This window comes from Dromiciops gliroides, chromosome 3 (assembly GCF_019393635.1).
Source record: "Dromiciops gliroides isolate mDroGli1 chromosome 3, mDroGli1.pri, whole genome shotgun sequence".
NCBI classification, from domain to species: domain Eukaryota; kingdom Metazoa; phylum Chordata; class Mammalia; order Microbiotheria; family Microbiotheriidae; genus Dromiciops; species Dromiciops gliroides.
In genome coordinates this window covers 627,881,081-627,951,729 of record NC_057863.1, presented here as the reverse complement: position 1 = coordinate 627,951,729, position 70,649 = coordinate 627,881,081, and the positions used below count along the sequence as shown (strand labels likewise).

The 70,649-nt window shown below is 41.4% G+C and overlaps 2 protein-coding genes across 9 annotated transcripts; one reads left to right on the top strand and one right to left on the bottom strand.

Moving 5' to 3' along the window:
• The first annotated feature begins 12,043 nt into the window (after nt 1-12,043).
• PER3 (period circadian regulator 3) lies at nt 12,044-48,942 on the top strand. 8 transcript variants are annotated; one of them, XM_043996952.1, is made up of 23 exons: nt 12,101-12,161; nt 14,840-14,959; nt 15,240-15,676; nt 15,995-16,140; nt 16,889-17,004; nt 18,285-18,486; nt 22,382-22,430; nt 25,771-25,910; nt 27,550-27,628; nt 28,446-28,552; nt 30,685-30,841; nt 32,232-32,337; nt 33,941-34,069; nt 34,876-35,002; nt 37,159-37,294; nt 38,082-38,209; nt 40,029-40,181; nt 42,389-42,640; nt 42,942-43,639; nt 44,690-44,864; nt 45,032-45,206; nt 45,918-46,068; nt 46,614-48,942. In XM_043996952.1, exons 3-23 carry the CDS (start codon nt 15,522-15,524, stop codon nt 46,746-46,748), a joined length of 3,516 nt encoding a protein of 1,171 aa, XP_043852887.1. In that variant the 5' UTR covers nt 12,101-12,161; nt 14,840-14,959; nt 15,240-15,521; the 3' UTR covers nt 46,749-48,942. The 8 variants fall into 8 exon arrangements, 7 of the variants coding, with proteins under 7 accessions (XP_043852889.1, XP_043852887.1, XP_043852890.1 ...); XM_043996953.1 differs by lacking the exon at nt 12,101-12,161 and adding an exon at nt 12,387-12,405; XM_043996954.1 differs by lacking the exon at nt 14,840-14,959 and having other exon boundaries at nt 12,044-12,161.
• Nucleotides 48,943-52,471: 3,529 nt separating this feature from the next.
• Nucleotides 52,472-61,271, bottom strand: UTS2 (urotensin 2). The gene is made up of 4 exons (XM_043991158.1): nt 61,125-61,271; nt 58,127-58,237; nt 55,689-55,732; nt 52,472-52,602 (listed from the first exon to the last, which is right to left on the bottom strand). Exons 1-4 carry the CDS (start codon nt 61,225-61,227, stop codon nt 52,486-52,488), a joined length of 375 nt encoding a protein of 124 aa, XP_043847093.1. The 5' UTR covers nt 61,228-61,271; the 3' UTR covers nt 52,472-52,485.
• Nucleotides 61,272-70,649: the final 9,378 nt, after the last annotated feature.

The window sequence follows — 70,649 nt, the reverse complement described above, 5'->3', positions numbered from 1 at the left end:
CGACTGTTAAAAAAACTTTCATATTTTGTTACCACACTTATAGACTCAAGTGATCCATCCCCATGCAAATAGTATAAAAGAACCACAGCATTAGAGAGTTGGAAGGAACCCCCACAGTCAGCTGGGCAACATGTCTGATACAGGGTCATCCGGGCTCTGCTCGAAGGCCTCCAATAGGGCCTTTGGCATCACGCTGGTTTTTAGGAAATGTTCCCTTCAATGGGACTTTCCTTGGCTCCTGATTCAGGCCCCTAAGGTCACACCAAGCAAGCCCAATCCCTTTTTTGCATGGTGGCACATAGGGAACACAGCTGACATATCCCACTTGAGTCACTGCTTCTCCAAGATTGCTAAGCATTATCAGTTCCTTCAGCTGATTCTATATGATTTGAATTCAAACCCCTTGACATCCTGGTTGCCCTTTTCTGGACATAGTCCAACCTGGTCAAGTGTCCTTCCTCAACCGTGGTATCCAAAACAGAACTTATCTTCCAAGTTAAGTGTCACTAGGGGCAGGGGATGGAATAAGCATTTATTAAGTGCCTACTACATGCATTTTGCAAAGTAGTAACAACATTGCCTGGATTACATCTTCTTAATGTTTCCTTTTCTTCTATGTATTTATTTTTGTTTTGTTGATGCTCCTTTTTTGCATCTCTATCACTCCCTACTGATTCACTTCTCTCCGAATGGAATCTTCTCCCTTCCTCCCACTTTCCCATAACAAATAGTCAAATAAAACAAATCAACAGATTGGCTATGACTAACTGAAAAGATGGCGGCTAGGTGGTACAGTGGATAGAGTGCTGGGCCTGGAGTAGGAAGACTCACCCTGAGGTCAGCTCTGTCCTCTGGCACTACTAACTGTGTGACCCTGGCCAAGTCACAACCCCATTTGCCTCAGTTTCCCCATCTGTAAAATGAGCTGGAGAAGGAAAAGACAAACTATTCCACTATCTCTGCCAGGAAAAAACAAACAAAACCACCAAATGGGGTCACGAAGAGTTAGACATGACTGAGCAACAATATATTCTGTACCTCTAGACCATCCCCTCTCTCAAGAAGCAGGAGGCATGCGTCTTTATCAGTCTTGTAAAGTCATGACTTTCATCTGCAATCATTACTGAGGTCACTGCATCCATCAAGAGTGAGGAAGCCTCTCAAATTTGTTTTCCCTGACGTTATTGTGATGATTTGTATAAATTGTTGTACTAGTTGCTCTACAAAGCCTTTTGTGATATGGCCCAACCCTGGCTATACTATTCTGTCTCAGTCAGGTTAGACTTATCTGACAAACATGCTATACACCTTCTACCCTCCATGATTTTGCTCACATACTCTTACCTATCACCCCCCCCCCCCCCGCCCCTTCTTCCAAACATCTTACTGAGAACCCAGTGGATGTATTAAGAGAAACAGGTTAAGCTGTTTTTGTTTAAGTGCTGTCTTGGGGATTAGATGATTTTTGACAATGAGTTAAATTAGATGACAATAGATCCAAGTGGAATTCTCCGATGGGCATCTGCAGATATGGGTAAGGAAATGTATATTTAGAAGCCATCTGCACAGAAGCAGCAGTTGAGACAGACAAAATGGATGTTTTCTAAGAGAGAGGAAGTATACAAAGAGAAAACAGTGGGACAGGCCTGAGATTTATGCACCACACTTCAGAGAAGAAAGAGGAACCTGCTAAAAAGGTAGAAAAAAGGCACTAGAAATAAACAGGATATTGCAGATGCTAAGTTTCAAGCAAGGAAGTGTCAAATGCAGGGGGCAATAAATGGTGAGGTAGATGGCATGGCTGAGCTTGGAGTCAGGAAGACATCTTTCTGAGTTCAAATGCGGCCTCAGACATTTACTAGCTGTGTGACCCTGGGCAAGCCATTTAACTGTAGAAGGAAATGGCAAACCACTTCAGTATCTTTCCCAAGAAAACCCCAAATGGGGTCACAAAGAGTGGGGCACGACTGAAACAACTGAACAACCAATCAAATGCAACTTCCCACCTGCAAGCATTTTTCTCTGGCTGTCCTCATGCCTAGAATCCTTTCCTTCCTTATCTCTGTTTCTTTGCTTCCCTGACTTAAGTTCACAGCTAAAATCCTACCTTCTACAAGAAGACTTTATCTTCCTGACATTCTACTGCCTTCTCTCTATGGATGATCTACAATTTATCCTACCTATAGCTTATTTGTACATAATTTTCACATATTATCTCCCCAGTTAGACTGTGAGCTCCTTAAGAACAGGGACTGTTTTGTTTTTTTCCCTATCTTTTTATTCTCATCGCTTAACACAGTTCCTGGCACAGCATAGGTAAGTAATAAATGTTTATTGATTGTCTGATCAAAGAGAATTAAGATGGAAAAAGAAATCTGGCAATGAGATCTTAAAGTCACAGAATCTCACAAAAGAGTAGCCTTTCCAATAAAGAACAGGGGTTAAAAACACAGATGTACATTTTCTTTTTGTTTGGTTGGTTTTTTTAGTGAGGCAATTGGGGTTAAGTGACTTGCCCAGGGTCACACAGCTAGTAAGTGTTAAGTGTCTGAGGCTGGATTTGAACCCAGATACTCCTGACTCCAGGGCCGGTGCTCTATCCACTGCGCCACCTAGCTGCCCCACAGATGTACATTTTCACCACAATTTGACGTAGCTCCAGACATGCTAGATGTAGCAATAAAACCAAAAAAGTAAATTGAGGGAATAAACATAGGCAAAGAAGAAACACAATTTTCATCATTACTATAGATGTTAGAGTGGCTTGCTTAGAGAATTCTAGCAATTCAACTAAAAACTTAATTGCAGCAATAATTTCAGTAAAGTAGCAGATTATAAAATAACCTATAAAATCATCAGGCTTTCTGACTATTACTTAACAAAACCCAGTAGGGAGAAATAGAAAAAGAAGTCCCATTCAAAATAACTGTAAAATATATTAAATATCTAGGAGTTTACCTACCATGATATTTAAATAGAGTATCCCTTACAACCTTAAGCTTAATACAGCCACCAAAAACTCATTAGAGAAACAAAGGAAGATAATTGAAAAAATATCAGTTGTTCATGGATGAATGTCAATAAAATTATACTACTATACTAGTAAACCATACTACTAAGAATTATACTAAATTAATTTACAGATTTAGTGCCATACCAATGAAAATACCAAAGGGTTACTTTTATAGGCTACAGAAAACATCATAATTCATCTGGAGGGATAAAAGGTCAAGACCCTCAAGGGAAATAATGAGGGTTGGAGAGTAGAAATCAAGGGGGCCTTGTACCAGATTTCAAACTATGCTACAAAGTAGCAGTAATTGAAACCATTTGGTATTGAATTTTAAAAATACAGAGGTTGATTAATGGAATACGTTAGGTAAACAAAACCTAAAAGCAACTGAATATAGCATCATGCTTTATTTTTATCTTGTTTAATATTTTTCCTAATTATATCTAAGAATAATTTTTAGCATTCAATTTAAGAAACTTTTAAATTCCAAATTCCCTCCTTCCCCTCATCCCAGATGGCAAGCAATTGTTATTGTTTATTTTATATGTTAATTTAAAACAATATTTTATTTTCCCAATTACAGATAAAGACAATTTTTGTCATTTTTGTTAAATTTTTTTAGCACTATGCTTGATAAAGCAAGTGACAGCACCTACTTTGGTAAGGACTTCCTATTTCACAAAGACTGCTAAGAAAATTGAAAAGCAGCCTGGCAGAAATTAGTTTTAGAACAACATCTTGCACCATATGCCATAATAAATTCAAAATGGATATATGACCTAAATATTAAAGGTCATATCAAGAAATAAAGAGAAAAGGGATGGAGAAGTATTATGCCTATGACTAAGGGGTCAATTCTTTTTTTTAATTAATTAATTTATTTATAAATTAATAAAGTATTTTATTTTTTTTCCGTTACATGTAAAGATAGTTCTCAACCTTTGTTTATACAAGCTTTACAATTTCAGATTTTTCTCCCTTCCTCCCCTCCCTCCCCCCTCCCCTAGACAGCAGGTAATCTGATATAGGTGTTTTATATATATATATTATATATATATATATATGTATGTATATATATATACACACACACACACATAATAACATTAATCCTATTTCTGCATTAGTCGTGTTATAAGAGAAAAAAAAATCAGAGCAATGATGGAAAACCTCAAAATAGAAAAAAAAATAACAGCATCAAAAACAAAAGAAATAGTATGGTTCATTTAGCATCTACTCCACAGTTCTTTTTTTTTTTTTTTTTCCTGGATTTGGAGATCCTCTTCCATCACGAGTTCCCTGGAACTCTTCTGTGCCATTGCATTGGTGAGAAGAATATAGTTAAGGGGTCAATTCTTAACTAAACAAGGGAGATCAAGCTCTAAGTGCTCCAAACACCTGCTTCAGTTGCCTTAATGGCCTTTAGAACAAATGGTTCTAGGGCAGCTAGGTGGTGCAGTGGATAAAGCACCAGCCCTGGAGTCAGGAGTACCTGAGTTCAAATCCAGCCTCAGACACTTAACACTTACTAGCTGTGTGACCTTGGGCAAGTCACTTAACCCCAATTGCCTCACCAAAAAAAAAGAAAAAATAGAACAAATGGTTCTCATCCACCCATTCCACCAGGGAAAGTCTTCGCATGCTTGGGGTAGACATTCTCCTCCCCCACTCCCCCATTATATATGCCAACTCCAGCCACCCTTTTCACTTTGTTCCCCTATGGTCTTTTCCAAAGCCACAAACTGTTATACATGTACACTCTGTTCCCTTTCTTCCCTCCCTCCAACTCCCCTTTTCCAATTCCAATTTTCAACCACAATCAAATCAATAATGCCAATGCTACTGGAAAGAGCACTGTAGGTTCCTTATTGGCAGGGATTGCCTTAACTTTTGTATCTTATCCCCAGAATTTAGCACAGTGTTCATGCACAAGTCAAGACATCACCCGTGATATGATTGGTCCTCTTCAAAAATGAAGGACGAACAACAACCAACAATGGAAAGAGGTGATCATAAAAAAATTAGTAATAGCTTGCATTTGTATATTGCTTTAAGGTGTACAAAGTGATTTACAAATATCTCATTTTATCTTCACAACCCTGGATAGGTGCTATTATCCCCCTTTTACAGATGAAAAAACTGAGGTAGAAAAGAGTTAAATTACCTATCCATGGTCACACAGCCAGGAAGTGTATGAAGCAGGATTTGAAAACAAGTCTTCATGACTCCAATTCTAGCACTCTATAAATTTCCCTGTCTTGCTGCCTCATATACAATTTTGATCATGTAAAAAAAATTTTTTTTTTTTTTGCAGGGCAATGGAGGTTAAGTGACTTGCCCAGGGTCACACAGCTAGTAAGTGTCAAGTGTCTGAGGCCAGATTTGAACTCAGGGAGTCCTGAATCCAGGGCTGGTGCTTTATCCACTGCGCCACCTAGCCGCCCCCCATGTAAAAATTTTTAAAAGCTTTTGCACAAGCAAAATAAATGTCATTAGAATTATAGGGGAAAGAATTTGGGAAACTAGCAAATTCTTCTAACATATAATAAGAATAATAATATTATATAACAAATATTATTATAAGTAACAAGGTCTGATATCCCAAGAGAAATAAAGAATTGATAAATTATATAAAAAGAAGCCATTCTCTAACAGACACATAGTCAAAGGATTTGAGCACCTAGTTCTCAAATGAAAGAAAAAAAACACAAGATATCAACAACCACATGAAAAAATGCTACACTTTCTCATGCAAAAGGAAAATTAGAACAACTCTGGGGTTCTACCTCATAAATTTTTTTTTTTTTAGTGAGGCAATTGGGGTTAAGTGACTTGCCCAGAGTCACACAGCTAGTAAGTGTTAAGTGTCTGAGGCTGGACCTGAACTCAGGTACTCCTGACTCCAGGGCTGGTTCTCTATCCACTGCACCACCTAGCTGCCCCACCTACCTCATTAAATTAATAAAGTTAACAAAAGAGGAAAATATTGATTGTTGGAGGGAAAACAGGAGAACTGTTACTCTAATGCATGATCAGGTAGAGCTGTGAATTGGTCAGACCATTCTGGAAAACAAATTGGAACTATACCCAATGAGTCCACTAATAGCCATATACGCCCTCAGAGGGTAAGGACCTTGTGTACAAGAACATGTATAGCAGTATTTTTTTGTTGTAGCAAGAAACTGGAAACCAAATGGGTTGCCCACCAATTGGGGAATGGCTGAACAAGTTGTTTTGTGAATATAATGGAATATTATTGCAGTGTTAAGAAATGACAAATTCAGGGAAACATGGAGATACTTATTTGAACTGACAAAGAGTTGAAGCAGGAAAACAGTTTACACAATGGCCACAATAATATAAAGGAAATGACTGGGAAAAAAATACTTCAGAACTCTGATCCAAGGAATACCCAGCCACAATTTCAGAGTACTGGTGATGAAGCACACCACCCACCTTCTGGTACAGAAATGATGCACAGAAGGAGACAGCAGTTTTGAGTGTGGCCAATTTGTAAATGTGGGGGGAGAAAGAGAGCAAGAGGGAGGGAGGGAGGGAAGGAAAGGGAGTAAGGGAAGGATGGAGGGGGAAGGGAGGAAAGAAAGAACAGAGAGAGTGAGGGAGACAGAGAGAGAAAAGAGAGAGAGACCATATAGACATAGATTGGTTACAAGGGAGGACTTTGATGGGAGTAGAGAATATGAATTAATGAATAGTGACAGGCATACAAAAAAAAAAAAAAGGAGCACCAACAGAATTTTGTTCAGCTCCCAAAAAGAATACAAAAAGAAGTACAGAAAGGTATACAAACAGAAATTTTGATACTACCTTGTTAAATTTAAAATGTATTTTAAAAGACTGTAATACGTTCATGATATCTTAAACATTTCTTGTTCTTTGTATTTGTATATTGAATTTTTGCATTTGCTGATAACTGCAACATTTATAACAAAAACCCACTATTTTTAAAGACCCTCACTTCTGTAAGAGACGTTCTACCCTGTACCTGAGCAGGAATCCCCTCTACAATATTCCATGACCTCTGTTAGAAGACCTCCAATGTTGGGCAACTCATTGTGAGGCGGCCCTGTTTAGTTGTTGATACTTTAATTATTAAGAAGTTTTTCCTCTAGTGAAGCCTAAAACGTATTGTTTTCAAACTACTACCCATCATTCCTTATTCTTCCTCCTGATCCAGAACAAGTCTAATATTCCTCCTTCAACATGACAACCCTTAACAAATTTGAAGCCCTCTATGTCCTCTCTTCCCTAGGTTAAACACCCTCAGTTCCTTTAACCAATATTTATATTGCAGTCAGTTAATCAATAAGCATTTATTAAATGCCAACTGTGTGCCAGCTACTATGCTATGTACTGAAATTACACAGAGAAAAAAGAAAGTTTTTGCCCTTGATAAGCTTACACTCTCCTCTGAGATAAAATGTAATACAAACTATATAAAAAGTTAACCTGAGTTCAAATTCTGGCTCAGACACTTGCTGTGTGACCCTGAGCAAGTCACTTAACCCTGATTACCTCCCCCCAAAAAAGTTAATGCAAGGTAACTGTGGTGGGGTGAGGGACAAGTAGAAGCACTAGTAGCTGCAGTCCTCAGGAAAGGGCTCATGTGGGAGGTGGTGTTTAAACAGAGCACTGAAAGAAGCTAAGGATTCTACAAGGCAGGAGTGAGGAGAAAGTGCATTCCAGACATGGGAGACAAGCTATGCAAAGGTGTGGGAGACAGAACGTCATATGTGAAGAACAGCAAGAAAAAGAGTTTGGATGAACTACCGAGTGCACGAAAGAAAATCATATGTAATAAGCTAGGAAAGATAGACAGGAACCTGGTTATTACGAAGGGCATTCCATAGTTCATAGACACCACAGGGAGCTATTTGATTGTCCACCCCAGCTCATCAGTGTCCTTTCTAAAGGACACTGGAACTAAAGGCAGAATTTGTCCTCTGACCAAGGCAGAATCCAGTGGTGTTATCACTCCCTGCATTCTGGAAACTGACCATCAAACCTCAGATGAAATGGAAAAGGAGATGGTTGGGAGAAGGGAGCAGGAAGTCAACAGTACTGGTTCCTACTGAATGTACAGCTGAATAAAACTAATTTTTTTTTATTTTTTAAATTTAAAGCATTTTTATTTTTCCATTTTTAAAAATTAACAAACATTTGTTTTCTCTACTGCTCCCAACCACTGCCCACTGGGGAAAAAAAAAAGAAAGCCATTCTGAAAAGCAGTGGGGAACTATGCCCCTCAGATCTTTTTCACAGAAAGCGTTAACTAGCCATACTTTCACCATCCCTAGTTCCCTTCCAGTTTCAGTTTATGTGCCAACTACACAAAGCCTTTCCCGAGTGCCCTGGACTTTAGTTCCCTCTCTCCCACAATATTATTTTGTGTTTATTTATATTTATTTATCTTGGTATATGTTGTTTTCCTTCAGTAGAATGTAAGTTCACTGAGAGTAGGAACTATTTAGTTATTGTCTTTGTATCCCCATCACCTAGCACCACATAACAAACATTTAATAAATGCTTGTTGACCTGAATTATTAAGTTGATTTTTTAAAGCCAAGCCTAGACGCATAATTACTTTTATTACATTTTATCTGAGTCTGCCCATCATTCCAAGATATCAAGCTCTTTTAGGGTCCTTGCTCTCAGATAAAACATCTGATTGTCTACCCCCTGACAAATTCCACATTCATGTCATCTGCAAATTTGAGGAGCATACAATCTATGCCTTCATCTAATTTTCTCATCAGTGACTTGAAAAGAACAAAACCACAGACAGATCCATGGGACATGTTACTGGAAACCTCGCTCCAAATTGGCATTAGCCAAACTAAAGGCTAATTGTGGGTCTTGTCATTCCTCCAGTTCCAGTGCATCTGACAGTACCCTTGTCTCTATCTTGTCCACAAAGATCAAATGATACTTTTTTTTTCAAATGCTTTGTACAATCTTGAGTATGCTGTGTCTACAACAATCCTTTGGTCTGAATCCAGTTCCTTTGATTTCTCTGTGATCTTAAAGATGTGAATACTCCTGACAATAATGCATATTGCAACCAACTCATACTATCTAGTTATGAGGCTTTTGTCCTTGCTGTCCCATAAATATTATTTGGGGTGTTCTCAAAAGGCTTGTATGGGAGGCTGCTAGACTTGAAGTTGTAGTTCAAATCCTGTTTCAGACACATTAGCTATGTTACCTTGGAAAAGACACTTCACCTGTGTCTGCCTCAGTTTCCTCATCTGTAAAATGAGGATAATAATAGCACTTCCCTTCCAGGGTGGTGGTGAGGATCAAATAAAATGATATTTATAAGTACTTAACACAGTGCCTGGCACATTTTGTTGTTATTGAGTCATTTCAGCTGCATCTGACTCTCTGTGACCTCATTTGGGGGTTTCTTGCAAAGATGCTGGAGTGGTTTGCTCTTTCTTTCTCCAGCTCATTTTGCAGAAGAGGAAACTGAGGCAAAGAGTTAAAGGACTCTCCCAGGGTCATACAGCTACTACGTGAGGCCAGATTTGAACTCAAGAAGACAAGTCTTCCTGAATCCAGGCCTGGTACATAGTAGGAGCTTAATAAATGCTTGTTCCTTTCCTATAGTTTACTAGTAGATATACAACATTCAGTTTAATTCCACTGAGGGAAATACTTATTAAGTACCCACTATGTGCCAGAAGCTAAGGCTACAAAGACAAAAATGGAACTATCCAAGGCCTCAGTAAGCTTCCATTTCACTGGGAGTCTACACTTATAAAAGGAGGTAAAAGCAAAGTATTGCAAATGCAAAGTACTTCAAAGACATTTCAAGAGAGAAAAGGTGCCAAGAACTTGGGACCAGGAGATACTATGTGTAGGAGGCAGAATCTGAACTATGCTTTAAAGATAGCTTAGGGATTCTCAATGTGTAAGTGAGTAGGGAGCACATTCCAGACAAGCCAAAGCAGACAAACATGAAGGTGAGCTTTGCAATGCCACATTCAGGGAACTGTCAATAAGCCAGTTTGACTGGAAGAGAGAGTTCTGATGAGTATACACCTGTATCTATATCCATATCCATATGTATGGGTGTATATGTGTGTATACTGGAAAGGTAGGTGGAGATTATATCATGGAGAGCTGTAATGCCAGGCTGTGTGTTTTTCTTTGTTTGTGGTTTTTATCTTAAAAGCACTGACGCTTGTTGAACTGGGAAATGACATAGTTAGACTCGTGCTTTAAGACTATCAATTCGGCTACTGTATGGAGGATCAATTAAGACTGAAGAGAAAGAAACCAATTAGGAGCCCCTTACAGGAAACCAAGGGAAGAGGTGATGAAAGCCTAAATTAGGGTAGGGGCTGTGTGTGAAGAGAAGGGGATGTATGCAATAAGTGTGATGGAGATGAATAGGACTTGAGTCTATATGGGGCTTGAGGAACAAAGGAAAAAGCAACAAAGCTGAAAATGTGGGTAATAAGAAGAACAGAGATGTCCTGAACAGAATGAGGAGGTTTGGTGGAGGAACGGCTTTGAGAGGGGAATGATTTCTGTTCCTGATGTGTTGACTTTAAGGAGCCTTGTGGATGGTTAGTTGGAGCTGTCCAGCAGGCAAGAGGGAACGAGTTCAGGAGAGAGATAAGAGATGGATTATAGATTTGGGAGTCCCCTGAATAATAATAATAATAATAACAATAATGGATAATAATAGAACCAAAGGGAGCTGATGGGATCATGGGAAGAAAGCGCAGAGACTGAAGAGAATGGGGCCAATGGCAGAGAATGGGAGGTTTCCCATGCTTGGAAGGCAGTGACCTGGAGGAAGGGATGGATCGAGTAGAGGAGAATGAGAAGGAGCGGCCAAAGGCAGTGGGGTACAGGTGAGAGCACTGCCTTTGGAGCAAGAGCGAACCGGACTTCAAATCCTGTCCATCTGCCTGTGAGATGTTGGGTGATGCCTTTACTCTCCCTGGGTGTTGGTTTCTTCACTTAACGAAGGAATTGGGCTAAGTCCGAGATCCCCTCCTGTTCGAGACACAGGACCCTATGATAAGTAATAGGTCGGGAAGGGGAATACAGATAAGTAAATAATACTTGATCGAGGAGGGAAGGAGCAGTAATAAAGGGAACAGGTGAGGATCGGAGCTTCCGGGACGATGTGACACCTGGGTTGAGGTGGCCTGAAGCTAACCGACGCTGGCATGAAGAATAATGATTCCAGAGAATTTGGGAAGAACTATGTTGCCCATCTCCCGACACAGGGCGGGGGAATGGATACGTTTTTGGATGAGGACAGTAACTCAAGTATGCAAATTTGTTGCAAGATTTTTTTTCCCTTTTCAATGAGGGGGAGAGAGAAAATAATTGCTAATTGAAAAATAAAACATTTTTAATAGAGGGATATATGTAGGAAAGGGGGCGCATGCACGCCTCTAACCCCATCCCCAATGCGTCCGCCTTCCTTCCAGGCAAGCAAGGACCATCAACAGTGGCGAAGCCCCAGCGCCTCTGGCCCCAGTCCTAGAGGGGACAACTTGAACGCCGCCCCGCCCGCAAATCAAATCCTCTCCACGTTTCTTCGGGCGTCCAGCATCCTAAGCAGGTCTCCTCCCATCACTCACCCCAGCCCTCACCTGTCCCTCACCCGCCTCCACCTATGAGTGACAACTGCCCCGCCCTATCACGTCCTGTCTCCGCCTATCACCGTCTAAGCCCCGTGCGGCAGCAGGATACCTGACTCGTGCCTATCAGGACCACGCCTCCCTCGCGGACTCCACCGCCTACGCCCCGCCCACCGGCTTAACAGGATTGGCCGAAAGGCGCCTCTCGCCCTGCCCCTCCCGGAGGTTATGTAATAGGATTTGGGGGGCCTCAAGCCCAGTTATGTAACCAGAGCCTCCCACCGCAGGCTCCTCCTCCTGGCCAATGGAAACGCCCGGGGCTGGGCTCAGCTTCCAATGATGCGCGGCGGGGGCGGGGACCGGTCACGTTGCAGGAGGGCGTTCGCGTGGGGGGGGGGGGGGCGGCCCCGCGGCACGCGGCTGGCCCCGAGACCTGCGCGCGGGGCCAGCGCGAGAGAGCCAGGGCCGAGGGAGGGCGGAGGCGCGCGGGGGGCCAAGCGGCGGCGGCGGCGGCGGCCGGGAGGGTGAGTGAGCGTCTCCGCGCGAGGGCTGGGGTCCGGACAAGCCGGGGTCGCTGTTCGGTCACGCCCACCTCGAAGCGCTTCGCTCCCCCCTTAAAGCGCTTCGGGCGGGGAGCTGGGTAGGGAACCCCCCTGGAGGCGGGGGGTTGGGGGTGGGGGCGGGTTACGTAACCGCCCCCAGAGCCCAGCGGGGAAACAAGTTGCCCTTGAACTTGAGGTGGCGGGGAAGCGGCTGCCCGAGGCTCAGGTGAGAAGCCCCCCACCGAGGGGAGAGGGCGGGTCTCGTCCTTTCCGACAGCCCGGGTAACTTTTGCCTGCAGCCTCCCCAGGTGGGGCCGCTCCGTCCCGGCCCCCCGTGTCCTCCTGCCGCCTCTGCTTAAACCACGGTCGCCTTCTAACTTGGGGACGCGTATCGGGGAGACTGGAATGATCGCCGGCGGCCGCAAGCATTTATTAAACGCTCTTTGTGTGCCAGAGGCTGGGGGTGCAAAGAAAGGCAACAAATAGCCAGGAGCCGGGCAGTAAGCATTTACTGAGTGCCTACTGTGTACCAGTCTCTGTCCTAAACATTAGGATATAAAGGAGGACAAAAGCATGACCTCTGCCCTCCAGGAGCTGGGCAGTGAGCATTTATTGAGTGCCTACTGTGTACCAGTCTCTGTCCTAAACATTAGGATATAAAGGAGGACAAAAGCATGACCTCTGCCCTCCAGGAGCTGGGCAGTGAGCATTTATTGAGTGCCTACTGTGTACCAGTCTCTGTCCTAAACATTGGGGATATTAAAGAAAGACAAAAGTGTGGATGGCCCCTGCCCTCCAGGAGCTGGGCAGTGATCATTTATTGAGTGCCTGCTGTGTACTAGCCTCTGTCCTAAACATTGGGATATAAAGGAGGACAAAAGCATGGCCTCTGCCCTCCAGGAGCTGGGCAGTGATCATTTATTGAGTACCTACTGTGTACTAGCCTCTGTCCTAAACATTGGGATATAAAGGAGGACAAAAGCATGGCCTCTGCCCTCCAGGAGCTGGGCAGTGAGCATCTATCAAGTACCTACTGTGTACCAGGCCAGTCTGTGTGAAGTGGCAGAGATACAAAAAAAAAGCAAAAGACAGTCCCAGCTCCCAGGGAGCTCCCAGTCCAAGATAGGGAGGCATCGTGCTCATCACTAGGTACATACATTGTAGACAGTGTCAACAGGAGATAATTTTAGAAGGAAGGAGGGGGGAGGACTAGTAAGGTGCAGTTAACTAGGAGCAGGGAGATGAGAGTGATCGATTGAGTGGGGATTTAGGAGATGATCAGTAGAAAGGATAGATAGAGCCCGGTGATTTGGAGACAGGAAGATCTGTTTTCAAATGGCAAAGTCACTTATCCGTTCTGTACTTTCCTTATCTTTAAACTGAGGGGATTGGATTGTATGATCTCTGTTGTTGTTGTTGTTTAGTCTTGTCCAGTTCTCTGTGACCCTGTGGACCATAGAATGCCAGTGTTGTCTGTGGGGTTTTCTTGGCAAAGATACTGGAATATTTTGCCATTTCCTTCCCCAGTGGATAAAGACAGAGGTTAAGTGTCTTGCTCAGGATCACACAGCTAGTAAGTGTCTAAAGTTGGATTTGAACTCAGATCTTCCTGACTGTAGGCAGCTGCTTCCAAGTAGCCTCCAAAGTCCCTCTAAATCTCATGATCAGGAGGATGGATGCGAGATATCTTACAGAGTTAGAGTTGACCAAGAGCTGGCAACTAACTGGATATGGGAATTGAGAAAGGAAAGACAAGTATTACTCCACATTGGAAATCTGGGTTACAAGAAGGACAGTGGGGCAGAAATAGGGGAGTTTGGAGGAGGATTGGATGGGCACAGTGTCCTGCGGGAAGGTTTTCCCAATGACTCCTATCTGCTGGCAATGCTGGAGCCAGGGGACTAGGTTTCAAGTCACACTTGGGATACCGACTCCCTATGTGACCTTGGGCAAGTCACTTTTAACCTCCGTGGGTTTCAGTTTCTGTGCCACTGCATCTCCATTTTTTAGTGTGATGCCTGGCACAGAGGAAGTACTTAGTACATGTTTTTTTAAATTCATTCATAAGATAAAGGAGTTGTACCAGATGACCGCAGAGGTCCCCTTCAGCTCTAGATTTTTGATCCTATGATTTTAAGATCTGGGTTCAAATCCTGTCTCTGACACATAGCAGTTGTGTGTCACCTAGTGTGTGGGGGGGCAGCTGAGTGGTACAGTGAATGGAGCACCAGGCCTGGAGTCAAGAAGTCCTGAGTTCAAATCCAGCCTCACATACTTACTAGCTGTGTGACCCTGGGCAAGTCACTTCACCCTCAATTTTCTCATCTTTAAAATGAACTGGAGAAGGAAATGGCAAACCATTCTAGTATCTCTGCCAAGAAAACCACCAATGGAGTCACAAAGAGTCGAGTTGGACAGGACTGAAATGACTCAAGCACAACAGGTGTGTGTAATCTGCTGACAAGGCAGTGCCCCCAGGCAACTCTCTTGACCACTGACCAAATACTAGATGTGTACCTTCTAGCATTGCCTCTGCCAATGAAATCACAGGTTCAGACCCCAAATACTTACCCTTTCAGCATGGAATTATTACCCTTACACACCTCGCCCTTGAAAACAAGGATGATTTTTCTGTGTTCTGTTTTGTCTTTGCACCCTAGCATCTAGCCTAGTACTACAGTAGATGCCTAGTGGACACTGCCTGCACGGGATTGGTACTTGAATTTGGAGCGAGGTGGTCTGGGTTTCAAACCCTGACTACATTGGAAGAAGATATTCAGGTACAATGGAAAAGATCCTTGATTTGGTCCTAGGACCTGGGTCCCAGGCCTGCTTTTTACTAGCCAAGTGACCTTAGGAAAGTTGCTGAATCTCTTGGGGCATTAGCTTTATCATCCCATTGAGGTTCTCCTAGCTCCAGGATTTCATGATCCTATAAAGTTGAATGCTTGCCTGTGTCTCTGAGAGGAGCTGCTAACATTTTCATCTTGGTTTCAGGTATTAAACTCCTGTTTTACTTCCCAATTTGTTTTTTTTTCCTTTGATTTTTTTTTTTTTTAGATTGGAGTCATTACACTTTAGTGGAATGATAAGACACTGGAGTTCTTTATTATGGATAATAGCAAGTCTAGAAAAAAATTTCCCCCAGTGAATGGCAACAATTAATTACTTACGTCACATTTTGCCAGTCAGCTGTGACAGAAAATGTTGTGTTAGGTGATGGCTTGGACCAAAATGAGAACTGGATCATCATCATTGCTGATTCCAAAATAGAGAACCCATTCACTCAGAGCCATCGGTAGTTAGAAGCCAGAGAAGAATATCCATCATAAAGGCCTAGAAATGCAGAGCAGTAAGTCCGATGGCATTGACTCCAGTGGAAATGAATTTAATGGACCAGAAGAGTCCAGTGGGCTGGATTCTTTTGATAAAGAATCCGATGAGATGTGGAAACAAGGCTTCAAACGGCAAGGCAAAGCTGGCACCAACAGCAACAGGTGAGTTGGCTTTTATTTTGATCAGTTTTCATTCTTTGTCATCCAAGAGGAAAGAACAAAAGGGACCAGATTTTCATTTTTAGAAAAGAAAAACCTGGGATTGAGACAGTCTCATGGGATGTGAAGATCTGGGGAAATTAAGCTAATAAGGAGTAGATATAAAAAGTGAATAGTAGAAAATGGAGGCCTGTGGTTAGTGGCAAAGGAGTAGAAGCCAGGAGGGAGGGGAGAGTCCACTCTGTGTCAGTGATGAAACGTCAGTTCATCAAGGAAGATAAATCCCTTAAAGATGGACCTTTACCTTTTATTGTCTTTCAGTGAGCAACAAGATCGAAATAAGACTTCTGAAGAACTTACGATGGTGGTCCGAGAAATGAAAAAGTATTTCCCCTCCGAGAAAAATCATAAACCCAGTATTCTTGATGCCCTCAATTATGCCCTTCACTGCGTACACAGCGTTCAAGGTAGAGCTGACTCAAGATAAAAGGGAATAGTTAGTCCAGCTCCATGTAAGCCTCAGCTCCACCAGAGTTGTTGCCATGGGTTCAGAGTGTACAGAATGAACCAAATGCATTGATATCATGAAGCACATTGGATGAGTAAGAGCATGATTAATATCAAATATTTTGTCTGACAAAAGATGAAGGGGGTTTTTCAGTGATATATATTTTTTTTAGAAATACTGATTTTTAATTTACATTTTGTTCAAGTATAAAAACTTTTCAAAAAATAGAACTTCAGTTAATTAGTAATTATATAAAAAATAAACTGCTAGTACCACTCTCCTATTTTCTTTCTAAATTTTTTTCTCAAAATGTGTTTTTAAGGTACACAACCTCTATAATATAACTTTTGCATCTTTACAGATCTAATTCCAGCAGTAAAAGTAATACAGAGCCTGCTTTCTTTTGTTGGAAATGAAATGTGTTTGTGGCATGTTCTTTGTATGATCTAGAAGATTTTCATAAGGAAATCTTTCCATTGAAGAAACCATCAAAGTTTCCGTTTGTGCATTTGCTTTAAACATATCACTGGGTTTATATGTTTCTAATAATAAATCACTATGTAAAGCAAATTTATTATGTAGTAGGATGGTCTCATAATCATAAGACATTAATTTTTTATAAGAGAAAACATAGCTCAAAGAATAGATTGTAAAAACGATCAATATCTTCATTGTCCCACTTACAGAAAAATTTCTCTTGTTCTCAGCCAACAATGAGTTTTTCCAGCTCCTTGGACCCAGTGGAGTACACCAAGCAGATGTGACTAAGTACAGCCTCGAGGAGCTGGCTACCATTGCTTCAGAACATACATCTAAAAACACAGTAAGTGGTCCGGAATCTACACCATCCCTCTCTTCAGCCTTTCCAGGACTTAGTCTACAAATGGATTTTTACACTAGAATAAACTGCAAGTTTTAAAAATTGTAACCTAATGGGAGAAAGCCCATATAAAGGTGCTTCTTCCATTGCCAGAGAGTCTAAACGCCCAGAGTATGTTACATGGGCAATTTGTCTTGTTTACAGTGGAGTCCATAGACTTTATGCCTAAGTTTACCATTAAGGAAAATGGAGAAAAATCATTTCAACAAGGTGGCCATTGTCTTCATTTCACAGCTGGATTTTATGCTGCTATAATAATCATTTTCATTTATGTCAGTTTTAGTTCCCTTATTCTTCAGGATTTAAAAACAATTTATAGAATAACTTTGTTTCTAGCTGTTATTGTAACCTTAAAAACAAAACAGATGAAACTGTATTTCATTATAGAGAATCTCTTCATACTAAAAAAAAACTTGAGCTTCCCCTTACCTTGTACGTTGTTTGATATTCTGGAAATCAATGCATGTCGCCATGGTATTTTGAAATTATAGCCCAATTTCAGTTTAAAATAAAGGGAATGGATTTAGTGCTACCCTCTTAGTATAACAGAGGTCCTTCAGCATGCATTTATTGGGTGCCCAGTATGTGCCTTTTAAACATGGTGTGGTAAGAATAGAAATAGTGGCTGGGGAGGCAAGCACAAGTGAGGTGACTGAAGAAGGTAACAGTGAAAGATAGAAATTTTGTCCAGATTCCGTGATGGAGGGCTTGTCAGGGATAGCTGTTTGACCCTCTGAACCCAGTGTTGGAGTGTTAATTTGAGAGAAGGCAGCCCTGCATGTGAAGGGAGCTGGACCTGGATGCAACATTTAAAGACAGATTACTTTAAAGCATCTGTGTGTTGTTTGGTAGATAAAGGGACATCCCTTGTGCAGTTCCAGGACAGAATGAGTTCTGTCTCACCTCTTACACATATGGTGTGACCATGGACAAGTCACTTAACCTGTCAGTTCCCAAAGGACCTCTCTAGGAGAGCAGCTTATAAGTGAGTTACTGATGAGCTTTTAGAGGAAGGAGCTTCTGAATCTTGAGTGTCTGCATCATTGAAGTCATGGGTAGGTGGGGATTGAGATGTCAGACAACTCAAGTGTTACAGTGCTGGTTTAGAATTTTCTACAATTAAGTTTGTAGCTGCTTGTCATAAATTGTCAAAGAAAATTACCTTAATGATGGCTATTGCTTGTAAAGGTTAAATGTGTGTACTTTTAAAATGTCTTTGATAGGATACCTTTGTGGCAGTTTTTTCGTTTCTGTCGGGAAAGTTGGTACATGTTTCGGAGCAGGCCACTCTTATCTTGAACTGTAAGAAGAATTCCCTGGCATCCCTCCCATTTGTTGAGCTGCTCGCCCCTCAAGATGTGAGGGTGTTCTACGCACATACAGTTCAAGCCCATCTTCCGTTCTGGAATGTCAGCACCCAAACAGGTGACAAGAGAGGGGCTCTTAATTCCAATGAAAAAGAATACATTTGTCTTTAATTAATTTAGAACTGAACATGTTTAGCAGACTATCCAGCATAGTAAGACCAATAATACTATGCATGAGAACCTGATGTACTGAAATGAGCAAGTATTTTAAATGATTTTTAAATGGGGTAAAAATCTGATGATAAATTTGTTATGATTGTTGTTAGATTGATTCCATTTTTGCATACATACATATGTGTGTGTATTTATACACATGCACACCCCTCTCAAATGTCAACTTACAATCGCATATACCTTATAAATATAACTAACAGAAATTTGGGCCCTCAAATCTCGGTCAGTACAATTGAAACATTTTTCCTCTGTTTCTCTTCAAATAGGTTTTAAATTCTACATAAATTCTGATTGAACACAGTATGAAATCTCTTTTTCCTTTCTTTCTTGTCCCTAAACTTCTAAGGGTTATCTGATTTTTTTTTTTAAACATGTACCCATTTTCTTGTTTTAGAAAGATCTAACTAGAAAGTGCCTTTTTGTCCTTTTTTTCATGTCTTTATATTACTAATTGGTTTTTTTTTAGTCACCTCAAAAGATGTTTTTTTCCATTGTCTTTGTGAAGGTTTCTCTTCCTAAGCATTTTTAGGAGTTCATTGTCTTCTGTTTCTCCCCAAGTTCCTGCTTCCTTCTTTTTCAGCAGTACTGTGGCCTTCCTTGAGCCAGGAAATAGGGTTGAACACTTACTCTTTCAATTATGGACATTTTCCACCAGTCCTTTTTCTAACGTTACATAATTGTTTGAAAGTTGTCCTTTTCTTTCTAGGCTAAAATTATTCTTTCTTTTAGCTACTCCCACCATTCTAAAGTGTTCCTATTAAATCTCATTACCCTTCCACTTATTTTCTGCATTTTAAAAAAATCATTCTTTTAAACATCATCAGTAACCTTCTGGCCTTCTTTCTCGTTTGACTATAAAGGCTTCTGGAAGACAGGCACTGTCATTGTTTGTTTATCTTGGAGTCTTTAGTGTCCAGCATGGTACCTTTCATAGGGGTGCTTTGAATGTGCTTGAATTAAGGCTCAGGGCTCTATAGCTTTCCTGTTCTTCCCCAGATCTGTGTCTCTTCTACATCTCTTCCTCAATGATCTGCCCCAGTTTTTCTGACTTTCCTTTACTTACCATTTATCATGTCTTTGCCTCTTAGAGCTTATCCTCAAAGCTCTGATGGTCTTCAGGTCTGTGCCTTACATCGTACTACTTGAATCTCTGCTTTGTGGTACTTCTGTATGTTTCCATTAGGGATATTCATGCAGCCGAGTCCCTTCCTCTGGATAATTTCTAGACTTTGACCCTCTTTCCTGGTTTCTTCTCACTTAAGCAGTGTATTGATGGAATGAGGTCCACCAGCCTCCATGTAAAATCATCCTTTCATTGGACTTCCACTCCCTCCTTGAAGCTTGAAGGAATAATTAAAATTTGAGTGTTTGGGAACAAGTCTGTGTCCTTGAACATTTTCATGATTTCATAAAAGTACAAATAACTATAGAGGAAATCAAGAGCCCCTAGGATATTACCAGTGTCACTATATTAAAGATTCAAATTTAAAAGTCCAGTCTGAGTCACGCTTAAGCTTGCAAAGCCAAACTCCGCTCCACCTACGCCTCCCTCTCCAGATGTACACAGTGAAGCTCCTGGCCTCTGGTCTCTAGGGGTCCCTTCTAGCTCTAGAACACTGACACTTTGAAGCAGCCCTCTACTTAAGGAAACTTGGCTCTGCAGTAGAGAACCTTTCTAATTCTGGTATTGGGAAATAGGACTCAGTTTCTATTCTGTGTCTTAGCAGAGTAGTGATTCTGGGACCAGTTTGGTGTATTTGTAAATCCATATCATAATAGAGTATTATTGTTCATTTTTAATGATACTTTTACAGTAGTGTGGTCCAAGGATCTCAAACCTGCAAATCTTGAATGTGGATAATAAATACATATTTATATAAATAAATATGGAAACTCTACAAATGCATAAAATTTAAAATTTGACATTAATGTACGTGTGTGTTGGGGAGGGGGCAATTGGGGTTAAGCGATTTGCCCAGGGTCACACAGCTAATAAGTGTCAAGTGTCTGAGGTTGGATTTGAACTCGGGTCCAGGAGGACTCCAGGGTTGGTGCTCTATCCACAGCGCCACCTAGCAGCCCTCCCCAACATTAACTTTTTTTTTTTGGTGGGGCAATGGGGGTTAAGTGACTTGCCCAGGGTCACACAGCTAGTAAGTGTCAAGTGTCTGAGTCCGGATTTGAACTCAGGTACTCCTGAATCCAGGGCCAGTGCTTTATCCACTGTGCTATCTAGCCGCCCCCAACATTAACTTTTAACATTTAACTTTGACATTTAGTGGCACCATATGGTATTTTGTGTAGCCATTCTCTGTAACTGCCTCAAAAAACTTTGAGGTTGTATCTGTCATAGATGTGTTTGGCTTTCCTTGATTAACTTTTTATGGATCAGTGATCAATGAAGTTCTTTAAAACCTTGAAACTTCTTTATCTTTTCTAGTCCAGGGTATTGAATTAGCAGGTTCTTTATACCTCCTAGCCACTGCTTTGTAAAAGAGCTCTTCCCTTTGTTATCATTCCACTGCCTCATTCCAATTTTAAGGAATGGCTACAAATTCTGGTGTTCTTGGATCTGTTGAGCAGGTCTAAATATGCTCATCAATAACATTCATGTTCCCTCCTTTGCCTTTGCAAACCAGAGTCCTAATGTTTCTTGCTTCTCCTTATTCAGAAATCTTTGTGTTTCTTTGATCATTTGATTTCCTTCTCTAGACCTCTGACAAATCTCCGTTTTGCTTGAAATGCAATGATTAGAACTTCAGACACTGTACTAAAATCTTAGAATTCTTAGGGTTCATTCTATATCCAGAGTCTCTTTAATGGGTCTAATTTATTGTCATTCATGTAACTAGCTGCTGTGTGAAGCCATCACTGCCTAATTAAGCAAAGTTGTTGCTGCTATGTGGAAATTCTTCTAAGAGATGATTAGGCCCCAAAGTATGAGAGAAGGGTGTGTGTGTGTGTGTGTGTGAGAGAGTGTGAGTGACAGAGACGGAGATCATATATAATAATATTACATAATGTCAACAGGCAATCACAACATGATATCCACAGTATTGTTTTACCTGGTATGCTCTCTGTTGGTCATTGTTATACCCAGGGGAAGCCTTTGACCAGCGGGGGTGGGAGAGTGGGGGCTGTTAAGAGGTCCCCTGAACTTGTCTTTTTGAGTTGCCATATTTCCCAGAAACACTCACTTCAGAGCATGCAGGAGTCCCTATGTCAAGAATGAAGCTCCCCCTGAGCTGACATAATTTGTTGTTATACCACAAGCTGCACTTCCTGTGTGTTCTTGGGAGGCAAGACAGGCACCGGCTTTTTGTGTCAGGCTGGGATACTGCTTCTGCAGATAAAGGGATCCTCCTATCATCTTATTTAGCAGTTCCCAAGGGAAAAGAATGTGGCTTTTGCCATTGGCCTCCCCCTTCCTGGGGGGATGGGGCTGGTTTCCTATACCTTTGCTGCACTGTTTCCCCTCCCATGTTATGCCCTTTCCGGGTATTCCCTCCTCCCTTTGTCCCACTATTATAGGTTGGGTTCCCATGGGTGTCCATTTCTCTTGTCATAAACCTGGTTTTCACATGAATCTCATGACAAGATTGTCTGTTGACAAAACATACATATCTGTCTAAAGGGTGGATATGCTTTTCTGAAAGTCATTTTGTTTTCTTGACTGACAGTATAAGAACATATATCATTGATGATGTAAGAAGAAGAAAGAACTTTTATGGTATTCCTATTTGAGGTGGTCATTTGCAATTTGTGTTTGTTTCTGGCAGCCTCCCAGTATGAATATTCTCAAGTGAAGCCCTTTTTCTGCAGGATCAGGTAAGTGTAGCAGCTTGTGGCAGTAAGGATGTACCTCAGGTGGACCCCTTCCACACATACTCTCCCTGGGAGGTGGGCTGAGGGGAGGAGGAGAATCATGTACAAAAGAAGTTTAAGACAGAGATCTTGGCCTTGGGGAAGAAGCAGTGTTAGGAAGTAGGAGAAGAAAAAAATGGCCAATTAAGGATCCAGTTTTCAGTGTGCTAAAATGCTTGTGAGTGAGCTGGTGGCTATAGTAGCTTCTCAGTAGCAGCAGCAGCCCCAGAAGTGAGAAGGGACCAAAGGCAGTAGTTTGGATGCTAAGGAAATGGCAAGGTAAAGTGAGGCAGCTCCATTATGGTGGTGGCATCTGAGATAGTTTTACACATTTCACCATCATAGAGCGATCGAGTTGCCAAGTGGCAGAATGAATACTGTAGAGGAGTGGACAATGCCTGGAGTCAGGAGGACTGGGGCTCAGCTCCAACCTCAGACACTTTACAAGTGCCTTCACCGCTATCTGCCTCAATTTCCTCATCTGTCCAGTGAGGGTGTTGGACTTAATGACCTCTTAACTCCTTTGTGATTCTGCAATAGCAAAGAGGAAATAGCATTTGTGCACTGCCAGCAAGAGTAGGCTCATTTTTCTACTTTTGAAAAGAAACATATTGGGGACAGAGCCAAGATGGCAGAGGAAAGGCTGCAACTTGCCTGAGTTTTCCCCAAAAACCCTCCAAATACCTTTAAATAATGCCATAAGACAATTCCTGGAGCAGCAGAACACACCAAAGGACAGAGTGAAATAATTTTCCAGCCAAAGGCAACTTAGAAGATCATCAGAAAAGGTCTGTCCCACCAGGGTAAGAGTGGGGTGTAGTTCAGCACAGGCCTCACCAACACAGACCTGGCCTCAACAAACCAGAAGCAGCATCTACTGCTTCCAGAGCTCAGCCCATAGATGAGGGGTGGGGAGGGAGTGTCCAAACAACTGGTCAGAAGATTATAGGGGTCTCTTTGCTAGCACTGAGGCAGGATTCTGTTGCTTTGCCCATGCTTGTATCCAGGTTGCAGCTCTGGGTGGCAGTCCCAGGGCAAGGAGAAGCCCTAGCACGGACCATCATCATAGTTCTGGGGCAGAAAAGAGTGGGTGTGATCTCTCACAGGCCAGGAGAGTAATAAACCCACCTCTCCTTAGATCATACCACCTTGGAAGAACTGAAAACTTACCCTTCCCTAGAACTATCTCTGAAAACAGCTACGCAAAATCCCTGAAGCTTGGGACAGTAAGCCCTCTATCCTGGAAGAAAAGCCCTACTTTAATAGAGTTAAAAGTCAAGAAACAGGCTAGGGAGACGAGCAAACAACAGGAAAAAAATTCTGAGTATAGAAACTTACTATGGTGACAAGATCAAAACATACCCTTAGAAAAAGATAACTTCAAATTTCCTATATCCAAAACCTCCAAGAAAAATGTGAATTGGTCTGAGCCCATAGGAGAGCTCAAAAAGGATTTTTTTTAAATCAAGTAAGAGCAAGTCACTTAAACCTCATTGCCCCACCCCCCAAAAAAAATCAAGTAAGAGAGGTAGAGGAAAAATTGGGAAGAGAAATGAGAGTAATACAAGAAAGTTATGAAAAAAGTCAACAGCTTGGTAAAGAAGATACAAAAATTCACTGAAGAAATAAACTCTTTAAAAAGCAGAATTGACCAAATGGAAAAGGAGGCATAAAAATTCACTGAAGAAAAAAACTCCTTAATAATTAGAATTGAGCAGGTGGAAGCTACTGACTTTGAGAAAGCAAGAAACAATCAATGAATGAAAGGAATGAAAAAATAGAAGATTGTGAAATCTCATTGGGGAAAAAAATGGACCTGAAAAATAGATGCAGGAGAGATCATTTAAAGATTATTGGACAATGTGAAATCCATTATCAAAAAAAAGAGCCTAGAAATTATCTTTTAAGAAATTATCAGGGAGGGGGAAGCTAGGTGGCACAATGGATAAAGCACCGGCCCTGGATTCAGAAAGACCAGAGTTCAAATCTGGCCTCAGACACTTGACACTTACTAGCTGTGTGACCCTGGGCAAGTCACTTAACTCTCATTGCCCTGCAAAAAACCAAAACAAAACAAAAAGAAGAGAAGGGGCTTGATAGAAGGGAGGGCAGATTAGGGGAAGGGGTAATCAGAAGCAGAACACTTGAGGAGGGACAGGGTAAAAGAAAATAGAATAAATGGGTAGGGGAGAAAGGATGAAGGGAAATACAGTTAGCAACAGTAGCTGGGGGAAAAATTGAAGCAAGTTTCCTTGAGTACAAATTATTCCCCAATTGATAAATGGTCAAAAGATATGAACAGTTTTCAGATGAAGTAATCAAAGTTATGGGAAAAATGCTCTAATTCACTGTTGATTGGAGAGATGCAAATCAAGACAATTCTAGCCAGTAGGACAGAAGAGGAAAATGACAAATACTGGAGGGGATGTGGGGAAAATGAGACATTAATGCACTGTTTACAGAGTTGTAAATAGATTCAACCATTCTGTAGAGTAATTTGGAGCTATGACCAAAGGGCTATAAAACCATCTTTGACCTAGTAATACCACTACTAGGTCAGTATCCAAAAAGAGATAAAAAACAAAAAGGAAAAGGACCTGTATGTATAAAAATATAGCAGCTCTCTTTTGGTGGCAAAGAATTGGAAATTGAGGGAATGCCCGTCAATTGGGGAATGGCTGAACAAGTTGTGATCTGTGATTGTGATGGAATATTATTGTGTTATAAGAAATGACAAGCAGGATGCTCTCAGAAAAACCTGGAAAGATTTACATGAGCTGATGCAAAGTGAAATGAACTGTGTAACAGCAATATTGAAAGACTTAGCTACTATGATCCAAGAGAACTCTGATGGACTAATGGTGAAAAACGCTACCCATCCCCCAGAGAAAGAACTGATGGTGTCTGAATACAGATTCGAAGCAAATTTTTAAACTTTCTTTATTTTCTTGAGTCTTTTTGGACTATGTTTCTTTTACAACATGACTAATATGGAAATGTTTTGCATGACTATATATGTATAACCTATATCTAATTGCTTGCCTTCTCATTGTAAGGGGAGGGATGGAGGAAGAGAGATAATTTGTAACTCCAAAAAATTTTTTAATGAATGTTAAAAATGTTTTTACATGTAATTGGGGGAAATAAAATGCTAAATCAATGAAAAATAAATTTAAAAAGAAAAGAAGCACATTTACATGTTTCCTATTTAGAGAAGTCACTGTGTAAGTTTGAATAGTTTGCTCAGCCATATTCTAAATAGTACCTATGATTAACCAAAGCGAATCATGTAAAATTTCCTCAGGGGAGGTAAAGAAAAACAAGATGCTTATTATCATCCATTCCGGATCACCCCCTACACGATTAATGTGTACGGTTCTGCCGACACGGAGTCAGAACCCTGCTGCCTCGCTCTGGTTGAGAAGATTCACTCTGGTTATGAAGGCAAGTCAATGCTTTGTTCATTCAGCTTGTAGAGACAGCAGCCCATTAGGCAGGGGTGTGTGTGCGCGTGTGCGTGTGTGTGTGTGTGTGCATGTGTGTGCACGCGTGTGCGCGTGTGTGTGTGCGTGCGCTCGTGTGCGTGTGCAATGTACCTGTATCAAAGGTGTATAAAGAACCTGGCCCTCAGATCCAACTCTGGGATGAGATAAAAGTGGTGGCATGGGCCAGCCCAAGCCGAACCATCCTGGGGTACACCTGGGTCCTGCTCACACCTGTCTCTTACCTTAATCTCTTCGGTCATTTCCTCTGAGGGGCTGTGTGACAGACGGATCTGGGAGTAGAATTTGACAGCTGGCACAGAGCTCTACCCCTACCTCTGCTGGGGATTGGTTGGGAGACCCGCTGGAAGCTGTTTAATTGTTCAGCCCTCTCATGTGGAATGATGCCAATAAGGAATCACGCCTCACAGGGGAGTGCTTGTAGGATGAATGTATTCATCAAACATTAAGGGCTTCCCATGTGCCAGTCCTTTTGCTAGGTTTAGAGGACACTAAAGAGAAACCAATGTCTGCCCTCAAAGAGCTTACGTTCACTCGTGAGGATTCTGTTAAATCAGGATGTTGGCAGCTGTAACCCAACAGTTTGGGGGCAGTGGCCTTTATTCCCCCTTCCATATTCCATCTTTGTGCCCCTCTACCCTGCCCTGCCCCACCCCCGGCCCAGTTCTGGCTTAAATAAAACCTAGTACAACCTATACTTGCATACTTACTGCCCAAGTGTATATGTGGCAAACACATCTTTTTTTTCCTTTCAAAGTGACTTTGTATTAGGGGGCAGCTGGCATCTTTAGGCAGTAATTACATACAGGATATCTAATGCACACTCCAGCAGTAGAATACCAGTGGTGATCAGGTTGCCTCCTGAGATTCTCCAGAGGCAGATCACAGAATGATCTGATGGGAATGTTTTGTTAACTTTAAAAGTCCTTAGAAGATCTATGATTAAAGTATACTTTATTTTCTAGTGACAAAGCTTTATGTTAAATCCATAAAAGTATCTGTTGTCTAACATTGTCAGTTTAATTTGCATAAGTCAGGAAATGCAAATACAGAAAAGAAGTTTTTGTAGTATTGTCAAATTGTATTTACTGTGCATTTCAGGTGGTTATTCTTTGGGTTTTTAGAAATTTTTTATTACCTTAAATTTTTCCACTTCTAGAACCTATATGAATAAGTGAAAAATGAGGCCATTTTCCCGTGATCTTTTGGTACTTTTTCATGTCTGCACAATTATTAAATTTCACTGTACTTTTTAAATCTGAAATTTAACTTAAATTGAATTTAAGTTGCTTTTAAAGCTTATATACTTTGTGCATAGAAGACTTAACAGGATCTAAGCACACACCCTCCCCACCCCATTTCAAAATCATGTCGATTAAAATGTTGATGGAATTTTAATGAAAATTGTCAACACATAAAATCCTATTTGCTGGTGAAATTTATGTTGCTGATTTTAAATAGATTTGTGTTCCTTACGTGTGCTCTCATTATTGAGATAGATGACAAGTTCACAAAATAGCTTACTATAGTTAATGATTATTTATTGGCATTTTAAAGCTCTCAAGTATGTGTTTTCCTAGCTCCCCGGATCCCTGTGAATAAAAGGATCTTTACAACAACCCATACCCCAGGGTGTGTGTTTCTTGAAGTGGATGAAAGGTGGGTATTTCTGTTGGCCTAAACCAGTGAGAAATGCATTTCTGAAAACTGCTTCCCATGCAGTGCGTTGAGGTTTACACTGTTGGAGTGCATCACTTTCGTATAGTTTATGTCTGTCTTTTTTTGTCTGATAAACTAGATCTTACCATTTTAAAACATTTTGTTCCAGTGACTATCTTAGCTAAAAAGGTTTTCTCTTTTCCCCTTTACAAACTGCTTCCCTACCCTACCTATTTTAGTCCATCTTTACAGTAGCCACATCAGGTAGGCAGAGCAGAGATTACCTCCTTTGCAAATGAGAAAACCAAACCCAGCCAGGAGGAGAGACTTGGCCAGGGAAGGATAGTTGGATGAGGCTGTAAATGTCAATCCTCATAACTGCCATTATTAAAGAAGGTGGTTTAGTAGAATTCACTTGAAAAGGTCTTAATATCTGGAAGAGAAGCTGAAACCAGCTGTCCTTCCCTGGATCCAACACTTGCTTTTAGTCTGGGTTTGTTTACCATATAACATAGTCCCTATCACACTAAGTTACCAAGATGCTATATTTACCCTGACAGTAGGGTCCTCTGGCGGGGCAGTAACAGTGTAGTTGCTGAAACAGTTTGTGTTGTAAACTAGTTAACATTTATAGCTTCAATACAATTAGTGTTTACAAAGCAGGCTTCCTTGAAGTCTCAGTGCATAGCTGTTAACTGACAGCTACTTGAAATTAACCTTTGAGGAAAAAATACTAGAAACTAGCTTTGGTTGGACAGTATTCACAAATCTCATCCTTTCTGGATTTTTCCCCTGTTGTGCTGTGTGTCCATCCCAGAGCTGTGCCGTTGCTGGGCTACCTCCCTCAGGACCTGATTGGAACCTCTGTCTTAATGTACCTGCATCCAGAAGACCGTCCTCTGATGTACGCTGTGCACCAAAAAAGTGAGTGAATGTTTCTGTACAGGGGAGAGGCTTTTCTCCTGAGGATTCTGCATCATTCACTGTATTCATTACCCTAGCTCCTAAGTTTGATCATTGGACTTTGGTCTTCAACCTGATGAGCATTACTAATTCCAGCTGTCCAACAATTTAAGCCTGCTGCTTATTTTTAATATGTTTTATTGATCACTAGTCTTTAAATAACCCTCATTTCCCATTGTACCCCTGTCCTCTTCCCTTCCCAGAGAACTATCCTTTTTAATAAAAGGAGGGGAAAGTTCAGCAAAATTAACCCATATATCAAAAAAGGCTGATGTTGTATACAGTTCTCCACATTCCTGGCCTCCCACCTCTGTGAAGAAGAGGAGGTGGTGAGGGCTATGTCTGGTCTCTCCAAGAGACAGCAAGGATCCCCATTTATCTGACCACAGCATCAATTTCATGGTGGTGCTTCTTCCCATCAGTGTCATTCTAGTGAATGTGTCTGTTGTTTTCCTCAATTGACTCCTTCACTTGGCACCAGTTTCTTTAGGTCTTCCTGTGCCTCCTTGGGGCCATCTGATTCATTGTTGCTTACTCTCCCATACTCCATCTTCCTCTCCATTCATATGCCACAATTTGTGGGGCTGATCCCATACTCCACGTTTGGCTAGTTGTTTCTTATCCTTGGCATTCACAGAAATCAATGCAGTTATCTCCCCATGATGTATGCCCAGCTGTGGAACCCCTGGGTGAAAGCATGGGGGCTCATTAGAAACTTTCTTCACAGGATTTCAAATTGTTTTCCAAAACAGAAAAAGCAGTTTGCAATTCCACCAACCATGCATTGGTTTGCCTGCCTTTGCACAAATGCCCCAGCATTGACTCTCCTCATCTTTTGTCATTTTTGCTTGTTTGCTGGATATGAGGAGGGACCTCTGAGTTGTTTTGATTTTTGCATTTCTTTTATGATTAGTAATTTGAAACTTTATTTCATATGGTTGTTTGCAGTCCTTTTAAGAATTGTTTGTTCTGGGGCACTTAGGTGGCGCAGTGGATAAAGCACTGGCCCTGGATTCAGGAAAACCTGAGTTCAAATGCGGCCTCAGACACTTGATACTTACGAGCTGTGTGACCCTAGACAAGTCATTTAACCCTCATTGCCCTGCAAACAAAACAAAAACAGACAAACAAAGAATTGTTTGTTCAAATCTTTTGACCTTTTATATTTGAGGGAATAGTTTTTGGTTTTACATATTTCTCTATCTTGGAAGGAAGAACCTTAGCACATATTTGATATACCCTAGTTGCATTAATTTTATCCATACAAAATCTTTTTTTCCCTAGTGTTAGGGAGACAGCTAGGTAGCACAGTAGATAGAATGATGAGCCTGGAGTCTGGAAGACCTGAGTTCAAATCTGGCATGAGATACTTTTGTGTGATCCTGAGCCAATCACTTGACCTGTGACTATCAGTTTCCTCATCCATAAAATGGGGATTAAAAATGGCCCCTATCTCCCAGAGTTTTTGTGAGGATCAAATGAGACAATATTTGTAGAGTGCTTAGCACAGTGCCTAGCAGATAGTAGGTGCTATGTAGATGTTAGCTATTATCATCATCGTCATTATTGTTCATTTCAATTTCATAATCAAAATTACCTGTTTTTTTCTTTTGCAATCACTTCTATCCTTTGTTAGGTTAAGAATTCACCCTTCAGCCATAGCTTGCAAAGGTATATGATTTGTTTCTCTTTTAATTTTTAATAGTGTGATTTTTAATATTTAGGCCACCCGCCCATTTTGAATTTCTTATGGTGTTAGATATTGACCTAAATATAATTTCTGCTAGCCTGCTTTATAATTTTCTCAACAATTCTCATCAAATGGGGAGCTCTTTCTTAGGTAATTTATGTTTTGAGGTTTATTGAGTATCAGGGAATTGAGCTCAATTAAAGATTATTAGTTTTAAGAATAACAATAAATAAACCTTATATAACAGAAAGGAGTTAAAATCCTTTTTTGTTACACCTTTAAAAGCAGTTTCCTAGAAAACCCAAGAATGAAATAAGTAACTTCAGAATAGAGACAAATACTTTTTCTTGGCCAACATCTTTGTGTTAAATTAATTGTGCTTCTATTTTGCTGCTTTTTGTAGTCTTGAAGTATGCAGGCCAACCTCCCTTTGAACATTCACCTGTTAGATTTTGTACTCAGAATGGCGATTATGTCATACTGGATTCCAGCTGGTCCAGCTTTGTGAACCCGTGGAGCCGGAAAGTTTCCTTCATTATTGGCCGACACAAAGTCCGAACGTAAGTCAGTGAAGATACTGAATCTTCTGAGCAGTGTTTTCTTCACTAAAATATGTAGACGGCTATGACTTTCCTCCTGAGGACTCTGATAGAAAAAGTTCAGAGGGTTATCCAGTGCATCACCATTTGGGCTTCAATCTGCTTTTTTTTTTTTTTTTTTTGCAGGGCAGTAGGGGTTAAGTAACTTGCCCAGGGGCACACAGTAAGTGTCAAGTGTCTGAGGCCAGATTTGAACTCAGGTCCTCCTGAATCCAGGGCTGGTGCTTTATTTCAATCTTCTTTTGATAAAGGAATCGTTATGCTTTTATTGGGAGGGAGACAATGCCAATGACACTTTGTTCCTCAGTTTTCTGGATTAATCCTCTTTCTTTTAATTTCCTGTGGCTACAAACTAGAAATATGAAGGGATTGCTATTTTTCCTTTGAGGACCAGAGTTTACTTCATTATGGTGGAGTCATGACTAACTGTAGAACAGTCAGTTAACTAATCATTTCTAAAAGAAATGAAGCCATTATTTCTATTTTTAAATTATTTAAAAGCATACTTTAAAACATGGATGACTCAGACAAGACAAAAGTCTGATCTGTATTTCAGCTAAATAACAGGTAACCAAGGGAAACATTCACACCATTTTTATGACATTGACAGCTAGTTGACCCAGCCTAGAGAGCATGGACCATGGCAGCAAAAGACCCCACATTCCAGTCCTGCTTCAGATACTTATGAGCCAAGCCTTGTGACCCTGGGAAAGTCACTAAGCCTCTGTTAGCTTTAACTTCCTTGTCTGTAAAATAGAAATCATAAAGGGGCCTGTAAAATTGAAAGAGTTTTATATGTGGGCAGCTAGGTGGCGCTGTGGATAAAGCACTGGCCATGGATTCAGAAGGACCTGAGTTCAAATGCAGCCTCAGACACTTGACACTTGCTAGCTGTGTGGCCCCAGGCAAGTCACTTAACCCTCATTGCCCCACAAAAAAACAACACCCCTTCCCCCAAAAAAGCTTATATGCATGCTGGCTATTGTTTCTACATTGTAAACAAATGTACAGACTAACTCCAGAAGGACAGAGGTCTGATTGGCAGGCCGGACCTGCGAAGCTGGAACTCTGGTATTTTGGGAGTGAGACCTCACACCTTAGGTTCACCTCCTGGATCACTGAAATGAGAGAAAACTGCAGCTTTTCTTAGTATTTGTAGACATGTCCTCATTTGGAATTTGTGCTTCCTCTTTTCTTTCTTGGAGTCAAAGTACAGAGTCCTCTGGAAGAAGTGTATAGGTCGGCTTCAGAATAATCTGTTGTGTCAAATACTTGACATAGATAAGTATTGTTTTAAAGGGAGCTTTCCTTCCAACTTGGCACGCACTGTCTTTCACTTGGCATTTCACAGGAGCCCATTAAATGAAGATGTTTTTGCCACCAGAATGAAGAAGATGAGCAGTATTGACAAAGATATAACTGAATTGCAAGATCAAATTTATAAACTTCTTTTACAGGTAAAATAAGATCTAAAAAGCCTCCTCCCAAGCCCTTCAGGGTTTGGGTTGGCTTGAGATAGGCTCTTCCAGCATGCACAAAGCAATCCCACTGTGGCTGCCACAGGCACGGGGACCTGACCCAAGTTGCTGTATCTGCCCCTCCCCAGGAGGCCTGGTTACTCCCTGCTCCCAGGGGCTCCCATACTGACATAGGGCAAACTCAAATTGGCACAGCCCACTACAGCTCAGACTTCCAATGAACCAGCGAGCTGCCCACCCTTCCCTGCATGCCTGGTAAAGAGGTGACCCTCCTCTGTCAATCCCAGAAAAACTCTTTTTGTTGGGGTAGATAGTTCTTATCCTTTTTCTTGGTCAGTGCAGGTAACCTTTTTTTATTTGTGAGAACTGATTATGCTCCATCCTTATTGGGGGATAGTAAGCTCTAGACCTTTCATTCTCTGTATTCCTTAGAGGTTTTGTTTCATTCTCTCTCTTTCTCCCAGACATACCAATGCATTCAACCTCTGGATTTTACTTAAGTATATCTTAATGATTCCGAGAGAAAAAAATCCATTGGGAATATGGAACTCCACATTCTCCCTAGCCACTGAGAGGTTGAAGGTAAAATTAGGCTACAGAATGAATTATTAAAAGTGGCTATTTCTAGAATCATTTCAATGATTTCCTAAAATCCAAAGTTATTTTTCTAGTGCATATTGTGGCATAAATATTGATATAGTATAAGCCACTATGCCAGCTCAGTAATTTTCTGACTTTCCCAGAGTCCTGAGGCTTTAGTGGGTTTGGAAGCAGAAAGAGCCATGTTCGTATCCTGGCTTTGCCACTTGTGTAACTTGGAACAACCAGGCCTTCTTGAGGCCTCAGTTTCCTTATTTGTTAAAAGAAGGCATTAGAGTGTATCACCTTTACAATGCCTTCTAACTCTAGAATTCTATGAGATTCTTGAAAGAGTGGTCACTTTATTTTTAATTTGTTCACTTCTCAGCTCTCCCTTATTAATGTAGCCCAAGGTGTCACGGGCTTCTATAATGAAAAGTTTTATACAACCTTACGGTTTAGAAATCCCTCTGTTGGGCAGCTCTTCCCTCTTAAATGGCTCAGCTGGACAGTGTCTCATGAGTCTAAGGCTCTTGCTTTAAGGAGCTCTCACTCATCAGGCAAAATGGCAGACTAGAATGTGAGCCATTACCCAGCAAGAAGAGCACAACTGAAAGGGCCTTCTTGAAAAAGTTTGTAGGGTCAAAGGGACAGCCCCTCAAAGTAGTTCACCAGCTTGTAACATGGTTGAATCAAGGCCATGAAAGAGGAGGACAAGGGTTAAAACACTGATTTGGACAAGTAGAAAGTGTGCTAAGAGACAATGGGGTGGTCACGTTCTTGTTTGTGGTGCCCTCTCTTTGAATCCCCAGTGGTTTTCTAGGCCAGGTCTTAACATCCAGCTAATGGGGTTGGAGGCTTCCCACATTGTGTACTGAACTTGGGAGCAAAGCTCAATGGTGTCCTAAGTTTTCTGAGAGTTGTGAGGAGGCCCCTCCCGGCAGGCAGGACCCTGGGCCCTCAGTCACATCGTCTTAGAGTCAGAGATGTTTTTTTCTTGCAGCCAGTTCACGTCAGTGGGTCCAGTGGCTACGGGAGCCTAGGAAGCAATGGATCGCAGGAACATTACATTAGCATTGCATCGTCCAGTGAATCTAGTGGGAACTGTGTTGAGGAAATCCAGAAGGAGCCAGTAAGTTTCTTAGTTCAGTATTTTTATTCAAGTGCAATTATTTTTGCCTTTGTAAATTTAATTGGAATGAACTAAAGTGTCAGTTCTGAGTCCACACTTGCTGCAATGACCAGCTTAATTCAGAATAATCACTAACATTTATTAAGCACCTACTACATGCCAGGTGCCATGCTGAGCACTTTAGAAATGTTGTATCATTGGATCCTTCCAGCAGTCCTGGGAGGTAAGGGCCGTTATGATTCCCATTTTACAGGTGAGGAAGCTGGGGCAGGCAGAGAGGAAATAATTTGCACAGGGTCACCCAGTCAGTCAGTGTGTGAGGTTAGATTTGAGCCTGGGTCCTTCTGACTCAGCCCCCACCCTCCACCCCACCCCCGCCTGTGGTGCTCCCTGCTGGCCAGTAGCATCCATGGGCAAAACTGAATTTGAGACTGTCCTCGTAAAACCGAAGACCCCACCAGTTGAGCCTGATTTCTGGGTCTCCTGGCACAGATGGGCAGTTTTGCAACTAGATTGCTCAAAGTTGGCTTGGGCTAGTGTGACCCTGTGCTCATGGGGTCAAGAGTTGTAGACACGATGGCCCAGGAAGGTATGAGCTCAAAATCAGCCTCACACAATGACTAGTTCCTGTGTGCGTGACACACTCTGGGCAAGGCCCCTCACATCTGTGTTGGCTTCCTCATCTGTAGAATGAGGACTTGGCAACTTCTAAAGGCCCCTCTAGCGCTTAGTCAGTCTACAATCCTGTGACATTTTCTTTTCTTGTTTTGATGCATTTTGCTTTTGTCTCCCTCCTCTCTCCTAAGATGACATTGCAGCAGGTCTGTGCCACTGTCAACAGAATAAAAAACCTGGGGCAACAGCTGTATATTGAATCAAGGACCAAACCATCCAACCAGCAGTTTATAGGATCAGGTACCGAGCGACAAGGAGGTGAGTCAGCATCATTTCCCTTGATCATGTTCATATAGACTTAGGAATCTTTTCAAATTTGTAGCTAAAAGCGCTTGTCTATTTCTTAATCATATTTCTTGTAATCTTAGTAACTTAGTCATAATGATTTGACTGTGATACATTTTTACCCAGGAAATAGACTAATACCAAGGAGTTTGTAGACCATTCAGGGTATTTTTTCTGATAGTTTACCCACTATAAACTGTGAGACCAAGTTTTTTAGACCATGATTCAGGTAATAAGGTAAGAATACAATTGTAATAGCTGCATATTCAATACTAAAGGAATAAACCAATCTGTTTCCACAAAGAATATCTGTCTTTAACATCATTTGGGTGGAAACCTGCCATTTCTTGTAGAGAAGTGCATGGTGTTGGTGGTAGGGAAGTGGAGCAATTCTTGGTGTTCCCCTCTGTTGAAGTGTTACTGCAACTACTGGTAGAGGAAAGCCATCTCTGATTTTGACAGCCTTAACCCTCTGTTTAATTTAAGGGTTAATAACACTGAGTTTAGGTTGTTTCTTGTCTTTCTAAACATTAACTTTGGTACTTCTTTGTATGGTACATAAACTTTCATGTTAGCAATTGCAAGAGGTCAGAGTCAATTCTCTTTTCTGTCATTAAAATAATAACAAGAACTACTATGAAATGGTGCCCAAAGGCTGGCAAGACACTTTAAACTCATTACCTCTGTTGAGTTGGTTCTGATAGCCCAGATAGCAAGAGTAACTCTTTCTTTATCAGGACCTGACATGGTTATGGAGCAGCTCGGTAACATAGTGGATAGAACACCAGTCCAGGAGTCAGAAAGATTTGTCTTTTGGAGTTCAAATCTGGCCTCAGACACATCCTAGCTGTGTGTGTGGGGGCATGTCACTTCACCCTGTTTTCCTCAGTTTCCTCATCTATAAAATGAGCTGGAGAAGGAAACGGCAAACCACTCTAGTGTCTCTGCCAAGAAAACCCCAGATTTGGGGGAGTGGGGGTCATAAATCTAACATGACTGAAATGACTGAACAACAACGGTGACATGGTTAAGAGGTGTTGCCCCCTGACAGGGTGGACAGTAATGTCATTGTTTCCCCTAGAAAGACTGTCCTGGTATATTTATTTGCATATGCTGCCCCTAGATCCATGGTAGACCATTTGATTTAGGTGGTGAATTTTTTGTTCTGTTTTTTAAGGACTCAAGGCCACCACAGTGGACAGAAATCCTTTTGTGTCTTTTGTCACTGCTTCTTAAGGTAGCATGTGTCCAGCAGAACTATCTAATTAACTTTCTGGCCATATCCTCTTGGGACTAGGCAAGAAAGTTTCTTCCTTGTAATATCTTAGACTCCCTTGTCAATGAGGCATGTCTCAGTTGCAGCTCATGTCTTGATCTCAAGGTTACTGAGGAGTTGTCTTCATCATGCACTTGTTAGCATCCCTTTCTCAAACTCACCTTCCACTGAGGACGATTAACTGTCTTCACCCAGACTCACCTCCACAACCACAAATGGGCCTAACTCTCCCGTATTTCTCATGGTGAACTATTTCTCCCTACCTGTGAGATTTAGCTTCTCTTCACTGTTACTTATTGAGCAAACATTTCTTAAATGCCTTTTATTAGCACAACACTGTGTTAGACTAGGTGCTAGGGAAGATACAAAGGTAGGTATGACACATTCCCTCCACTCATAGAGCTTTTGGACTGTGGGAATATGTTGTTGAACCCTGTTAATGTCATTACATCTTCCTCTTTTTTGCAAACCTCAAACTAGCTCTTCTCTCTGGATAGCTGCATCCTCTTTACATGATCCATTAGAAACTAACAGACATTTCCTCATTCAGTTAGATAAACTCAGGGTCTCATTTTGTTAGGCAGCCTGGGAGAGCCCCTTCCACCTGTCTGAGAGGCTGATGCTTCAGCAGGACTTGTCTGCTCCCATCATCTGGTTCACCGAGGGAGAGAGGAAGGGAAGGAGAGAGAGGGAGGGAAGGAGAGAGAGAGGGAGGGAAGGAGAGAGAGAGGGAGAGAAGGAGAGAGAGAGGGAGGGAGGGAGAGGGGTCTCATTCTGGGAGCTGTGACCTCGGTCCAGATCAAAGTGTGATAACACATATATCCTTTGGAAATTTCTCATTATTCTTTTCTAGGCAACAAGAAGTCTTCTCATCCTTCATCTCAGGAGCTAAGAAACAGTAGTTTGGGCACTGACTCTTGTGATGATTTGAGAAAAGATCAGCATATTCCATCCTATCAGCAGATCAACTGTGTGGACAGTATTATCAGGTGTGGAATAAAAGCAAAAATAAGTGGTCATTGGAGGCTCCATACATTCTAAATACATTCTGCCTTTAATTTCATGATCCATTAACCACTATTTATCTGCTTTGAAGGCTTCTTGATAAAAGCCAGATTAATATAAAGTAGCCTGAGACAAAAACAGCTTTATGACCTAGTTTGGGGAGATGAGACAAACATGAAAAATTAAATAATCCAAACCTAAAGTAATTGGTCAGGGTAGTGACAAGAGATGCAGCAGGGGAGCATATGGTCTTATTGAGATGTCTGGCCATGTCTAGGGCTCTGGCTCATTTCCTCATTCTCTGGAGGGCTAGAGCCCGCATGAGGTCAGTGGCATCCCATAAAAAATGAGTGAGTGCTGTGGCAACAGGCAGGATAAATGGAAGGCAATCAGTGCAGGAGAATGGCAGGGGAGGGTTGGGGAGAAGGGAGGGTAGCGTATCCCAGAGTCATGGACTTGCTATTTGCATAGGGTTACAAGACAGTGCATTGGATTACTCCACCCACTCCATAGCCTTCTGCCACATTTTGGGTCATCCTTCCTACTTTTCACCTTTTAGTGTTTGTTTCATATTGGGAAAAAGTGCTGAATGGTGACTCTTTTGGTATCACATAAATGTTTGGAGAAACAACCATTACATGTAGAGCAGAGATCATTTTTATGTCACGTGCACAAGGTTTAGATTTTGGAACACTACGATGAGTAAGGGTGTATGGATATGTATCGTGTACCTGTGCACGGTAAGAGGGGTGTGACCTGCTCCTGATGCAGGTACCTCGAGAGCTACAGCACCCCTGCCTTGAAGAGGAAGTGTGTCTCCTGCACCAACACAACTTCCTCCTCTGAAGAAGAAGACCAGCATGTCGGTCAGAGACCAGCTGATGCCCAGGCACTAGGAGGTAAAGGGATGCCCATTTTCATCTAGAATGGAAATAGTGGTGACAGTGAACAGAAAGGATTAGTCCTCTTAAACTTCCTTGTGTACAAATAAAATAATCCTGCTTCATATAGCTTCCTTTATTACGGTAGGAAGGTTTCGTTTTGTTGTTTTTCTGATATGAATTAAGATTTTGGTGTAAATAGTCCATCCTTACAGAGTTAATGCAGATAAAGTGCTGGACTTGGAGTCGAGAAGAACTGGGTTTAGTCCTAATTATGCCATGGCCAGCTTTGACACCCTGGCCTTGGGCAATTGATTTGAATTTAACTACTAAATCAGGGAGGAGGGAAAGATGCCCACACTGAATAAGTCACAGATTCTGTGTGTCTCTTTGCACGTTAGAGCCACTTTTTTTTCATTTACTTCTGAACCCCTTGCACTCTGGCTTCTCATCTGTGCTAATAATTCTCTCAAATCTGCCTTTCCTGCCCTAAACTCTCTACTGACCTCCAAGCTGGCATCTCTAGCTGCCTTTCAGACACCTGAGACATCTGAAACTCAACATGTCCAAAGCTGAACTTACTATGTTTCTTCCAAAACCTATCCCCAACCCCACCCCTCTCCTGATACTGTAGAGGGCAGCCTCAGACTCTCAATCCAGGAGTCATCCTGCATGCTTCACTCTCTCACCCCGGTATCGTCTGTTGCCAAGGCCTGTCACCTTTTTACCATCTCTCAAATGCTCTCCTTGCCGTCCTCTGCCACTGTGCTAACTCTGGTGCAGACCTTCATCACCTCATGGCTGCTGGGGTGTCGGCCTGCCTTGGGTCTCTCCCCACTCCAGGCCATGCTCCGTTTAGCGTCACCTCCAGCTCAGTAAACTCCCTTAGCTCCCTGTGACCTCCAGAATCAAATCAAATTCATGGGCAGCCCTTCATAACCTAGGCCCCACTCCTACCCTTCCAGTCTTCTTCCACCTTATCTCCCTATGTGTACTCTTTGATCCCGGGACACTGGCCTCCTGGCTGTTCGACCCAGAAGATGCTCAGTCTCCAGGCTTCAGGCACTATGCCTCCTGACTTCCTTTAAGTCCTAACCAAAATCCCACCTTCTACGGGAAGTTTTTCCTAAGTCCTTTTAATTCCACTGCTTTCTTTATGGTAATTATTTCCTGTTTTTCCTGGTGCGTAGCTTGTGTGTATAAATTTGTTTCCTTATTGTCTCCCCAATTAAGTTATAATCTCTCGAGGGCTGGGACTGTCCTTTGCCACTTTGTCTTCAGTGCTTAGCTTAGTGCCCCCACACACTAGGTACTTAATAAACATTTATTGATAGATTGGCTTTCCTACCTTCTCATTCAACTGAAAGTACTTTTTCTGAAGTGACCAATGATGTCTTAATTGTCCATGGCATCAGCATCCTTCTTGCCCCCTAAGTTCACAGTCTGGTAGTTGTCTTTGACCTCTCCCTCTGCCTTGATCCCTGTATGCAAGCCTGGTTAGACCTTCCTTTAACATTGCCCACATCTGTCCCCTTCCCTCCATTCACTACCATATCTTAGAAATGCCTTTCCACCAAGGTTCAACTCCAGTGACGCTCCCTACACGAGGTCTTCCTGGATTTCTTCCAGATGTCAGGCGCCCCCAACCCCTATCCCACCCCTCCCCTGTTACCCTGCATCTTTGCTCATGCATGTCTATATCCCACCCCAGTGGAAGGTCAGCTTCTTGAAGGCCAGGCCTGTTTCTTGTTCTCCTTGTATCCTGTCCTGCACAGGGCATTCACTCCGTACTAGCTGGTGGGTAACATCTTCATGAGTGTTTCTTTGATCTCACCAGCCATTCCGCAGATTCCAGTCCTGGCCACACCCGCAGGGACTGAGGATGAAGGCCCAGCACTGGCGCTCTCCCCCAAAGCCATGAGCGTGCTCTCCGCCACGAGTCAGTGCAGCTACCGCAGCACGCTGGTGCACGTGCCCCAGCCAGAGTCAGGTATGGCCTTCCTTGGGGCTTGGATCTGGGATCAGTACCCCCAGGGGCTCAAGCTGGCTTTGCTCTCCCCTTTCTGTGTTTTCTTCTTAGAGTTGCTGGAGTGTCAGGACCTTTGCTTTTGTTGTTGTTTTTAAAATTTAATTTAATTTTTAATTTTTTCCCCAATTACATGTAAAAATATTTTTTGAGTTCAAATTTTTCTCCCTTCCCTCCTCCCTCCTCCCTCCTGAAGCCAGCAAGCAATTTGATATAGGTTGTACATTACAATCATGTTAAACATATTTCCTCATTAGTCATGTTGTAAGAGAAGAATCAGAACAAAAGGGAAAAATAACACAAGAAAGAATAAACAAAAATGATAACAAAAAAGCAACAGCAAAAGTGGAAATAGTATGTTTCATCTGCATTCAGACTCCATAGTTCTTTTTCTGAGTGTGGAGAGCATTTTCCACCATAAGTCTTTTGGCATTGTCTTGGATCATTGTATTGCTGAGAAGAGTTAAGTCTGTCACTGAGGTTGTTGATACTGTGTACAGTGTTCTCCTGGTTCTGCTCATTTCACTCAGCATCAATTCATGTCTTTCCAGGTTTTTCTGAAATCCATCTGCTTATCATTTCTTACAGCACGATAATATTCCATTACATTCATATACCACAAATGCCACAACTTGTTTAGCCATTCCCCAGTTGATGGGCATCCCCTCAATTTCCAATTCTTTGCTACCACAGAAAGAGCAGCTATGAATTTTTTTGAACATGTGGGTCCTCTTCCCTTTTTTATGGTCTTTTTGAGATACAGACAGTAGTATTGTTGGGTCAAAAGGTATGCACAGTTTTATAGCCTTTGGGGCGTGGTTCCAAATTGCTCTCCAGATCAGAACCTTTCCCTGTCCTCAACTTGTAAGGGTTTTTTAAGGAGAGTGATTATTTATTTTAGTTATGGTATTTTAGTCTTCTTATTGATGGGCTGGTTTGAGTTGCTCATGCCACTGACCTTTAAAGAAAGGTCAAATCAAGTTCCCAGCCAAACAGCATAAAATGCATTTATTTAGACAGTGGGAGATTGGTAGTCATTTATAGAACAAATGAAAAAGTGACTCGTCCTTTGGCAACAGAAATATTTATTTGGTAGACCCATTTTCTCAATCTTCCTGTAACCCCTTTATGCTTTTTTACTTTTCACTTTTATTGGAGGGTGGTCTGAGAAATGAAAAAAAGTAATAGTTTGGTTGGGGAGGTTATCAAGGCTAATGGCTAAAATGAAGTTTCTCAGTCGTCCATAGATTTAGTTTACTTTTTTGCCTGATTCTGCTAGCATAGCATGCCTCCATTACATCCTGGGTAATGTCTAACAAGGGTGGTGGGGAAGTGGGGCTATGAAGAGATGGCCAGAGTGCCCAGACAGACTACAGTCATTGTCCAGTGGCCAAAGGTGCCCTGTACAGGCTGGTTGAAATGCTGGCCCACTTTATCTCATCAAGGTGCCAGGAAGAAAGGGCTCTAATCTGGCAGCGCTGTCCAGAGGGGAGTGGGGACTGTTGGGATGCTCACCTAGAGCACTGCTAAGCTCGGGCCGAGAGAGCCTGGCCTGCCCCAGAATGTCCAGGCTCACCAGCAGCATCTGGTCCCCTCTGCTGGCACACGCTCACACTTCTCCTCTTACCCAATTTCCAGGTAAATGTACAGATAGCTGTGGCTTCAGACTTCTGAAGTCATCTCCGAGTGGTCAGATGGATTGGTGTTTGTTTTGAATTCCTGCTCCCAGTGTTTTTGAACCTTAGTAACGTTTCCCTTAACATATAAATGATTTGAATGTGAGATAGGATTTTTACCTCTAGCACATTTAGTGTTAGGGAATATTGTTAACTTACTTACATCACAAAATATTATATTGCCACATTTCTAACAGCATTTATATATGTCTTGGCAACATTTGAATTGTGTACAAATGTGTGTTTTGTAAAGTCAGTATTCACACAGACTAAAGAGCTCAACCATAAGCCATGTCAGGGAGAAAAATGGCATTTTTTTTTAAAGACATTTTTTAGAAAGGGTTTTCCTAGTTTTATAGCCTCATCATTGCATCAGAGTAGTTGTATAATACATTCTATAACCCCTGAAAGAATGCACGTAAGTTTCTTTATAGAGTCTCAATCCTGGTAAAGAATTGAATTCAACACAGTGGCTCATTTCCCTTCCCTTGGCAGAGGTGACTGCTGGAGATGATGTTGCTGCAGGCAATGAGCAGGCTGAAGCCCGGAGTCTGAGCCTCCAGACTTTCCCTGTGGCGACAGAGGGCTTCAGGCAAGTAGGGCTCACGAAGGCAGTGCTCTCTGCTCATACGCAAAAGGAAGAGAAGAACTACGTGGACAGATTCCGGGAAAAGATCCTGTCTTCTCCATATCGCTCTTACCTTCAGCCAGATAGCAGAAGCAAGATGAGATATCCCCTTCTCCAAGGTAGCAATCTCACTACCATGAGGACAAAGGAATTCTTGACTGCTGGGAGTGGGGGTGTCCCAGGGCCCCTTTTCTAGCACTGCCTATTGGCCATCAGACAGAATCGAATATCTTTTTAATGGTGGGGTATTTTTTTTTTCCTTAAAAAAAAATAGTCAATCTTGAGCCACCAGTCCCTCTTCAGCATAATGCCTTTTCTGCTTAGTCTTTCTTCTGTGGCTTAGCATCCTTTGTAAGCATGCCAGGGACTGGCCTTCTCTTGCCCTGGTCGACTACTCTGTTTGTTGTCATCATTGTTTAGGAGAAGCTCCTTCCAGGAAGGCCCCATCAGCAGGCTGTAAGAAGGGAAAACACAAGCGCCAGAAGCTCCCGGAGTCATCTGGCAGCAGCGGCTCTTGTGAGAACTTGCCTTCTCTGCCGGGGATGCCACCTCCAGGCAGACTGCCCTGGTTGCCTTTGGACGGGGCCCCTCCTGGCTCGTGTGGGTCGCTGTGCCCTCCGTTGGCCCCTTCCCCAGTCGCTGGCTTCCCTGCTCTGCCCTCGGTGCCCCCTCCGAGAGCACAGTGCGCAACTTCGGTGCCTGGGCCAGGGCCTCCCTACAGGATGCCGCCACTCCCAGCCTTCCCTTCTCCTTATGTGGGTGCTTTTATGACCATTATTTTACACAGCCCCCCTACTTGTCCCCAGATGTGTCTGCCATTCCCGTCCCCCTTTCCGTTCTTGGGGGTGCCTGGTTGTTCCGAGACACCCCTTGCGCCACTGCCCCCCTCATCGCCAGTGCTGCCGCAGGAGGACCTTACTGAGCTGCCATCCCCAGCCTCTAGCCAGAGATCAGCTGAAGATGAGTGGGTGCTGCAGAGTGAGCGGGAGCAGCACCCCTTATTTAGTCATTCCAGGAGCAGCTCCCCACTACAGCTGAACCTGCTTCAGGAAGAAATGCCAGGGGCTCCCGAGCCCCACACAAACATGGGACAGGAGGCAGACACAGGAACGCAGTATGTAAGTAACGGCCACTCCTGCCAGATCGGGTGCTCAGGCCCATGCTGAGCATGGCCTCACAAGCTTGTGGAGCTGCCGGAGTCACCAGTGGGTAGGCTTGGGGGGAAACGCAGGGGGCAGCATGTTCTGTCTCAACAGGGGTAAGTTACTTTCTGGTCAGGTAACCTCTTCTCAGACATTGAAATGGACATTCAAATGTGCCTCTGCCCTGAGCCTGTGCACCTACAGGGGTGTCTGGGAAGACCCAGGGAGGTGCAGTGCCCCCGACAGATGTGCTCGTGTCAGGGGTTTGTCCTCCGACGAGGCAGAAGCATTTGTGGCAGCCATGGTGGGCAGAGTCACAGCTTGGGGACCGCTTTTGTGCATGGCCAGGTATGCCAGTAGTGTAAGCAGGACAGTGATGGTCAGAGCATCCAGGAGTCTATAGCAGCAGGAACTCCTCAGATGAACTTCTCAGAGGGTTCTGCGTATTACAAGAAGCTTTATTTAGCTTTTTCCTATGTTTATAATATATATCCATGTTAACTGATGAAACTTCATCAGGATTAAAAAACTTATACTTTTTGCATCCTAATTTTTTAGTTCACCTGACAAAAGTAATCCATGCATTAAAAGCAAAAATACATCATGACGTACCTTGGTCCAAATCCCATCTTCACCACTTAGACCTGTGTGACCTTGGGCAAGTCCCATCACTTCTCAGAGACTCGGTTTTCTCATCTATAAATTGGGAACAATAATTCTTGCACTGCCTACTACCTCCCTCACAAGCTTCTTGTGAGGACCAGAGGAGGTCATGGATCAAATGAACACTTTGTAAACATGCAAATATCATATAAAGGTGAGCTACCAAGACCGAGACTGCAAAGAAATGTTCAGTAAAAAGGAACCTTGGCAACATTCCTAGAAAGAGGAAGAACAATTCTCATTTCTATGGTTTAAGTCCTGTTTCTAAGATGAAGTTATTCAGTTGTCAGATCACTGGATGCTATAACATGGTGCTGGAAATATGGAAGTTAAGGAGTCTTTTCTTGTGTCTATTCTTCCTAGCAACATCAGGTAGGCGATCATGGAAATAGCCACGGTTCTGTGGCCAAGGAACTGCTCAGCCTGTTACTTCACAAGGACCCTGCAGCTGGGGCCGGCTCTGTGGCTTCAGGTGCTGGGTCTGTGAGCTCCGATGCCCATGGCTCACTCTCCCATGGCACATCTGGGTGTGGCACAGGTGGGTAAGAGGGGAGTGAGAAGTGAGAAGTTGTGGGGCTAGCACTCCTATGACTTCAGAGGCACCATCCCCAGAGAAGGCTGTCTGCTGGCCCACCTGGGCTACTTGGTCAAATCAGACCTCTAAAAGTGCTTTCAATTTCCCTTTTTTTTTTTGGTTTCTGTTAGGAAGCAGTGATAGCAGCAAATACTTTGCAAGTAGCGACTATTCCTCTGAAACCTCCCAGAATGAGCAGAAATCAGAGGAAAAAGAAGCACCCCACAAATCAGGTAGAGGCACCATCTGGGGGATGATAGAGCAGACCCCCGAATGCGTCCTGATGACTTATCAGGTCCCCGAGAGGTAAGGCAATAAGGACTCTGTCGTCTTAGGGACTTCTGGCCATTTCAGACTTGGATGGAAAGAAGTCATTTATAACGACATTGGTGTTTGTTGGTTTCAAGTATTTTAAAACACTCTTACAAAGTTCATCAGGGGCAGCTAGGTGGCGCAGTGGATAGAGCACCGGCCCTGGAGTCAGGAGGACCTGAGTTCAAATGCGGCCTCAGACACTTGACACTTACTACCTGTGTGACCTTGGGCAAGTCACTTAACCCTCATTGCCCAACTTAAAAAAAAAAAACTGGAAAAAAAGTGTTCATCAAATGCATTCTTTGGAAGAAAGGGGATGTCCTGGGTCCCTGGGGAAAAACTCTCTGGCTTAGGAACCAGAGTCTTGAGGGAAGCTAGGTGGCTCGGTGGATAAAGCACAAACCCTGGATTCAGGAGGACCTGAGTTCAAATCCGGCCTCAGACATTTGACATTTTACTAGCTGTGTGACCCTGGGCAAGTCACTTAACCCTCATTGCCCCACAAAAACAAAAAAAAAGGAACCAGAGTCTTGACATTGTAATCCAGTTGGAGCGACTATCCGAGTTTTGCTCATATTTAAAGGTCTAGTCCGAGTGTATATGTCATATCTTTCCTAAATTAGAGTTGTCTTCCTCATTGGAATAGATGAGCTTTCCCTATAAAAAGGTGTGCAGAGTAAAGGACATGGGGTTCTTTTGAAGGGTTAAAGAAGATGTGTTAAAAGAGGACCTAGAGAAGCTGGAAAGTATGAGGCAGCATCAGCCTCGGTTTACGGATGGGCAGAAAGAGGAGCTGGCAGAAGTGCACCCTTGGATTCAAAGCCAAACGATCCCTCGAGAAATAGACACCCACGTAAGCAGCTCTGAGTCTTACAGGGGGAGGAGGTAGAGAGCCTGGTGTCCTCATAGGACCTCCCAGACGGTCCACCAGAGGTGGGGAGGAGAAGGTGGAGGCCTCGAATGGCCAGAAAGGCACCCTTTTTCGTTTGAGGCAGCTCATTCGAGTGTGCCAGCTTTGACTTCTCTGGGGGCTTTTCGAGGTAACAGGCTTTGGGTATCTCTTCAAATAAGGTGAGCAGCAAGGAAGTTCAGTTGTACTAGTTAGGGTTGGAAAGCCACTGAAATCCCCTTCTGCCTGTTGTTAGGTCCAGATCTATCTGGAAGCAGGCCCTCCTCTTCTAAATGCTCTTGACAGCAAAAATAAGCCATAAAATAGTACTGCTTCATTAAGCAGTTTGTTTACATAAGTATTCAATTGATTCATACTCTTAGATAACAGTGGAGCATGTTGGTGGGGGAGGGATCAAATCCTGGGAAAAAAACATACTGCTATTTTAAAAGTTTGACCAGCATGACATGAACGTCACCTAACTGCCCTGCTCTTTCTCCTTTCTGGAGGGCTGTGTCACATGTGATGGCAAATGTTTGCTGGGTGTTGGGGCTCTGCCTTTTGAGAAGAGTCCGGAAGAAGACAGTTGGGTGACCGATCATGAAGATGCACCAGCACAGCCTTTCCAGGACAGAAAACTCTGATGTTTTGGACACTTGACCCTCTTCTGAAGCCTTGCATATATCTTCTAAAATTCTTGCCTTTTCAATGACTTTGCAATTATCAGTGAATGCATAGAGCTGTCCAAAAGTCTTCTTCCTCAATTTTTAATAGACTTTTATTTTTCAAATAGAATCTGTTACTCTTAAATTCTTCATTTTGTAACGCGTCCCTAGTATCTGGAAACCATCAGTTGCATTTGGCTCCCATTTTAGCTGTCACGATTCCAAAGAAGTTCGATTATAGCATGTGGCTAGCAGAGCACAAGGTCAGCCTTGCCCTCATGGGACGTCATAAGGAGTATGACCCCAGTGAGCCTGGAGCCTTACCTGCATTTGCTCCATCACTTCTGGCTGAACTGGAGGCTGTTCCCATGAATTCAGTGAATCCAGGTTCCACACTGGACAGACTCTTCCTCCGTCCGTAGCGGTGCTTCCACTGACCTCTGTGCATAAGGAAGACGTTGCACTCCAGGTTTGCCTTGTTCATAAGGAGTGAAAAACTCAAGTCAACATTCGTGAGCCTTAGTAAACAGAAACAGCCAGGCCTTTCTGTCCTTGTGGGAAGCTGGACATCAGCATCTTTCAGATTCCATCCTCGCTTTGTAGCATTCTCAGACTTCAGCCAATGTCAGTCCACTTTTCTCCCTTGAATTCATTTCCATAAGAGAGAGAGAGTCTGTCTCCACAGCCCTAGACCCTGCCCTGAGCATTGGCATCCACTGGGCCATCCACTGCCTAGCATTTTCGGGCAGCACAGTGGAAGTGCGGGACTGTGCAGGTTAGAGGAAGACCCTGAGCGGGACAGACGAACTCTACTTCGAGACTGCAAAGTGTTCCCTACACCAGGATTTCTTAGATCGCTTTTTGCTCCTGTCTTAAATGTTGTTTATTCTCATGCTTGCTTACTATTCCCTGGTGCTCCGTAGAGTGATTCCTTCTCTGATTTTAAATGCATGTGGCCTCTAACAACACAAAGAACATGACACTTGGGAAAGACCTTTCTCGCTGGTTTATGCCACCAAGTCCTGTCCTTTAGTAGGGGACCTGAATCCTATTTGGAATTTTTCATCTTTAGTAAGCAAACTGATAGGGAGTAGCTCTTTTTTCTCCACGTGCCATCTAAATCTGTTTATTAGCAGAGAACTTTTATATTCCACAGTGCCCTGAAACTGGATGGATGGTTTCTGAAATATACATTCCATTTGTACAATTGAAGAAATTTTTTCCCATTAAAAAACCACTCAGTCCAGGAAGTGTCTGTCACCATGTGATTTCCTTGTGGCAATGAACACGTATTTCAACACTGTCAAATACTCATTCTACAGAATTTGGTTTGTTCTTCCCCCCCCCCCCCCCACCAAAAAGGCCAAGTATCTTACTTGCTCTAAGAATAATAAGAATCTCCTTTTCTGTTATTTCCTGGGATCACTTTTATTTAGGTTTGCAAGTTTATTTGCCTTAGGACACAGTTTACTGAGAGCTCTGGATGCGCGCGCATGCGCGCGTGTGTGTGTGTGTGTGTGTGTGTGTGTGTGTGTGTGTGTGTGTGTGTGTGTGTGTGTGTATGAGTCTGAAAGAAGTATAGCATCAGATGCAGGAGCATATTATATATATACATATATATATATTTACAACCATTTATAAATGATCACATTTTGATAACTTCAGTGTTAGGCTAGATAGTATTTTTAGATTTTTTTTTATCTCTGAAATCACTATGGCTGAAAGTGAACAGTGTTTTGATTCAGCAGTGATATGGTTACTGCCCCCTAAGGAGGCTCCACACTATCTAAAGTTTATGGTTGATGTTTTTATGAAATTGTTACATTCTCACCTACAGAAATTCATGTTTGGGGGAAAAAAAGTATGTATTGTCTCTTTCAATGTTTACACAAATGTTGCTGCTCCAAGCAGTTGTTTTTCTTGGATGTATTGTGAGAATTTCTTTAAAAAAGAAAAAAGAATGCAATGTACATGAGATGATTCTATGATTAAAATGAGGCTTGGTTATAAATCGCAAGGCGAATATGAATTTTTAAAAATTTTTCAACCAAATTTGTAATTAACTATGTGTGAATTTACTTGTTTTTACTGTATATGAGTATCCTGACTAGGTGTCTTGGGTTGTTTGTTTGTTTTTTAAATAAAAAATAAATAAAACCAGCAGTGAACCTGTTTTAAGACTTGAGAAAATTTCTTTCACAGACACTGAATATGTCTTTAAATAGTAATGTCCGTAAGGTGTAATTATTTGTAAATTGAAAATTATAGAAGTAGTCCTTTGTTTAAATATAGCTTGGGCCCTAAGGAATCTATGAAGGGGAATTTTGTGTCTTTTTGGTTTCTACATAATGACCTGCCATATTTATGAAATTTACCTAGTGTTTACTGACCAGATTATCTGGGGTTCTAATAAGCTGACAGTGCCCAGATTTGAACTAATAAAAATGTGGAATTCCAAAATGGGAAGCATTTTGCTTAGGATGGCTCCTGACTCTGCCTGTGCCACAGCCCAGAGGTCAAGGGCTTTGGGGAAATAATGCTGTCTGAACAAATGGCTCAGAGGGAAGGAGAGTCTAATTGCCCTCCCTTTGGGGGTCTTGGATGGAGACCTGGTTCCATGATCCCGGACTAAGACACAGAACCTTGACAAGAGTCAACCGACTTGTACTAAAAAAAAGCACTGGACTCCTCAGAACAGTGTTTTGAAGCACTCGACATTAGTGTATGCTCTGGGAAATGCAGTTACCTGTAATTATGTCTTGGGGTGGGTTGGTTGGTTTGTTTGGCAGCCAGTTTTCTCTGCCATCCATACAAGCTCTTGAGTCCTGTAGATTTTTTCCTGAATTGTTACATACAGAGAATACTGTTGAGATTTATCACCCCTACATCTGTCCCATAACAGATATATGGCGATCATTGCCAAAATCAATAGGAATTTCATGTCCTAGCCTCTTGCCCATTTCAAAAGCCCATTTATCTGTGGAGTTTCACTGGATACAACTCTCTCTTCAGCAGCTCACACTGTCTCTGCTTTCATCAATTGTCAGCATTCCCTTAAAAAAAAGCAAGGCTGGCCCTGAGTCTTGCTCTATAAACCGGCAATAAAGGGGACAAGACATCGACAGATTAAAGAGGCTTTGGGGCCCCAAATGGTCAAGTGAACTACAAGCAAGGATATTGCTGGACCTGAGACAGCTAGGTTTTTGTTTTGAGAGATCGCTGCTGAATGATATCGTTCAGGTGCTTGGGACCTATGAGCTAAGGGGAGAGACCAGGCTCCATTTCTACAACCTCCCTTCCCTCAGTAGCTCAAGTACCTTCAGGACCCTTTAGCTCTCCAACCCCTAGATTGCCCAGTCCTTCTGCCCTGTGTCAGAAGTGGACCTTTAATGATTTTTATCCAAGCAAAAATGCCACTGGAAAACAAACGTGGACTTTGAATTGTGATTTTCTGTGTGTTGGGAGGCCTGTTTAACTGAGGTGTCTACTTCATTACAATCATTGTGCTTTAGCTCTTAGAGGATTACAGCATTTTAAAGCTAGAAAGGATTAGGTGGAGTCTGACTGCTCACTTTTCCAATGAGGAAACTCCATTTCACAATTTTTCTTGGACACATTTTTGTTTCATACTGGTTTTTCTGTTGTAACTGCTTGTAGCAGTTCAAAAGACCTAATTGGTACTGGTCAATTCAATTTGTTTAGTGATGATTCATGGCTGTGAATTGTGTGCCTTTTGGAGAAGGAGAGCATTCACATTAATTGGTTCTTTACTGACTTAAAACAAGTAGTATCAGTTGGGGGTGGGACAGAACCCTTTGGTAAGGTGCAAAAATATTAACTTCAATTTCTAACGATCCTGGTATGTATATTATATTATATTACTCCAAGTGTGTGTATGTATGTGTATCTGTGTGTGTATATATTTATATATATACATATACATACATCTATACACATATATGAAAAATATTTAAAAACATAGACCCTTGAATATTAGTCTTGGGTTTTGGTACCACTCTGCCATGCTTTTTAGACTAAATATCTAATTTCCTATTGACCCCAGCCAGAGAAAAGGTTTCCCTACTTGTTCCAGGTCTCCTTGCAGTGAATAGAAGTGTATAGCAAAACAACCTAAAAAAACTTACACCCCCCAAAAAAAGTCCCCAAAGGGGTCAGAAATATGACTGATTTCTTTTAAGGTCTTATTCATCTTTATCACTACATCGATCCATTTGTTATTGTTCACTTAACAGTTGTGTCTGAGTGTCCATAACCCCATTTTGGGGTTTTCTTGGCAGAGACACTGAAGTGGTTTTCCATTTCCTTCTCTAGCACATTTTTTAACAGATGAGGAAACTGAGGCAAATAGGGTTAAGTGACTTGCCCAGGGTTGGAGAGCTATTAAGTGTCTGAGGCCAGATTTGAACTCATGAAGATGAGTCTTCCTGGTTACAAGCCTATTCACTGTGCCACCTAGCTCCACCAACCTAAGCATTAGGCTCTGTTGTGACTGGTCATACTACAGTATTGACTATCTCAATTGGACTGTCCTCTGGTACTATGACCTGATTGGTGTGTTCAGGGTTAACTCATACTACTTATTGGATAGAAAACCTCCACCCATATTCTCTCCTCTGGTCACCTAGGCCAGAATAGTGAACATCAAATGGTGCTTGCTACCCTCCTTGCTGGTGAATGTTCTGATATCTCTGCTAATGTGTGGCTAGAATCTAAAGACTGTGGGATCCTAGGTAGATTCTTGATTCTGCCTAATGGAAACACATGTTCCTCTTTATAAGCAGCCTGATTTAAGTCATCCACAGGAAACATGAGCAGTATATTCTTTGACTCAAACGAGAGACAAACTGATATACTTGCCTTTTATTAACTATCAAAAACTGGATTGTTGGCTTCCCCCCATTTTCTTGGCTTTTATTTTGTTTTAAAAGTTGTTACTTTCAACCTTTAAGTAAAATGCATTTTTGAGAAACGGAAAAATGGTGAAGGAGGGAAGGGGAAGGAAGAAAGAGCACCATAGGAAATATTATTTCCATCACCCTAAAAAAAAAAGACTGTTCTGATCCATGTGAGTATTTTTTCCTACATGGGTTGCAGCCCCTCCCCCCCTTAATAGATCATCTCAACAAGTTTCATTAGTCAACTTTCTTTTTTTGGGGGGGAGCAATGGGGGTTAAGTGACTTGCCCAAGGTCACACAGCTAGTAAGTGTCAAGTGTCTGAGGCCGAATTTGAACTCAGGTACTCCTGAATCCAGGGCCAGTGCTTTATCCACTGCGCCACCTAGCTGCCCCTTATTAGCCAACTTTCTGAAGTCTAATCCTTGGACAAGAGATATACAATGCATTGCTAAACCCAAACTCAAAGACTTTCTAGCCCTTTGGTCAAATCTCTTAGAGCTTGAAATTTGCCGGCTTAGACCTTTCACTTTACAACTCCAGGAGGCATTATTATAGCAGGACTTCAGTGGAGGGAACACAAGTATTTTATATAAAGGAAATTATGAGTAGACTATATTTAAAGAAAAGATGTTCACATAATTACTTGCAAAACATAGAGGATTTATTTTTAAACAATAATGAATATGATTTGCTTAGGTGTTTTTAAGCCAATACTTTTAAATCAAGCAACTTTATTTACATTTTCCAAGATGATAATAAATATAATAAAGCAATAGGGGAAGAGGACTGAAGCTCATTTTACACGCAATACTTCCAGAAGCATTCGGAAGGGGTCCCACGTTTCTTAAATTGTTTCCTGGGTCCAGCCAGAAGATGACTCAGGAGTGAGATTTTAGGGTCTTTTCCATAGAAAACCTAAAATAATAATAATAAAAAACAACATACATTAGTAGGCAACTAGGTGGTACAATATGTAGAGAGTAAGATTTGGCATCAGGAAGACCTGAAACTGATTACTGCCCCAGACACTTACTATCTGCATAACCCAGGGCAAGTCATTTAACCTTTCTGTGTCTGTTTCCTTATCTGAAAAATGGGGATAATAATAGTGCCTACCCTCACATGGTTGTTGTGAAGATCAACTGAATAAAAACAGTGTAAAGCATTTTGCAAACCTCAAAAACTTTATAAATGCTAGTTACAATTAGCACTGTGGTTGTCTACGTTTCCCCATAGAACTCCATTAAAACCTAAATTTTCTTTTATTTTTAAAAAAGTTATTTAGCATTTTCCCCAATTACATATAAAAACAATTTTTGAACATTCATATTTAAAATGTTGAGTTCCAAATTCTCTCCCTCCCTCTCTATTCACCTTATTGAGAAGGAAAGCAGTTTGATATAGGTTAAAGTCATCCATTTCCTTATTAGTCATGTTGTAAAAGAAAACATAGACAAAAAAAATAAAATAATAAAACCAAAACCGAAGGGGATAGCTAGATGGCCCAGTGGCTAAAGCACCAGCCCTGGATTCAGGAGGACCTGAGTTCAAATCCGGCCTCAGACACCTGACACTTAGGAGCTGTGTGACTCTGAGCAAGTCACTTAATCCTCATTGCCTCACAACCCCCCCCCAAAAAAAAACTAAAAACCCCTAAATTTTCAATTATTTGTTCAAACCATAGTTTTTTTAGAAGTAAGATTAAGAGCCATATCCCAATTGATAAATGGTCAAAAGATATGAACACACAGTTTTCAAAAGAAGAAATTCAAGCTATCACTAGCCATATTGGGGGAGGGGGGGCCGAAATGTTCATAATCACTAGTACTTAGAAAAATTTTAATTAAAGTAACTCCCAGATTCTACCTCATACCCATCAGATTGGCAAAGATGACCCCAAAAAAGCAAGTGACAAATATTGGAGGGGCTACAAGAAGAAGGGCATTTTTTAATCCTAGGCTTCCTTCAAGTCTCAGCTAAAATTCCATCTTCTATACAAATCCTTTCCTGATCCCTATTAAGGTGACTGTCTTCCCTCCCTTGATCATTTCCTATTTTTCCTATACAAAGTGCTACACATAGCACATGTCTGTACCCAGTTGTTACATGCTGTCTCCTTCTTTAGACTCCTCGAGAACAGGGACTGTCTTCTGCCTTTCTTGGCATCCCAATTCTTTTTTTTCCCATTATTTAGTTCTTTATTGTATCAATTTCGTTTCTTTTTTTCCCCATTGGCTTTCCAGGATTTATTCTTATTTATTTCTATAACAAATTTTTATTTAAAGTTTTGTATTAATGAGGGTGAAGTGACTTGCCCAGGGTCACACAGCTAGTAAATGTTAAGTGTCTGAGGTCGGATTTAAACTCAGGTCCTCCTGACTCCAGGGCCGGTGCTCTATCCACTGCGCCACCTAGCTGCCCCTATTAATTCTTAATACAGTGCCTACTACATGGTAGGTAATTAATAAATGTGACTGACTGATACCCATTGTTTGGTGGGGCTGTGAATTGATCCAGTCATTCTGGAAAACAATTTGGAATTGTGCCCCGGTGATACCATTACTAAAGACTTGGAGGAGAGCAGAATGTTCTGGGCTGGTATATGGTACATTTATTTGTTTTTTAATATTTGAAATATTCCCTTTCTCTAAAATGTGCTGTGCTCAAAGGGACTGTCTACCTTACCTTGTGTTTATTCTTCTGGTTCTATTTGGAAAGAATGACATCAATTGAATTGAATCAAACTGGATCAAACTCATGTCAAAGAATGGTTTTCAGAGTTGGGCTATATAGTTGCCCACCATGATGTCACCCTCAAAAGTTTAGAGATGGATCTAATCTCTTTCACTTGGCTGTTAACATGTGGACCTCTCTATGATTAGACTCTTCTTAAATCAATTTCTATTTCAGTATATATTACCTGTTGAGGTAATAACCACTATAACAGGTAACTAACTATGTGCTGGCACTGTGCTAAACACTTTACAATTACTATCTCATTTGATCCTTACAAAAGCCTATTTTACAACTGAGGGAACTGAGGCAAACCAGGATCACACAGCTACTGAATATCTGAGGGCTAGATTTGAACTCAGATCAGCACCCAGTTGCCCCTAGGATAACAAGTTCCCCAAGTTTCTACCCACTGTGTAAAATAAACTTATCCTAAACTTACCGACCTCATTCCAATATGCCCTTCATGAATCCTTAGACCTCAGTTATATATCATCCCTATTTTTTTCTAAACAGACAAGTTCCCTTTTTTCTTTGCTTTTTTTTTTCAGACAATTTCTATTAATCAAGCCTAATTTTGCTCATAAACTGCTCCTTTGTTCATTTCAGGGACTGTTTATTCTCTTGACGTTTTCTCTTTCTGTTGGTTCTTGAGTTGAGGACAACATAAACACTGCATGCACTAACCCAGTGGTTATATTTAACTTCCCACTGAGTCACTGGTTTTAGAAGATTTTGAGAAATCCCATTCCTCAGAATTCAAGGGCCCCCACTTCTACCCTCCAACTTCTTTCCTTCACAAAACTCTCACATTCAGACTCCTACCTCCTACATGTTACCTGCTACTGCTCAATTTAGGGGCCACTAGGTGGCGCCATTGCTGTGCCTGCAGTCAGGAAGATTCATCTTCATGAGTTCAAATCTGGCTTCAGACACTTACTAGCTGGGTGACCCTGGGCAAGTCATTTAACCCTGTTTTCCTCAGTTGCTTTATATGTAAAACTGGAGAAGGAACTGGCAAATCAATCCAGTATCTCTGCCAAGAAACCCCCAAATGGGGTCAGGAAGAGTGAACAACATATCTTGTATGCACCTAATTATCTCCATATTGTCTAACCTATTATTAGACTGTGAGCTCCTTGAGGGCAGGGGCTGTCTTTTGCCTTTGTTTGTACCCCCAGTACTTAGCACAATCCCTGCCACATAATACACGTTGAGTCATTAATAAATGCTTGTCAACTGAGAATTTCTCAAACATACCTACTTACCTTTTTCACATTTTCTCTTGGGTCAAAAATGTCAGCACTAAGATCTGTAAAACAATATGTTTAGGAGATGAGCCCTCAGATAACACTGTATATCTTACACCTCTTTCTTATTGAGCTCTTTTAAAAGTAGAGAGAACGGCAAGACTGGAAACACTGAAAAGGGGCTGGTTAAGTGAATTATTCATTGTTGGAGGCTGAGTTTTTACCCGCTGCCCTACAACAGAGATCTGGTTACTTCACTAGGTGCTGATACCTCTCACTGTCATTATACTTACCTTTTTTAGGTTCTAAGCTAAGTGACTTAGTAGAGAGCTTGAAAGACTTGTGGTCAAGAAGCCCTAAGTTCAAATCTTGCCTTAAATATTTAGTAACCCCGAGCAAGTTGCTCAACCTCTGCCAGGACTCAGTTTCTTCATCTGTACAATGGGGTCGATATTAGTATCTCCCTCACAGGGTTAATGTGAAGATCAAATGAACGAGATGATTATTTGCAAAACACATTGCAAACCTTAGAGTGCTAAAGACAAGCTAGCTATTACAGAGCTCCCCCAAAACTGGCATCAACATCTGCCACTGCCTCAGTTTCCTCATCTGAAAAATGGGAAGCAGAAACAGCAGCAGCATTGCCATCATCCCTATCTACCAGGGTTCTTATGAGGATAAAAAGAAATGTATGTGGGGCAGCTAGGTGGCACAATGGATAGAGCACCGGCCCTGGAGTCAGGAGTACCTGGGTTCAAATCCAGCCTCAGACACTTAACACGTACTAGCTGTGTGACCCTGGGCAAGTCACTTAACCCCAATTGCCTCACTAAAAAAAAAAAAGAAGAAATGTATGTGAATTTTTTCACAAACTTTAAAGCTTTATACAAATGCTTAGCTATTTTTATTGTTTATATATATATGTGTATGTATATGTATAAATATGTATATATTTATATATAATCTTCTCTAATAAGCAGTGACCACAAAGATCTTTGTGTTAAAAGAAATTTAATTGCATTCATTTTCTCATAAAATATTTCTTTTATTAAAATGTCCCCCCAAGTTTCAAAGACTCTGAACATTTATTCATCTTGATCCAGTGCTTAGAGGGAGAAACTCAAGATTCATTTTGTTTTCCCCATCTCTAACTAATATATGTGAGTCATGCTTATGTGTGGCCTCAGAACTCCAAAGTGAGAGTTCATGTGGAAAGAAGAGAAGTAAGGAAGCAACGTAAAAGAAAAACATCAAAATATTTAATTTGGGCAAGGAAAGAAATACATTGAAGTCGGATTCAGGGGAATTGGACACTATAGACCCTTTTGGAGTCTAGTCTAAATGGTCTCAGCCAACTCATTTCTCATCTCTGGGCCTCGGTTCTCCCATCTGTCATATGAAGGAATTAGACACGTGACCTCCAAGCAGAAACCTCTGACCACATTTCTTTGAAACTGAATTTTTCTGATTTTAAATAATATGTTTTCCCCAACCAATTGTTCAGTCATGTCCAACTCTTTGTGACCCCATTTGGGATATTCTTGGCAAAAACACTGGAATGGTTTGCCACTTCCTTCTCTACTTCGTTTTACAGATGAGGAGACTGAGGCAAACAGGGTGAAGTGACTTGCCCAGGGTCACCCAGCTAATAAATGTCTGAGGCCAGACTTGAACTCAGGAAGGTGAGTCTTCCAGATTCCACGCCCAGTGTTCTATCCACTGTGCCATGTAGCTGCCTCCCCAACTAATAACAGAATTAATATGTTATATGTGAAATCCATTATTTCCTTTATATTGCATCTCTTATAAGCAAAGCACAACTTCCATTTGGCCACCAAATAGTTGTTTGTTTGTTTTTTTAAATCATAACCATCAAACCCCCTTACCTTTCATAAAAAACTCTTTTAGAATGAAGGGGGAGGGGGCAGCTAGGTGGCGAAGTGAATAAAGCACTGACCTTGAATTCAGGAGGACCTGAGTTCAAATGCGGCTTAGACACTTGACACTTACTAGCTGTGTGACCCTGGGCAAGTCACTTAGCCCTCATTGCCCCGCAAAAAAAGAAAGAAAGAAAGAAAGAAAGAAAGAAAGAAAGAAAGAAAGAAAGAAAGAGAGAAAGAAAGAGAGAAAGAAAGAGAGAAAGAAGGGGAGGGGAGAAGGAAGACATAAGGTAGAAAGAAGGTGATGTTTACAGATGAGTAAGAACAGGATCTAGTGGTGGGGGTCAAGGACAGAGATGAATATGGTGCTCAGAGCCATCAAGTCAGTCAGGGGAATTCTCATGAATGCATGGTGACTGCCCAAGTTTCCTTCCAAAAAAGTCACCTCACCCCCATCAGGTATGTGCAAAGAGAGGGTTAATTCAAAGGACCGTGTTAACTACTGATAACATTAATCAGCTAGTCAGTACAAAGTCTATGAATCTGGTTGGGGTTTTTTTTGTTTTGGTTTTTTACCAGTTTTCCTGGAATCCTTATCTCTTCCTGCTCCAAAAATCTCTGGCAGCTTTTGTAAGAGGGAAGCTCTGCCCAGGTCTTCCAAGGTTAACCTTGCATCCTCGTCATCAGCTATAGAGACAAAAGGTAAGAAAGGAGGGATGATGATTAGCCTGATTCTGTCTTTCTCAATTGTCATCAAACATGCAGTTTTTCAAATTAGGTAGGTGTGTGTCTGTGTCTGTGTCTGTGTGTGTATGTGCCAAACTAGGGGTTCATGTGTTATGTATTGGCATATGTATATGTATGTGTTCTATACATATGTGTGTGTTCTAGGGAAGGGAGTTGGGGTAATGAATAGATGAAAAGCTTTGGAAGCTAATCAGTGGTTTACTATTTCTGTATACATATAATATGATGTGACAATATGATAATATTTCTGTATACATATGTATTTATAACTATTTTAATGTTTCCTTTGTAATACTATGTATTTCATTTTATGTACCTTAAAACATTTTACTAGCTGAGCAAGTCACTTAATTTTCTGTGCCTCAGTTTCCTTAGTTGTAAATGAGGATAACAGATACTTGCTTTATAAATAGTCTATAAAAATGCTTCATAGAATCCATCTCTTCCTTCAAGCTTCAGTTTAGGCATCGCCTTTAACATAAAGTCCTTCCCCATTCCCTCGGTATTTCACTCTTTAATGTTTGTTTGTTCTCTTTAAATTTACTCTTTGTGTATTTACATTACCCCCTTGATGCCTCCGTAAACTGGAATGCCAGATCTTTTATTGTATCATATCTCCAGCACCTAGCAGCTGTCTGGCACCGATGCTTAACGACTATGGCATAAGATAAATGACTACTTTTGGAAATAAAACATCAGAAAATGTTTGTGTGTTGTTCTTTTTTTTTTTTAACCCACCTGTAAAACGACTTTCACTCAGTTATAATTTGTCTTGAGATACACATCATCGAAGAGTCTGGGGCTGCCCACAACATTGTAAAAACTCACATCTTTGGTCTAAAATGAGACTTTTATTCGGAGACTCTTAATTTATTCTTATAGTTTTTGTGCCTCTTTTAATGGTGGAGATTTAATCAACTTAATGCTTGTTTCAGAACACTAAAATTACTGTCAGGCATAAGATCAATGATTGTCGAACCTGAGAGATGCTGCGTGGGTAACACAGCAGTCGTGTATTGACTATTGGGAACAGTAGAGAGAAGCTAAGTTGGAAATGAGGAATTACAGGAGCTGTGGTTTGTGAAATGACACTGCTTTCTCTCGATTTTAAATTAAAATGATCACTTCACTTTTTCTAAGCCTCAGTTTCCTCTTCTGTAAGAAGAATGGGTTAGATCTTTAAGCTCTCTTTCATGTCTGATATTCTATGATTCTGTCAGAATTTAATTCCATAAGAAATGTGAATCCGCAGGTAAAAGTCAATGTAGTCACAGTGACATTTTCATTTTCAGCTGGTTAATTTTTAGCTGCAAGTAAAATGAACATATTATGGTAAACCTCCAGATGAGTCAACCAGTAAGACGTTCTGATAATTATTGCAGTAATTATTTTAAATTAAATTTAGGGTGATAATCATAATGATAATTACTGCTGTTACTACTAGTACTACTAATAGAATTTATAAAGAGCTTTTTGAATGCTTTACATTTATTATCTCAGTCAATCCTCACAATACCTCTCTGAGGTAGGTACTATTATTATCACCCCCATTTTTCAGATGAAGAAACTGAAGGCAAGGAAGAAACAGTTGCATTTGAAGTCAGAGACCATGGGTTCAAATCCTAGCTTGGTTCCTACCTTGGTGACTAGTCCCACTTATATAATGATGTGACAGTGAGTAAGTCATTTCCCTCCTCATGTGAAAAATAAAAAACCTGGACCAAAGCAAGGGTTTTTAACCTGGAGTCCCTGAACTTAAAAAAAAATATTTTGACATCTGTAGTATGTCAATATAATTAGCTTCCTTTTGTAACCCTGTGTATTTTATTTTATGCATTTAAAAAACATTCTGTGAAGGGATCCACAGGCTCAGACGCCTACTAGCTGTGTGGCCTGGGCTTAACTTTTCTGTGCCTCAGTTTCCTTACTTGCAAAATGGAGATACTAACAGTACCTACCTCTCAGGGTTGTTGTGAAGATCAAATGGGTTATAGAATACATAGCAGATGCTACATAAATGCTAGCTGTTATTAGAGCAGTCCTGAGCCCTGCTTCATAGAATCTGTCTTTTCCTTCAAGCTGGAGGTCAGGCATTATGTTGAAGCCATAAAGCCTTATAACATCCCCATAGCTGCTAGAACTGGCCAAGCCCACCTCTTACCCATTGTGCCACCTAGCTGCATAATAATAATAATAATAATAATAATAATAATAATAATAATAGACTGATCTATTGCTTTAAAGTTTATAAAGGGCTCTGTATAAATCATCAATAGAAGGCAATTACTTTGTGTTTGTTCTCTTTATATTGATTCTTTGTATATTTATATATGCCCTTGTTGCCTCCTCTTCCAATCTCTTTGGACCTCAGTTTCCTTATCTGTAATATGAAGGGGTTGTACCAGATGACCTTTAAGGTCTCTAGGGATGGATTAAAGAATGTTAAGCACCTTGAGTGTAAGGATCCTCTTTGTATCTCCAGAGCCGAACATAGTGCCTAGCACATAGGAATAAATGATTGCTTGATTGATTCATCCATCCATCCATCCATTCATTTCTATTCCTACTTTGCCAAAGCAAAAGAGCTTAACATACGAAGATGAGATGAAATACTCAAGGTACCCTCCTATTCCTCGAATCTGTGAAGAAATTGCCCTCCATTACTGATTTTTAAGGAGTTATTTAAAGAACCTAGAATAACATTTTTTTATAGCTGGAACTTCACCTGGAAGAAGGCTCCTTAATAACTAAAATTTCTTCATTTCTCTCTCTGCTGCTCTTATGACCTAAGAAATACCACAGCAAAGGAAAGAAAAATGCCTCTTACCTGTGAGCCGATAGGCTACTTCACTGGAGTCGATGACGGGGAGAGACAAGAAGGGGCTTAAGAAGCCGGCAAAAAATAAGCAGCGGAATATTAGCTTGCACATGCCTACTGCAAGAGGGGGACTGGTCCTCCCTGGCGTCTGTCTGTAGGAGAGGAATCGGAATGTGAAGGTTCTTTGCCTCCCGATATCACGCTTTATATATCCCCCACAACCTCGTAAATATCGTCCTTTCCCCCCTCACGCCCCCCCAAAATGATTTCATTGGCCATGATGTCCAAAGGGCCATTTTGCATTGATGTCATTCTTCAAGACAGTAGGACAGACTGATAATAAATCTACTGTCGTTTTGCCTAGTGGACAGAGTGGATATTTTATCAAAGGAGAATAACAGGAAAGTTTATAGATTTGGCGTGAAAAAAGTAACTTCCTGAGCTAAATCATGACCTAAAAGAAGGGTCAGACATTGGTCGAAATGATTATGGCAGTGAGACAGCTGATGAATGAATGAATCCTAGGGAGGTTGACTCACGGCATGGCAGGCAGGGGGCTGGAGTTTTTCCTTTTACAAGGTGGATGGATGAGTGTCAAATGTATTCAGGACTTCTGTGTCAGAAAAATTATAATATGGAGATCCAAAGTGGTGGCCAGTAGATTCGACCTGGCTGCAAACTTTCCCAGCTTCAGGGAATTTCTCTCCTCTTCATCTGTTTCTCTAGTACAGAGAACCAGGTTTTGCCCTGTGGCTCATTAGGAAGAGGAAATAACAGGAAGGCGATTGATCGTTATCAATGACAATAAACATACATGAAGTGCCAACCACTGTGTTAACAGCTTGAGATACAAACAAAGGCAAAAACATTTTTCCTGCCCTCAAGGAGCTTAGATTTAATGTGGGAGACGGCATGAACTCAACTATGTACAGATATTTGTGGTTGAGTCTTTTTCCGGTTTTATCCAACTTTTTGTGACGCTATTTGAGGTTTTCTTGGCAGAGATATTGGAGTGTTTGGTCATTTCCTTCTTTAGCTCATTTTACAGATGAGGAAACTGAGGCAAACAGGGTTAAGCGACTTGCCACATAATTAGTAAGGTATCTGAGGTGGGATTTGAACTCCCGAAAATGAGTTTTCCTGTCTCCAGGCCCAGAACTCTATGCATTGTGCCACCTAGCTGTCATATATAGATATATACAGGATAAATTGGAAATAATTTCAGAGGGAAGGCACTAGCAGTAGACGAGAAAAGGCATCTTATAAGGTGGAATTTGACATCATTATAAATATGTTGTTATGTTATGTTATGCTGTGCTGTTTCTTATGTTGTTGTGTTATTACATTATTATATTATAATTATTAATAGCTTAGCATTTATATGAGCTTTAAAGTTTGTGTTATCTCATTTGATAATCACAACAATCCTGTGAACCAGATGCATTGTTATTCCCATTTGATAGTTGAGGAAACTGAGGCAGAGGTTAAGTGACTTGTCCACACAGGAAGTTTCTGAGGCTGGATCTGAGCTCAGACTTTCCTGACTCCAGGTCCAGTCTTCTCTCTTCTTTGTCTAGCATTGATGAGATCAAAGGTTAGATAGATACTAAATAAGGCAAAAGGGAAAGACTTGGAATGGAAGAGGGATTCGATTTTGAGGAACAATGGCTAGAACTTGCAGTGAGGGCAGACAGACTCCTAGAGTCAGGAAACGCTTCCTAGCAGGCAGAGCTGTTCCAAAGAGGTATGTGTTATCTCTGGAGGTAGTGGCTTTCCCCTTCACTTTGGGTCTTCAAGCTAAGGCTGGTTGACCACTTCTCAATCAGGAAGTCAAAGGGAGTCTTGTTCATATACAGGTCAGACTAGGTGGCCTCTGGGATCCCATCTCAGAGGAAGAACAATGCTTCTATCCCACTCTGCATCTCTGGTCTGCCCATCTTCTCAATGATGAAATGTTACAAGAGACAGATAGGCAGTAGTGTTTGGAGCACATCACTTGGAGTCAGGAAGACCCGAGTTCAAATTCGATCTCAGACATTTACTGTCTGTGGGACCTTGGTCAAGTCATCTAAATTTTCTCAGCCTCAGTTTCCTTACCTGTAAAAGGGGGGGTCATAATAGCACCTATTTCCCAGGTTTGTAGTGAGGATCAAATGAAATTATGTATCTTTGTATGTATATATTATGCTTTGCAAATCTTGAAGGGCTATGCTTGTTATAATTCTTCTTAGTATTATTATTATCGTCCTTAAGTAACTTAGCTCCACTTCCTACAATTCATACCTTACTCCTTTTCTTAAGACCACGAAAAAAAGAAAAAGGTTTGTAGAACAAGTAAGTATTTAATAGAATGACTTCTACCACCGCCACCCCCTCGCCCTCTGGAAAGGGCGGTCTACGCCCCGCTTTGGCTTTCTAGCTGAGTGACTCACGGACCTTCTTTCCTGAAGAAGTGGCATAGTCAGCTTTACTCCATGCCGTAATTAAATTAGTCCTGGAGGCTTAGCCTATAGAATAGTCTATTCTCCTTCAGCAGCCATCAAAGACAATGTCACCTTTTCCCAGAAACGTCAATGAAATCTGCATTCCATCCTCGGAGTCTTGTGCCCTTGATCCATATGCTCATTCATCAAGAAGGGCATGTGCGCTAATGAACGTGCATTCAGGGACCCCCTCCCATATAAAGTGCGCCTTTACTAACCATCCTTAACAACCACCTGAACGGATGTTTATACCACTCTTGTCTACTACTATTTCTCCCACACGACATTCCATCTTCTTCAGAACTCCGTCCCTTGGCACGGACCGTCCCCCATCTTCTTCAAATGCTACCGTCTGTCAGAAACTTTTCTTGGTCCCCTCCCCCAACTGCAAGTGCCTCCTCCCAAAAAATTATCCTGTATGTGTTTTGTGTATATCTATCCTAATAATAATAATAGCTTGCATTAGCGGGAGCTAGGTGGTGCAGTGGATAAAGCACTGGCCCTGGATTCAGGAGGACCTAAGTTCAAATCCGGCCTTAGACACTTAACACTTACTAGCCGTGTGACCCTGGGCAAGTCACTAAACCCTCATTGTCCCGCAATAATAATAATAATAATAATAATAATAATAATAATAATAATAATAATAGCTTGCCAGGCACTGTGCTAAGTGCTTTATAAATATTATCCCCTTTGGTCCCCACAACAACACTGGGAAGTATGCTATTATTATCCCCATTTTACAGGTGAGGAAACTGAGGCAGACAGAGGTTAAGTGATTTGTCCAAGGACACACAATTAAGGAAGTTTCTGAGGCTGGCTTTGAGCTCAGGTCTTCCTGACTCCAGGCCCAGCCTTCTATCCATTGCATCTAGCTGCCTAACAGAAAGAAAGCCAGCCTTGATGCCAAGTGGACATGAGTTCAAGTAATACCTCTGATACATACTGGCTGAGTGATCTGGGAAATGCCACTACTTTGAGTTGTAGAGAATGTGCCAACCTGCATTGGTAGGGGCAGTTTCCTCATCTGAGAATTCTTTATGTCAATGAATCACAGATCCAGGCCCTCTCCATTTATCTTATATATGGCTAAATGACTTGTTCAGTGTCACCCAGCTAGGAAATTTCTGAGGTAGGATTTGAACTCAGGTCTTCCTGACTCCAGGTCCAATGTCGAACCACTGCTCCCTCTAATTCTCCTAGTTGCCAGGTAGGCAGGTCTAGAGAGATACTTCAGAGCCAGCAAAGACATGTCTCAGATGATAAGGGACAACTTATTATTATTAATGATGATATCAATGACTAACATCTATTTAGTGCTTTTCCTGCCCACACACTGTCCCAAGCCATTCTTGTTTATTTGTGACACCTGTTATGAAACTGGGATATTCTTCCCATTGCCAAGAGTTGGATTTGGGAAAATGGTGTCCTGTTCTACCATAATGATTGATTCCCAAACTCACTTCCCCACTTTGAGACAAAAGTGACCTCCTTTTTATTCCATCAGATACACACACATACACACACACACACACACACACATGCAGGAGGTGCCTATCACATACATGTACCTGAAGTTGGAACTGGATTAAAGAAAGGGCATCTTGGGGGATCTGAACACTCAGCCAGGGCTGGGGTGTGTATTCAGCAGCAACCTGACCTCCCCAGAAAGCCCAGGGTAATCTGTGCTCCCCCACCTTAAGCATTGCCTCCTCCCGCACATCTCCCTGGCAATTTTTTTTCTCAATAAATGTTTTGGTTTGGTAAAAAACAAAAAACAAACAAAGGAACAAAACAGTAAGGCTAGTGGAGGTGAGGGAATTTCAGCTGAGCTATTTAAAAACCTAAAAGATGTTGCTATTAAAATGCTGCCCTTAATATGCCAGAGAATTTGGAAAACTCCACAGTGGCCACTGGATTAGAAAAGATCAGTTTACATCCCAATCCTAAAGAAAGGTGATGTCAAAGAATGTTTAAATTACAAAAAAAAAATTGTACTCATTTCATAGGAGGCAAGTTTATGCTTAAGATTCTGCAATCTAGGCTTCAGCAATATGTGAACCAAGAATTACCAAAAGAGGAGGCTGGTGTTCAAAGAGGCAGAGGAACTAGAGACCAGATTGCCAATATTAGCTGGATTATGGAGAAAGCAAGGGAGTTGCAGAAAATCCTCTGCTTCTGTTTCATTGACCACACTAAAACCTTTGACAGTGTAGATCACAACCAAATGTGGCAAGTCCTCAAAGAGATGAGAGTGCCAGATCATCTTCTTTGTCTCCTGAGGAATCTGTATGTGGGTCAAGAAGCAACAGTTAGAACCAAACATGGAACAACTGATTAATTTCAAATTGGAAGAGTAGTATGGCAAAGGTGTATATTATCACCTTGTTTATTTAACTTATATGCAGAGTACATCATATGAAATGCCAGGCTGAATCAAAAGCCAGAATTAAGGTTGCTGGGAGAAATATCAACAATCTCAGATATGCAGATGATACCACTCTGGTAGCAGAAAGTGAAGAAGAAGAAGAAGAAGGAGGAGGAGGAGGAAGAGGAGGAGGAGGAGGAGGAGGAGGAGGAGGAGGAGGAGGAGGAGGAGAAGAAGAAGAAGAAGAAGAAGAAGAAGAAGAAGAAGAAGAAGAAGAAGAAGAAGAAGAAACCTTTTGATGAGAGTGAAAGAGGAGACTGTAAAAGTTAACTTGAAGCTTAACATAAAAAAATTAAAAAACAACTAAGATCTTGGTTGGCAACTGGTCCCATAACTTCCTGGTACAAAGAAGGAGAAGAAATGGACTCAGTGTCAGACTTTATCTTCTTGGGCTCGAAGATCATAACAGACAGCGACTGCAGCCATGAAATTAAAAGATGCTCCTTGGAAGGAAGGCGATGGCAAATCTGGACAGCAGACTAAAAAGCAGAAACATCACCTTGTTAACAAAGGTCCATATAGTTAATGCTATGCTTTTTCCAGGAGTAATGTATGGCTGTGAGATTTAGATTACAAGGAAAGCTAAGCACCACAGAATTGATGCTTTTGAATTGTGGAGCTGAAGATTTTCAAGAGTACCTTGGACAGCAAGGAGATCAAAACAGTCAATACTTAAATTAATTCAGACTATTCACTGGAAGCCAAATACTTATGTGAAACTTAAATACTTTGGTCACACAATGAGAAGGCAGGACTCATTGGAAAAGACCCTGATGTTGGGAAATATTGAAGGCAAAAAGGTAAAGGGGAGAGCAGAGGATGAGATGGATAATTAGTGTCATGTAAACAACAAACATAGGGGGCAGCTAGGTGGCACAGTGGATAAAGCACCGGCCCTGGATTCAGGAGTACCTGAGTTCAAATCCAGCCCTCGGACACTTGACACTTACTAGCTGTGTGACCCTGGACAAGTCACTTAACCCTCATTGCCCAGGAAAAAACAAACAAAAAACAAAAACAAACAAACAAAAAACAACATGAACTTGGACAGACTTCAAGAGATAGTGGAGAATAGAAGGACCTGGTTATGATTCATGGGGACATGAAGAGTTGATCACAACTGAACAGCAAGAATAAAAATCTTTTATGGGTATGTGTGTACCTATTATTCCCCTGGAAAGAATGTAAACTCCTTGAAGCAAAGGCTGTACCATTTGGGGTTTCTATCACAGGAGTTTTCTATCATCTACTCTTGTATAAGGCTTACTATGCATGATACTTAATAACAGACAGTTCCCATCAGAGCAATGAAGAAGACAAGTATTCAGTTAATCTACCAATCTGTTTCTTAATGTGGTGATAAGATGTGCTGGGATAGTGAAGAGCTACAAACATCCCTTCACTTGTTGGTTTGATTCTCATCAGAGTCTATTTCTCTCTGCCACCATTTTTCTAGTTTTTGTTTGTCCTTCATTTTCAAAGAGGGCCAATGAGATCACAGGTGATGTCTTGACTTGTGTGTGAATTGTAATTAAGTGAGGCAGTTGCACAAAGTCATTGGCCTTACTCTCTCTTCCTGAGTCATCAAAGTCCAGTGGCAAGACAAAAGTCCAGATGACTGATGATGGCTCAGGATGCAATGGATGACCATGGTGCCTTCAATGTCTGACCAAGCTCTAAGCCCTCCACAGTGCTTGCTTCAACCACCTTCATGGCCTTTGAAACAAACTCTTCTCATCCACCCATTCTACTAGGGTGGGGGAAATCACTAGGCCAGAAATGTTAAATATGGCCCTTCAGAGCAGAATAAAATTAAAATGTGATCGGGAACAAAATAAATAAAAATACCATGGGGCATAGTGTTAATATGTGGTTTTTTAAAGTTACTATGCCAACTGTGGGGATCCTCACATATGGTTTAGTGGTCCCAGTTTCTATTTGAGTTTTACAGATCTATTCTGGACAACCCTCTAAGGCTTTAAGTTCCAGAGAAAGTACCAGCCTCTATTGGTAGAGAATATGATACCTGGGATTCTTTATATCAGTGAAATCACAGGTCTAGTCACTAGCCTTGTCTCTAGATTCAACTCAATGTCCTTGCTAATCAAGATCTTTTGGTATCCGAGTTTATGTGTTGGCTACCCTTCTCAGCTTCGTGTCATCTGCAAAACTGATGAGTACAACATCCATACATTTATCCAAGTCACTGATAAAAATATTAAATGATTCATTTCCAAAGTGATGGGGAATCCCTGGGGTACTCCACTAGAGACCTCTGGCCATGTTGACCTTGGAGCATTAAGTATTACCCTTTAAAGTCAGCCCATTGAACTAGTTCTGAATACAACTAATTGCATCATTGTCTAATTGACATTTCTTCATCCTCTCCACAAAAATTGTATTAAATACTTTATAAAATGGTTTGGCCAATGAAGAGAAGAATGCAGTGAAAAGCAGAATTGTTCAAATGGGAAATGATATGCAAAAATTCACTGAAGAAAAAAATTCCTTAAAAAGTAGAATTGGCCAAATGGGCTGACTTTAAATGCAAACTCAAGAGAAGCATAAAAAGGTAAATAGGAAAGAGAAAGGTTAGGCTGTTTTCATTTCCATCATAGGAAGATGATACTTCTAATGCCTAAGAACTTTTTAATTACTAGGGTAGTTAAAAGGAGTATACAAGGGCAGCTAGGTACCATAGTGGATAAAGCACCGGCCCTGGGTTTAGTAAGACCTGAGTTCAAATCCACCCTCATACACTTGACACTTACTAGCTGTGTGACCCTGGGCAAGTCACTTAACCCTCATTGCCCCACTCCACCCCCCAACTTTAAAATTTAAAAAGGAGTATACATAGACAGAGAGCATGTATGTGAGTTGAATATGAATTTTTCACTCAATTAAGGAACAAAAAAGAGGATTTCACTGGGAGAGGGGAAAGGAATGAGGTAAATTATCTAATAAAGGAGGCACAAAAGATCTTTTACAATTAAGAGGGAAATGGAGTAGGAGGAGTGTTTGAACATTACTCTCACCAAAACTGGCTCAAAGAGGGAATAACATACACACCCATTTGGGTATAGAAATCTGTCTCAACATACAGGAAGGGGAAGGGGATAAGAGGAAGGGAGTGTGGTGGAAGGGGCTGATAGAAGGGAGGGTAGGTTGGGGGAGATGGTACTAAAAAACAAAACACTTTAAAGAATAAACAGGGTGAAAAGAAAGTCAGATAAACAGGGGAGAAATAGGATGGAGGGAAATATACAATTAATAATCATAACTGAAAAAATTTTACAGCAAATTTTCCTAATAAAGAACTCATTTCTCAACTACATAGAGAAGTCAGTCAAATTTATAAGAATACAAGTCACTCCCCAATTAATAAATGGTCAAAAGACATAAACGATCAGTTTTCAAAGTAATTAAAGCAATCTATAGTCATATGAAAAAATACTCTAAATTACTATTGATTAGAGAAATGCAAATTAAAACAACTCTGAGGTACAACCTCACACCTACCAGATTAGTTAGTATGACAGAAAAGGAAAATGACAAATTTTGGAGGGGAAAAGGGAAAATTGAGGCACTAACACACTTTGGTCAGTGTTGTAAACTGATTCAACCACTCTGGAGAATAATTTGGAACTATGCCCAATGGGCTATAAAACTGGGTATGCCCTTTGACCACTACTAGCCCTGTATCCCAAAGAGATAAAAAACAAAAAGGAAAAGGACTTGTATGTACAAAAATATTTATAGTGGCTATACATATATATGTATTTAGTAACAGCAAAGAATTGGAAATTGAGGGAATGCCCATCAATTGAGGAATGACTAAACAAGTTGTGGTGTGTGACCATGATGGAATAATATTTAGCTATAAGAAATGATAAGTAGGATGCTCTCAGAAAAACATGGAAATATATATATATGAATTGATGCAAAGTGAAATGAGCAGAACCAGGAGAACACTGTACACAGTAACAGCAATAGTGTATAACGACAACTGTGAATAACTTACCTATTCTCAGAAATACATTTCTGAAGTAATTGTGCTGAAAAAATGCTATCCATCTCCAGAGAAAGAACTGATAGAGTCTGAATGCAGACTGAAGCATACTTTTTTTTAAACTTTCTTTCTTTATCTTGGGATTTGTGAGTCTATTGTTGTTTTGTTTTAGTTGGTTTTTACACACACACACACACACACACACACAATATGACTAATATATAAATGTTTTACATGACTGTAAATGTATAACCTATATAAAATAGCTTGTCTTCTCAATGAAGGGTGAGGGGAGGGAGAGAATTTTAAATAAAATTTATTAAAATGTTAATTGTTTTTACATGTTATTGGGGAAAATAAATAAATAGAAAAATAAAATAAAATGATCCCAGCAAAGTGGGAAATGCACTCTCTCTTTACATAGATTCACATTGCCCCTGGAAAGAATGGAATCTCACTCAAAGTATGTGTTAGAGCTGGCAAAGTGGATATAGTGATGGACCTGGAGTCAGGAAGACTCATTTTCCAGAGTTCAAATCTGGTCTCAGACACTTATTAGCTGTGTGACCCTGAACAAGTCACTTAACTCTGCCTCCTTTTCCTCATCTGTAAAA

Bases quoted from the DNA above. Each gene is read 5' to 3' on its own strand.
- UTS2 (XM_043991158.1), bottom strand. From the start codon at position 61,227: ATGTGCAAGCTAATATTCCGCTGCTTATTTTTTGCCGGCTTCTTAAGC. The intron at 55,733-58,126 runs GTAAAAAACCAA...ATTGTTTTACAG, and splicing joins TAAGGATTCCAGGAAAACTG to ATCTTAGTGCTGACATTTTT. The intron at 52,603-55,688 runs GTAAGTAGGTAT...TTATTATTTTAG, and splicing joins CAAGAGAAAATGTGAAAAAG to GTTTTCTATGGAAAAGACCC.
- PER3 (XM_043996954.1), top strand. From the start codon at position 15,522: ATGCAGAGCAGTAAGTCCGATGGCATTGACTCCAGTGGAAATGAATTT. The intron at 35,003-37,158 runs GTGAGTCAGCAT...ATTCTTTTCTAG, and splicing joins AGGTACCGAGCGACAAGGAG to GCAACAAGAAGTCTTCTCAT. The intron at 46,069-46,613 runs GTAAGCAGCTCT...TCCTTTCTGGAG, and splicing joins CTCGAGAAATAGACACCCAC to GGCTGTGTCACATGTGATGG.